The sequence below is a fragment of the Giraffa tippelskirchi genome, chromosome 4, assembly GCF_054371585.1.
Source record: "Giraffa tippelskirchi isolate mGirTip1 chromosome 4, T2T-mGirTip1v1.2.pri, whole genome shotgun sequence".
NCBI lineage: Eukaryota > Metazoa > Chordata > Mammalia > Artiodactyla > Giraffidae > Giraffa > Giraffa tippelskirchi.
Window position 1 is genome coordinate 117,786,399 of NC_137278.1, and position 60,948 is coordinate 117,847,346.

At 35.8% G+C, this 60,948-nt stretch overlaps 1 protein-coding gene across 1 annotated transcript; it reads right to left on the bottom strand.

The window, feature by feature from the left end:
- Positions 1–28,139: 28,139 nt before the first annotated feature.
- On the bottom strand, positions 28,140–60,696 carry RASSF9 (Ras association domain family member 9). Its single transcript, XM_081483250.1, has 2 exons — positions 60,398–60,696; positions 28,140–33,107 (listed from the first exon to the last, which is right to left on the bottom strand). The coding sequence occupies exons 1-2, from the start codon at positions 60,442–60,444 to the stop codon at positions 31,847–31,849; spliced, it is 1,308 nt and encodes a 435-aa protein (XP_081339376.1). The 5' UTR covers positions 60,445–60,696; the 3' UTR covers positions 28,140–31,846.
- Between the last annotated feature and the right edge of the window lie 252 nt (positions 60,697–60,948).

A 60,948-nucleotide genomic window follows, 5' to 3' on the forward strand; every position in this document is an offset into this window, starting at 1 on the left:
ATATTTCTTAATTATCTGTTCATTTTGTGGAAGAAAATTTGAGCACCATTAGCCTAAGGCTTTTGGAGAAGGCAATGGCAACCGACTCCAGTACTCTTGCCTGGAAAATCCCATGGATGGAGGAGCCTGATAGGCTGCAGTCCATGGGGTCGCTGAGAGTCGGACACGACTGAGTGACTTCACTTTCACTTTTCACTTTCATGCATTGGAGAAGGAAACGGCAACCCACTCCAGTGTTCTTGTCTGGAGAATCCCAGGGACGGGGGAGCCTGGTGGGCTTCCGTCTATGGGGTCGCACAGAGTCTGACACAACTGAAGCGACTTAGCAACAGCAGCAGCAGCAGCCTAAGGCTTTATTCAAAAATACTGGACACGAGAATTTTCACGAGCATTGTCATGAAGAAGGAAAGAAAACTGTAACTGAGTTTTATTTAACAAGGTTGTTGTACACAATTGAGCTAATTTTGGAAATAGTTGGTTTCAAAATCAGTTCTAGGAAGAGGGACAAATTGTTTTGCAGACTGGTAATTTATATGTTGGTCCATTCGAATTTCTCAAGAAGTGTGAGGAGAAAGAGCGACTAAGGTCATGTGTCAGTAGGGTGGGAAGAAACAGCTGTGTGAGATAGGGACCTGCCTTGATGGAAATTGTCAGTCTTTCAACCCCTCTTACAATTCTATTCTAGTTTATGGAGTATAGACTCATCTCCCTTCATTTATGTTTAGCTAATATTGTCTATCTGGACTTCTATTAACAGAACTCAAGTAATGTACCTCAACATTTATTTATAAGAAGATACAGCTTTTTAAATTCCTTTCTAAAATGAGTTACTTGGGGACCTCCCTGTCAGTCCAGTGGTTAAAAGTCCTGCCAGTGTAGGGGGTGAGGGTTCAATCCATGATTAGTTCCCTAATCTTAGGGAACTAAGATCCTACATGCCCTGTGGTACAGCATAAATAAACAAGTTATTTGTACTTAACCTAATCAAAACCCCAAATTCAACCAAAACAAAACAAATATTTAAAATCCTCTTTCACTCATTGTCACTAAATGTTTTTAAAAATATTCCCTTGATAGCTTTGATCTGCATTCTAATATCAGCTATAATTGGACAACAAGAAATAGCTAGGGCTTGCATAATACCTGAATATAATATTATACATAATTTAACACAGTAGTTAAAAGGGTTAATTAACATACCTTAATGTAAGCTAACATTTGAAATCTGTGTTGCTTAAATGTATTACTTGGAAAATAACATCAAAAATTCTGTTCACTGGAAACCATATAATAGGGGTCCTGAAAATGTATGAGAGCTAAATAACATTCATTACGGAAATTCATTTTCTAATAACATATCAATGCAGCCCCTTCCATTGTATTAATAGAATATGCTCACCTGATTTAAAATGCACCTTCTTATATAAAAGTTATCAGGTCACACATAGTTAATAATTCAATTTATCAGCCTAATTTGAAATAACTGATTGCTTTATTGAGCAATATAATTAAAATATGTCCACTCTGTTTTGCATTTAACTTACTAACATGGTGACAAAACATTTTAAGTTTCCCAGTCATCACCACAAAACTACATGGAAGGAAGAGCAAAGAAACCAAGAGGTACCTGTTTATGCACAGTGTGTTCATTGGACCCACTGTATCTTTGTATCAGACTGGTTTTGAAAACAGAGTGTTTGTAAAAATAATAAATACAGTCACCACAACAGAGAATCTGTTTTGACAATAATAAAAAATAAAATATATCAGTTGCATCATTTCTTCCACAACATTGCAGTAATCTGGGAAGTACAAATGTTTCACCTTGTCAATATTTCATTGTCAATATACATTTTAAACAAATATTAATATAATACATATTGTGCTTGTACCTATAATGCATAGGAAGCCATTTCCATAAATCCAATAATTAATGTTACTCAAGCACAACTTCCTAGCGTCTGATTAAATTGAAAATATATAGCCAAAATTAACTGAAGCCAAAATTAACTGAAGCTTGAGACTAAATAGTCAATTTCTTATGAGTAAATTTTTTTTTTCCAAGACAGATTTATTTATTTATTTATTTATTTTATTTTAGTTGGGGGCTAATTACTTTACAACACTGCAATAGTTTTTGCCATACATTGACATGAATCAGCCATGGGTTTACATGAGTTCCCCCTCCCGGACCCCCCACCCACCTCCCTCCCCATCCCATCCCTCTGGGTCATCCCATTGCCCCGGCCCTGAGCCCTTGTCTCATGCATCGAACATGGAATGGTGTTCTGTTTCACATATGATAATATACATGTTTCAATGCTATTCTCCCAGAACGTCCCACCCTCACCTTCTCCCTCAGAGTCCATAAAATTGTTCTATGCATCTGTGTCTCTTATTCTGTCCCGCATAAAGGGTTATCGTTACCATCTTTCAAATTCCATATATATGCATTAGTATACTGTATTGTTGTTTTTCTTTCTGGCTTACTTCACTCTGTATAATGGGCTCCAGTTTCATCCATCTCAGTAGAACCGATTCAAATGTATTTTTTTTTTAATGGCTGAGTAATATTCCATTGTGTATATGTACCACAGCTTCCTTATCCATTCGTCTGCTGATGGACATCTAGGTTGCTTCCATGTCCTGGCTATTGTAAACAGTGCTGCGATGAACATTGGGGTACACGCGTCTCTTTCAATTCTAGTTTCCTCGGTGTATATGCCCAGCAGTGGGATTGCTGGGTCATATGGCAGTTCTGTTTCCAGTTTTTTGAGGAATCTCCACACTGTTCTCCATAGTGGCTGTACTAGTTTGCATTCCCACCAACAGTGTAAGAGGGTTCCCTTTTCTCCACACCCTCTCCAGCATTTATTGCTTGTAGACTTTTGGATAGCAGCCATTCTGACTGGTGTGAAATGATACCTCATTGTGGTTTTGATTTGCATTTCTCTAATAATGAGTGATGTTGAGCATCTTTTCATGTGTTTGTTAGCCATCTGTATGTCTTCTTTGGAGAAACGTCTGTTTAGTTCTTTGGCCCATTTTTTGATTGGGTCGTTTATTTTTCTGGAATTCAGCTGCAGAAGTTGCTTGTATATTTTTGAGATTAATTGTTTGTCTGTTGCTTCGTTTGCTATTATTTTCTCCCATTCTGAAGGCTGTCTTTTCACCTTGCTTATAGTTTCCTTTGTTGTGCAAAAGCTTTTAATTTTAATTAGGTCCCATTTGTTTATTTTTGCTTTTATTTCCAATATTCTGGGAGGTGGGTCATGGAGGATCCTGCTGTGATTTATGTCGGAGAGTGTTTTGCCTATGTTTTCCTCTAGGAGTTTTATAGTTTCTGGTCTTACGTTTAGATCTTTAATCCATTTTGAGTTTATTTTTGTGTACGGTGTTAGGAAGTGTTCTAGTTTCATTCTTTTACAAGTGGTTGACCAGTTTTCCCAGCACCACTTGTTAAAGAGATTGTCTTTTCTCCATTGTATATTCTTGCCTCCTTTGTCGAAGATAAGGTGTCCATATGTGCGTGGGTTTATCTCTGGGCTTTCTATTTTGTTCCATTGATCTATATTTCTATCTTTGTGCCAGTACCATACTGTCTTGATGACTGTGGCTTTGTAGTAGAGCCTGAAGTCAGGCAGGTTGATTCCTCCAGTTCCATTCTTCTTCCTCAAGATTGCTTTGGCTATTCGAGGTTTCTTATATTTCCATACAAATTGTGAGATGATTTGTTCTAGTTCTGTGAAAAATACCATTGGTAGCTTGATAGGGATTGCATTGAATCTATAGATTGCTTTGGGTAGTATACTCATTTTCACTATATTAATTCTTCCAATCCATGAACACGGTGTATTTCTCCATCTGTTTGTGTCCTCCTTGATTTCTTTCATCAGGGTTTTATAGTTTTCTATATGTAAGTCTTTTGTTTCTTTAGGTAGATATATTCCTAAGTATTTTATTCTTTTTGTTGCAATGGTGAATGGTATTGTTTCCTTAATTTCTCTTTCTGTTTTCTCATTATTGGAGTATAGGAATGCAAGGGATTTCTGTGTGTTAATTTTATATCCTGCAACTTTACTATATTCATTGATTAACTCTAGTAATTTTCTAGTAGAGTCTTTAGGGTTTTCTATGTAGAGGATCATGTCATCTGCAAACAGTGAGAGTTTTACTTCTTCTTTTCCTATCTGTATTCCTTTTATTTCTTTTTCAGCTCTGATTGCTGTGGCCAAAACTTCCAAAACTATGTTGAATAGTAGTGGTGAAAGTGGGCATCCTTGCCTTGTTCCTGACTTTAGGGGAAATGCTTTCAATTTTTCACCATTGAGGATAATGTTTGCTGTGGGTTTGTCATATATAGCTTTTATTATGTTGAGATATGTTCCTTCTATTCCTGCTTTCTGGAGGGTTTTTATCATAAATGGATGCTGAATTTTGTCAAAGGCTTTTTCTGCATCTATTGAGATAACCATATGGTTTTTATCTTTCAATTTGTTAATGTGGTATATTACATTGATTGATTTGCGGATGTTAAAAAAACCTTGCATTCCTGGGATAAAGCCCACTTGGTCATGATGTATGATCTTTTTAATATGATGTTGGATTCTGTTTGCTAGAATTTTATTATGTTGGATTCTGTTTGCTAGAATTTTATTAAGGATTTTTGCATCTATGTTCATCAGTGATATTGGCCTGTAGTTTTCCTTTTTTGTGACATCTTTGTCTGGTTTTGGAATTAGGGTGATGGTGGCCTCGTAGAATGAGTTTGGAAGTTTACCATCTTCTGCAATTTTCTGGAAGAGTTTGAGTAGGATAGGTGTTAGCTCTTCTCTAAATTTTTGGTAGAATTCCGCTGTGAAGCCGTCTGGTCCTGGGCTTTTGTTTGCTGGAAGATTTCTGATTACAGTTTCGATTTCCGTGCTTGTGATGGGTCTGTTAAGATCTTCTATTTCTTCCTGGTTCAGTTTTGGAAAGTTATACTTTTCTAAGAATTTGTCCATTTCTTCCAAGTTGTCCATTTTATTGGCATATAGCTGTTGGTAGTAGTCTCTTATGATCCTTTGTATTTCTGTGGAGTCTGTTGTGATCTCTCCATTTTCATTTCTAATTTTGTTGATCTGATTCTTCTCCCGTTGTTTCTTGATGAGTCTGGCTAATGGCTTGTCAATTAGCTCCGACACAAGCTCCCCCAACCAGGAAGCCTTGACAAGCCACCTGTCCAACCCCAACCACAGTGAGGAACCTCCACAATAAAGAGGAACTTCATACTACCAGAATACAGAAGGGCCACACCTAACACAGCAATCTAAACAAGATGAAAAGGCAGAGAAATACTCAGCAAGTAAAGGAAAATGAGAAATGCCCACAAAACCAAACAAAAGAGGAGGAGATAGGGAATCTATCTGAAAAAGAATTTAGAATAATGATAATAAAAATGATCCAAAATCTTGAAAGCAAAATGGAGTTACAGATAAATAGCCTGGAGACAAAGATTGAGAAGATGCAAGAAATGTTTATCAAGGACTTAGAAGAAATAAAAAGGAGTCAATATAGAATGAATAATGAAATAAAGGAGATAAAAGACACTCTGGAGGGAACCAACAGTAGAATAACGGAGGCAGAAGATAGGATAAGTGAGGTAGAAGATAGAATGATGGAAATAAACGAAGCAGAGAGGAAAAAAGAAAAAAGAATCAAAAGAAATGAGGAAAACCTCAGGGACCTCTGGGACAATATGAAACACCCCAACATTCGAATCATAGGAGTCCCAGAAGAAGAAGATAAAAGGAAAGGCCATGAAAAAATACTCGAGGAGATAATAGTTGAAAATTTCCCTAAAATGAGGAAAGAAATAGTCACAGAAGTCCAAGAAACCCAGAGAGTTCCAAACAGGATAAACCCAAGGCGAAACACCCCAAGACACATATTAATCAAATTAACAAAGATCAAACACAAAGAACAAATATTAAAAGCAGCAAGGGAAAAACAACAAATAACACACAAGGGGATCTCCATAAGGATAACAGCTGATCTTTCAATAGAAACCCTTCAGGCTAGAAGGGAATAGCAGGACATACTTAAAGTAATGAAAGAGAATAATCTACAACCCAGATTACTGTACCCAGCAAGGATCTCATTCAGATATGAAGGAGAATTCAAAAGCTTTACAGACAAGCAAGAGCTGAGGGAATTCAGCACCACCAAACCAGCTCTCCAACAAATGCTAAAAGATCTTCTCTAAACAGGAAACACAGAAAGGATGTTCCAACACGAACTCAAAACAACAAAGTAAATGGCAACGGGATCATACTTATCAATAATTACCTTAAATGTAAATGGGTTGAATGCCCCAACCAAAAGACAAAGGCTTGCTGAATGGATACAAAAACAAGACCCCTATATATGCTGTCTACAAGAGACCCACCTCAAAACTAGGGACACACACAGGCTGAAAGTGAAGGGATGGAAAAACATATTTCATGCAAACGGAGACCAAAAGAAAGCAGGAGTCGCAATACTCATTTCAGATAAAATAGACTTTAAAATAAAGGATGTGAAAAGGGACAAAGAAGGACACTACATAAAGATCAAAGGATCAATCCAAGAAGAAGACGTAACAATCATAAATATATATGCACCCAACATAGGAGCACCACAATATATAAGGCAAATACTAACAAGTATGAAAGGGGAAATTAACAATAACACAATAATAGTGGGAGACTTTAATACTCCACTCACGCATATGGATAGATCAACTAAACAGAAAATTAACAAGGAAACACAAACTTTAAATGATACAGTAGACAAATTAGATTTAATTGATATTTACAGGAGTTTCCACCCCAAAACAATCAATTTTACCTTTTTCTCAAGTGCACATGGAACTTTCTCCAGGATAGATCACATCCTGGGCCATAAATCTAGCCTTGGTAAATTGAAAAAAATTGAAATCATCCCAGCCATCTTCTCTGACCTCAATGCAGTAAGATTAGACCTCAATTACAGGAAAAAAACTATTGAAAATTCCAACATATGGAGGCTAAACAACACGCTTCTGAATAACCAACAAATTACAGAAGAAATCAAAAAAGAAATCAAATTATGCATAGAAACGAATGAAAATGGAAACACAACAACCCAAAACCTATGGGACACTGTAAAAGCAATACTAAGGGGAAGGTTCATAGCAATACAGGCGTACCTCAAGAAACAAGAAAAAAATCAAATAAATCAACTAACTCTACACCTAAAGCAGCTAGAGAAGGAAGAAATGAAAAACCCCAGGGTCAGTAGAAGGAAAGAAATCTTAAAAATTAGGGCAGAAATAAATGCAAAAGAAACAAAAGAGACCATAGCAAAAATCAACAAAACTAAAAGCTGGTTTTTCTTATGAGTAAATTTAAATATAACTTCTCTCTTGAGAAGTCTCTCTTGACTAAGATCTTCCCAGGAATAAATGCAGCAGATGAGTGACATTAACTGCCTCACACCAAAATAAAGTTTAAAGTGTATCAAAGCTGCTGTACACTGTGGCCCACAGCCTTCCCCCTCCTGCAGAAATCCAGTGACATTAAACACTCTTGTCTGCCTGAGAGGTTAGAAACAGAGAGATTCTAGAGATAGCTACTTGGGTTCAGACTTTGACTCTCCCATTCACTGCCTTTAGGACTTTGGACAAATTGCTTAAATTATCTACTTTATTGTGCTTTTCAAATAAGAGAAATAAGAAATAAAAACCTATCTCACAGCATTGCTGTGATAGTTACATGGTTGGCTAAGTGCAAAGCACTTTAAAACAATGCCTGTTTCATAGTGTGACGTGGGTACCTTTGAGTTCATATTACTCTTTATCTCCATCCCTGTTCTAGATGTCCAGGGTGTTTTTCTGTGAGAAAAATGACTTTAAATAAAGATTAAGGCATAACTCTGAGCAGAGATGTGGGGTCTTCCCAGGTGGCACTAGTGGTAAAGAATCCACCTGCCAATTCAGGAGATGCAGGAGACCCAGGTTCAATCCCTGGGTAGGCAAGATCCCCTGGAGAAAGAAATGGCATCCGGCTCTAGTATTCTTGCCTGGAAAATACCATGGACAGAGGAGCCTGGTAGGCTACAGTCCATGGGGCTACAAGAGAGTCAGACACGGTGAGCACAAGCACATATATAGAAACTGAGCAGAGACATAGAATCTGGGTGACTAATGACTAACTTGAGGATCCCAGGGAAGTGGACTCAATGATAATTTCCATCAAAATTCAACCTTTAGGATCATGCACGGAGACAAGAACGAAAGGTCAGATTTTTATATTTTTGATCTTTTTTCTCTTTCTCAGGTTATTCCTAGAGAGTAGACTACTACATGGACTTCCCTGGTAGCTCAGCTGGTAAAGAATCAGCCTGCAATACAGGAGACCTCGGTTTGATTCCTAGTTCTGGAAGATCCCCTGGAGAAGGCATAGGCTACCCACTCCAGTATTCTTGGGCTTCCCTGGTGGCTCAGATGGTAAAGAATCCCTCTGCAATGCAGGAGACCTGGGTTTGATCCCTGGGTTGAGAAGATCCCATGGAGGAGAGCGTGGCAATCCACTCCAGTATTTTTGCCTGGAGAATCACCATGCACAGAGGAACTTGGCAGGCTACAGTCCACGGGGTCGCAAAGAGTCAGACAAGACTGAGTGATTAAGCACGGCACAGACGGTCCATTTTCAATGTAGTTTTGGTTCAAAGGATTAGTTCTAAATCTATTTCCAAGAAAATACTCAGAAAATATGTGAATTTTGAAAGTAATTCTAGTTGTCGTTTTCTAGATAAAATAACTCAACTTAAAAATGATTACTTAATCTTTGTCACACAAGTAATTACAACAGTTAATCCATACTGGTATCAACTAGTCAGGCTTCTAGTAAAACTCATAGATTAAATACTTCCATTTGGGATTTCACTATATCAGACCAATCAACAGTAAATTGAGTTAAAAAAATAAAATGTCTGAGCTAAAGTTAAATGAAAGATTTTAGCATTAGAACAGACCGTGCTGTCCAAGTTGAAATCATAAGGCAAGACTTGTAATCCAGATGCATAAGCAATTTTATTCTGAAGTTATCAAAACTGCGTGTTTTCTTAAGTTTTGTTTGCACTCCTCTGATGCTCTCTCTTCGGTGTTAATAAGTACCGTTTTTTCAATGTGAATGATACTATGATGTTTCATTGGAGACTTTACCTTCTCTTGCCCCCACTTCTTTGCAAAAAGCCCAATTATTATACTTCAAAATCCCTCTTTGTCTCCTCTCTATCTCCTTTCTGTCCATATCTCTAGCCCACTTCAAGATTTTAGCAGTTTTGCCGCGATTGTCTCTTGATCTCCTTTCTCAATAATCTTCCCATCAAAACTGAGTGTCAAAACCTTAGTATTATATATAAAGGCCCTACATAATGAGACCTAACCCCTTCCACTGCCTCTTTACTCCTTAAGTGAAAATGTGAAAGTGAAAGATATGCAGTCCAGTCTGATTCTTTGTGACCACCCAGACTGTAGCCCACCAGGCTCCTCTGTCCAAGGGCTTCTCCAGGCATAAATATTGGAGTGGATTACCATTCCCTTGAGGGGATCTTCCCAACCCAGGGATCAAATCTGGATCTGCCACATTGCAGACAGATTCTTAACGGTCTGAGCCAGCAGGGAAGCCCTTACTCCTTAAGATGAGTATCAAATGTTTCCTGCTCTAAATTTTCATGCTCTAGGTTGACCACTGGGAGAGTTACTGCTTTGCTATTATTGTTTCCTGCTCAGACTCCTTTCCTTTTCATTATCTCTCACAAAAGTAGGAGGACAGATGGCCCCAGTTTGCTAGTCACAATATCCTCACTCTACTGGCAATGGTTACTGGTCTAGAACTGATTTATCCTGTCCAAACAGAGTCTGTTTCCAGTATTTTTCTTATGGTACTAACAAGAAAATTCTATTGTTCTGGACACATGGAACAGGAAACATGGGATCTGGGTCAGCTAATGGCCATGTACCCCATAACATGAAAAAGTCTGTTTGTGGGATAACAAATGATGCTAAATGGAGAGGAAAGATGCATAGAAAAATAGTATTGCTAGAGGTGAATTTCTCATTTAAACCCTGAAGTTTCCAGAGATGCCAGGGTTGCAATAGAACTTCCTTTAATTGTGAGAGAATCTTTTCTTTACAACATACCTCCTTTTTTGTATAAGCAAATTAACTAGGCTTCTGTCACTCACAACCACCGAGTCCTAACTATAACAATACCCAACCTGAACCACATGCTATCTGAGTACTCTCATTTTCTGTTGATTTATGTTTGTATATTTCATTCCCCAAATAAGACTGAAAATTTAAGGGATGAGAAGAGAGGATGATGCTTGGCATATGATTCTGCAAATATTAACACAATAAACAATACATAATTATTGAACAAATATGTTAACAGATTACAAACTTAACAAAGCTTTGAAAATAAAGTGAATTTAAACTCTTGCACAATTATGGATTTTGAAATAATGAATTTTTATAAATCAGTCTTAAAATGTTTTCTCATAATAAAATTGTCAATTATATTTGACCACAGTACTGTTATTGCCCAATGTTACCATTTTACAGATGAAAGATATAGGCCCCATATTCATTAAACTTAACCAAAATCACAGTTTTGGTATGTGACAATCTCCTCAACCTTACACAGACAAGAGGCAAAAAAATGAAAATAGTTTTATAGCATTTGCTTGGAATATTCAAGCAAAAGTAATTCAGTGAGTTAAATTAGACAAAATTACTTTGTCATCTTTATTAGTGCCATTGCTTTGTTAATTTTATTTATTGTTTCTGCTTTTAACAACAAATTTGCAAGGAATTAAAGTTCTAGTCACTATAAAAAATAGATTTCTTTCTTTTTTGTGTACTTATGTTTATCCAACAGAGAGTAAATCAATAGTGAAAAAGAGAGCGAGTCTGTCAATATGACACTCCAGGATACATAATTGATTTTTAAGCTTTTGACATTTGCCCTAAGTATATATTGAGCATCATTCATCAAGAACTTTTAAAAGATTTTTTAGTTTATTATAAATAAACAGTGAAAGTTGAGATGAAGCAATCTTACGAAATTTTCTCTGAGACAGGCTTCTCACAGATTACTTAGTGAGAAATGAAATATTTCAGAAATATTTTAAAATATTTTTAGTGTTTTTGTGTTAAAGCTATTAAAAATTCTACATCAGATAAAGACCTTACGAAATTTAAAAAGACAAAATTCTTTTTTTTCAGTAAAAAATATTATTTCCTTTAAGAAACCTAGTTTAAGCTAGGCTATGAAAATTTCATCAGTAATATTAAGGATTAATTTTGTTTAACTAAGCATCTGCAAGAAAGAAAAAACAAAACTTCCTTTGTTTTACTTATACACAACATCTAATTTTTTAGTAAAAAGTTCACCACACATCAAAGTATAGCCCAACTTTGGTCCCTTTTCACTACCTTCATTTCTGTCACCCTTATTTAAGCCATTGTTTCCCACCTGAACTGTTTCAGTGGATTTTTACTATCCTGTATACCCCATGTCCAGCTTTCTGTTCTATATACAATATCCACAGGGATCTTGTTAGAGCATAGCCTTAGTTTTGTGCCTCCCATGTCTTCCCAGTTTACCCAGAGAAATGGTAACCTGTATGATGTCCTACCAGGTCTACACAATATAGCAGTTTCCTCTCAGATTTCCTCCTCACCATGCTTCTAACCATCCTCTCTTCTTTTCTGTTCTGTAAACTCATCATACATACCCACAATTCAGGTTATGCACCTTCTCTTCCCTCTGAAGTGCTCTTCAACCTGTTATTTTATAATACATTTTGCTTATTTCCTTCCTTCAAGCTTCTGCACAAATGTCACCTGTTCAGGGAGACACGGATTGACCATTGTCCATAAAATTAGACAATCTTTTATAACATGCATTTCTTTTTCATAGCAAGTTACACCAGCTAATATATTGAATATTTTTCTATCTCTATTAACATAATATAAGTTGAATGAGCACAGGGACATTGTTTTGCTCACTGACGTATCCTCAGAAACAAGTGAGGGTTCAAAAATAGAGTGTGAAAGAATAGGTAAAAAATCAGTGAATCAGTGAATGAACAGAGTAATAGCATCTAAAATCTATATTGAGATATTTAAGAATGTTTTGTTTCTAACTATTGTCATTGCTTCAATCATTTTCATTTCAAAGTTTGCAATTTTTATTCCAAATAATTTGGACAGATTATACAGTTGAATTAGATGTGTGACTTTAAGGTAACTATGACATGTATTTCTTCCAAGTTAGTGCTTGAGGGCGTAATCCTCCCTAATTTGAGACTTCAGATGAGACCACCTTGATCACAATGTTGTGAGAGCTTTCGAAGAAGACCCAGCTCAGCTGCTTCCAGGCTGCCAACCTACAGACACTGTAAAATAATAAATTTGTATTGTTTTTAGGCTGCTAAGCTTTGAGATAATTTGTTAAGTACCAGTAGATAAATGATCATATTAGGTAATTTTATGTGAATTTCTTTGTGCATAGAACTTGAAATAGTAATATAAAGGTTTCTGGTGTGTTCTCTAGACATTTTTTGTTCTTTTGGCAGTGCGATAATTTATCATTAGCAAAGTATAGCTTCTTCATCATCACTCAGGTATCATCACTGAGGTCTAAGAATAATAAAAACTCCTTGAAATTTTTCATTTTTTTGGTATAAAAGAGCTGTTAGAGATTTCCCCTGTGATCTAGTGGTTAAGACTCCATGCTTCCAAAGCAGGGAACACAGGTTTGGTCTCTGGTTGGGGAATAAGGATCCCACGTGCCTTAGGGTGTGGCAACAAACAAACAAACAAAAAAGCTAAAGGCGATGTTAAAGAAACTATTTCATCGTATATTATATGTAAAGATTAAATGTGCTCTGAATTATTTATTGTGCTCAGCTTGTTTCTCACATATTCTATTCTCTTGTTTCTAAGGAAAGTTGCTTACCTGTGGAAATTTCCATTCCATATCTCTCGTAGAGTCTTGATTATTTGCTCTTTGATTTTGGCACATCTCTGAGATTTTCTTTGCCTACATAATCTGTCACTTAATTTTATGACCAGTTTTTTCTTTGTGACTCACTACCATTTTTTTTTATTTACTATATTTTTTTGTCTCACAGTGATATATTAACATTTCTTCTTTCACTTTATGTAATTAAGAACTTGTATTCATACACGACAAACCAAAACAAACAACAACTAAAACAAACAAACAAAAATACCACAAAGACCACAAAGACTTTAGAGGTTACGATTATGCTTCAACAAACCAGCTCAGTATATTTGTGTTACAACACAGTAACAGATCATTTGTAAAAACAAGAGCAGCTTTTTAAAAAGAAAAATAGTTGAATGTAGCTGAAGTTAATAGAATTTAGAAGTCATAAAACCAGCATTATTAACCTAGAATTTCTGTCTCTAAACCTTCATGAAAGAAGTAGGTGGTAGATATCTTGACTAGGAAGAGGATCATGGGATCGAATAAAATATGCTCAGTTTTCAACAGGTGAAGATTGAAACCAGAGAGAATCTTTTTAATTTGAGACAACTTCATCCTAGAAAGAAAGCAATTGCTGTGCCCTTTTCTCCTATTGGTGAGTTACATTACATCTCTATATAATTAAACATTTACTGTAATTTGGCCTTAATCTTTCATCTCATTGTTTACTTAGTTGCTCAGTCATGTCCGACTCTTTGTGACCCTATGGATGGTAGCCCTCCAGGCTCCTATGTCCATGGGGATTCTCCAAGCAAGAATACTGGAGTGGGTTGCCATGCCTCCTCCAGGGCATTGTCCCAACCCAGGGATCGAATCCAGGTTTCCCTCATTGCAGGTAGATTCTTTACCATTTGAATCACCAGAGAAGACTATCATCTCATTAGATTCCTGCCCATCACTTGTAATATGTGTTTCTCTGTATAGCTACAACCTGTAGCTTAATTATGTGTCTTAAATATAGTACAAATCAAACTATTAATTATTTGTCCTTGGAAGTCCTTTCCATCAGATACAAGGAAATAAGAAAAGGAAAACAACAGAATGACTTTTCAATCCTAAACAGCAAAAGTACTTTCTATTTTCAATTCATTTTCTCACAGGAACTAGTCCTCAGTTCAGTAGATTCGTTCTGTTGTACATGATTAACCTCCTGATTGTAGGCATGTTCAAGTGTTAGTTTGAGGCAAATGAATTTGAAGATTTCTCAAGTGAAAAATAGCTTAATAACAGTAACTTTATATTGCTTTACCTAGCAGGATACCTGATGTTCAATTATTCTTTTAAGAAAGGTTAACCTGTGTTTGGATTATTGTTCATTTGAAAGGAGTTATTTTTTCCCACATTGTTTTTAAAATCCATTGAACACCTTTGCATATGAGATTTTATCTTTCTCACATTCATTTATAATCATATTTTTCAGCATTTGTCTAGATTTGAGACACCACAGTATTACATATAATACCAACTAGATTACCTCTCGACCCAGGTGTGGGCCTGCACTGGTGCAGGCTTACATTTGTGTTTCAGAGGAAAACGATAGAATGGGAAGACTAGAGATCTCTTTAAGAAAATTAGAGATATCAAGGGAACATTTCATGCAAAGATGGGCTCAGTAAGCGACAGAAATGGTATGGATCCAACAGAAGCAGAAGATATTAAGAAGAGGTGGCAAGAATACAAAGAAGAACTGTACAAAAAATCTTGATCCAGATAATCATGTGGTATGATTAGGTGTGATAACTCGAACTCACCTAGAGCCAGACATCCTGGAATGTAAAGTCAGGTGGGCCTTAGGAAGCATCACTATGAACAAAGCTAGTGGGGGTGATGGAATTCCAGTTGAGCTATTTCAAATCCTAAAAGATGATGTTGTTAAAGTGCTGCACTCAATATGTCAGCAAATTTGGAAAACTCAGCATTGGCCACAGGACTGGAAAAGGTCAGTTTTCATTCCAATCCCAAAGAAAGGGAATGCCAAAGAATGCTCAAACTACCACACAACTGCACTCATCTCACACGCTAGTAAAGTAATGCTCAAAATTCTCCAAGCCAGGCTTCAGCAATACGTAAACCGTGAACTTCCAGATGTTCAAGCTGGTTTTAGAAAAGGCAGAGGAACCAGAGATCGAATTGCCAACATCCTCTGGATCATCGAAAAAGCAAGAGAGTTCCAGAAAAACATCTATTTCTGCTTTATTGACTATGCCAAAGCCTTTGACTGTGTGGATCACAATAAACTGTGGAAAATTCTGAAAGAGATGGGAATACCAGACCACCTGACCTTCCTCTTGAGAAACCTGTATGCAGGTCAGGAAGCAACAGTTAGAAACTGACATGGAACAACAGATTGGTTCCAAATAGAAAAAGGAGTACGTCAATACTGTCACCCTACTTATTTAACTTATATGCAGAGTACATCATGAGAAACGCTGGGCTGAAAGAAGCACAAGCTGGAATCAAGATTGCCAGGAGAAATATCAATAACCTCAGATATGCAGATGACACCACCCTGAACAGCAGAAAGTGAAGAACTAAAGAGCCTCTTGATGAAAGTGAAAGAGGAGAATGAAAAAGTTGGCTTAAAGCTCAACATTCAGAAAACTAAGATCATGGCATCCGGTCCCAACACTTCGTGGCAAATAGATGGGGAAACATTGAAAACAGTGGCTGACTTTATTTTTCTGGGCTCCAAAATCACTGCGGATGGTGATTGCAGCCATGGAATTAAAAGACGCTTACTCCTTGGAAGGAAAGTTATGACCAACCTAGATAGCATATTAAAAAGCAGAGACATTACTTTGCCAACAAAGGTCCATCTAGTCAAGGCTATGGTTTTTCCAGTTGTCATGTATGGATGAATTCTTGCCTGGAGAATCCCAGGGACGGCAGAGCCTGGTGGGCTGCTGTCTATGGGGTTGCACAGAGTCGGACACAACTGAAGCGACTTAGCATGTATGGATGTGAGAGTTGGACTATAAAGAAAGCTGAGCACTGAAGAATTGATGCTTTTGAAGCATCAATGTGGTGTTGGAGAAGACTCTTGAGAGTCCCTTGGACTGCAAGGAGATCCAACCAGTCCATCCTAAAGGAGGTCAGTCCTGGGTGTTCATTGGAAGGACTGATGTTGAAGCTGAAACTCCAATACTTTGGCCACCTGATGCGGAGAGCTGACTCATTTGAAAAGACCCTGATGCTGGGAAAGATTGAGGGCAGGAGGAGAAGGGGACAACAGGGGATGAGATAGTTGGATGGCATCGCCGACACAATGGACATGTGTTTGGGTGGACTCCGGGAGTTGGTGATGGACAGGGAGGCCTGGAATGCTGCAGTCCATTGGGATGCAAAGAGTCGGACATGACTGAGCAACTGAACTGACTGAAGGCCACTGCTTCATGAATTTTCTCCTAGTGATAGCAACTGATTTTTTAATTCTAATGAAATCTCGAAATCAGCAAATCAGAATCTTTAATTTTTTATCAACTCTTGGTTCTACTAAGTCCTAATCAATTTACAGTTTTATTTATGTTTTGTCTCCTTCCTCAACCATAACCCAATATTTCAAACACTTTCCTACTGTTAATATTCCCGAGTATCTCTCCTGTTTTTCCCTCTAAAATCCCAATAGCAGCCACCTTTTAGTACCTCATTCCCTCCTAACTACATTTTGCTATACCATCTATTCAGTTTATCCTTCCAGAATGGTAATCTCAAAAAAGTTTTGATCATGTTATTGCCGGTTAATTAACTGCTGCTGCTAAGTCACTTCAGTCATGTCTGACTCTGTGCGACCCCATAGACGGAAGCCCACCAGGCCCCCTTGTCCCTGGGATTCTCCAGGAAGAACACTGGAGTGGGTTGCCATTTCCTTCTCCAGGGCATGAAAGTGAAAAATGAAAGTGAAGTCGCTCAGTCGTGTCCGACTCTTAGCGACCCCATGGATTGCAGCCCACCAGGCTCCTCCATCCATGGGATTTTCCAGGCAAGAGTACTGGAGTGGGGTGCCATTGCCTTCTCTGAATTTATTAACTATTTAAATTAAATACAAACAAATGCAACATTTGTTTATCACTTTTCCCAAGTCTGTTTCCTTTAGCCAGGCTAGACTATTCAGATCTCTTTCTTATTCGTTAATCTTTGTATTCCTTTGTTTTCATTTTTTTCTCTCTACCAACTATCGAGACTTCCCTAAGGGTAAAGAGTCTGCCTGCCAAAGTAGGAGACCCTGGTTTGATCTCTGGGTAGGGAAGATCCCTGGGAGAAGGACATGGCAGCCTATTAAAGTATTCTTGTTAGGGAAATCCCATTAACAGAGGAGACTTGCAGGCCACAATCTAAGGGGTCATAAAGAGTCAAACACCACTTAGCAACTAAATAACAACAACAACTTTCCAAGTCCTTCAGGGTCCAAACTAAGATCTTTGGCATCATACACTTAGTTTCAAATCTGACTGTATTATCATGGGAAATATGCTTATCCTCTTTTAGTCTCAAGGGTTTGTTGTTGTTGTTGTTAATCTTGATGGTTGAGATGATAATATCTATCTCAGGCTTGTGCAATTGAAATGAGATAATGATTGTGAAGTCCCTAGTTAAATATAGACCCTCAAAAATGTTAAGTTTCTTTCCTAACAGATTTTCCCTTCCCTACAGATTTTCTTTGAAATTCTGCCATGTTACTTTTTAATTATAATCATCACTTCCTCTATTTTCATGGCTGTATGTCTGTCTCGCTTCGAGACTGCACCCGTCTTGAATCATACTTCTTTTGTCTCTTCACCACAGGACTAAGCATGTATTGCTCTCATTGTTAGGATCATCAAATATTAGTTGAATGGATTTTGCTAAATAAGTTATAATTCTTCCACTGAAGTATAATCTAAAATCTTGAAAATTTAAATTGTGAAGAATTTCACGTGTGCTCCTAATCTGTAGACGAAAAAAAAAAATCTAACTTTTGGTATTTAAAAATAGAACACAAAAGAGAGGAAGGAAGGGAGGGAGGGAAGAAGGGAGGAAAGAAGGTCAAGAAGAGCAATTAAAATGTGGTTTTTAAAAAGTAAAATGTGTGTACAGTTTAAGATAAGAAACTGATATGAGAGAACTAGAAGACAAGTTTTATTCTCTGCCTACCACCTTGGACGATAATGCTTGGAGAAAAATACTTTGATGTGCTTTTGTTTTAGTATCTCTTAAATGCAGTAAATTCACTTAACTCTGTTCCATGTGAGTTATGATGGTAGGACGATATCATATATGGAAATCTTTTGAGATTTTTGGAAAGTTTCAATTACTGCTATTTATAAAGTGGGGTCATCATTGTGTATACTATAAATATTGTGTAGATGTAACTATTCCAGATTTACAATATTAGTATATTTTTATAATTTCTTCTTGTTAGTGATGATTTCATGTTTACATAGCATTCATTTTACCTGATATGATCTACTCTTCCTTCCCTTTCTCTCTTGCTGAATATGCTCCCTGAAACTGGGACCTACCTAAGTTCAGCGTCTTCAGTCATCCCTAAAGATTGTGTACCTTAAGTTTTAGGCTAAAGCTCAAGCTGTTTTTTATTATAATTAGAGTAGAGTAAGCTCTCAATTATCTATGATAATGGATTCCTGGGAGAGCCTATATAAACAGACTGGTTTGGAGATTTGTCACTTTGAGTAAACTCTCCCAGGGTGTCCCCTGGGAGTGGCAAAAAGGGTAGGGAGAGAAGAATAGGCAGGCTGACTCCCCACAATGACTGGAGCTCCAGAGTGGCTTAACAGATAACTTATGGAATGTTCCTGTGTCATTTATCCCTGCAGGATGAAAGGACTGACAAAACTGAAAGCCTTTAGCAAGAAACATTTGTTGAGTAAATGAGTGAGTGAGAGGATTTACTTGGTGTGTCTCCAGCAGAGAAATCTCTTTTATTTCCATCACAAGTTTGTAGTAAATAAATGCTCCAGGGAAGAAAGACTATGGCTGCTGTGCAAACTCTTGTCTCAGGAAGGTAGACTTCAACAAGAGATATTCTGTCAGGCTTTCTGTAAAATATATTGAAGACAACAAAGCAACAAATAATAATGAAATATTTTTAAATCTGCTAAATATGAAATAGTACTTCTTTAAATATTGTCTAATATTTATGACATTCAGAAACAATATTTATTCTGCCCCTTTGGAAACTGCTGCTGATTTTCCTGTAGTTAGTTTTATTCAGTCACTAAGTCATGTCCAACTCTTTGTGACCCAGTGGACTACAATGCCATGCCAGGCTTCCCCATCCTTCTCAATCTCCTAGAGTTTGCTCAAATTCATGTCCATTGAGATGGCGATACCATCCAACCATCTCATCCTCTGTTACCCTCTTCTCCTCCTTCCCTTAAGCTTTACCAGTATCAGGGTCTTCTCCAATGAGTCAGCTCTTCACATCAGGTGGGCAAAGTATTGGAGCTTCAGCTTCAGTGTCAGTTCATTGAATGAATATTCAAGGTTGATTTCCTTTAGGATTGACTGGTTTGATCTCCTGGCAAGGGACTCTCAATAGTCCTGTAGTAGATACACTGAAAAATGTTAACTGTTTATTGAGATAGGGAGAAGGTACATGTCTTTGAATTGTATAACCAGTTGTGTGAAATGACTAGTTCATTTGAATTCAACCAATATTCATGAAATACTTGTCAGGTCTAGCATTTTCTAGAAATTAAGGATGAAAAGGTAAACAAGATACTGCACTCATCCATTTGTTGCTTCTGTGAGTATGTGGTATGAGTTACAGGGGGCTTTGATCCCAGACTCCAAATCTTCCAGGGCTTCATGAGACTTCTCTATCAATACTGTTTTTTTTATTTCTTCCCCTCAAAGAAGGAAAAGATACTAAGATAAATATTCTTAGAATATTAGAATTGGGGCAGTAAGTGGTAAGTTAATACAGAGACTGCGAATAATCTACTTTCCTAAAGGCAACATGAAGAAAAAGAGAAAAGAGAACTCTATTGGGAATTCAGAGGTCTGAATCTCAGTTATAATTCTGCCACTAACTATCTTTAAAACGTCAGGTGTCTTGAATTTTGTTTGTAATATGAGAAACATGAAGTACAGGAACTCTTAAATTTGTCTCTGGCCCTAACTGCAATAAGACCATAATAAAGAAATATGGGATTTTTGAGAACTACGTGGATGACCAAAATAATGGATCATTTAATGTGAGGATTTGATATAGTGAAGAGTCTAAGGAGTTACTGAGGTTTCCAATTGGATAACCGATGTCTGGGTAAATGTTTTAGAGAAGTTAGTTAACTGTTAACTCCTTCCTGATACACCTGAAATGAGAAGGAAGCGGCAGCCAGGGTGATTCATATACTTGACAATTGAGCACTGATTGCCTAAGAAAACTATAATCAATCTTTTTTATTTTCCTTTCCCTGGCTTGCATATTCTTGTTCTACCCATCTAGAAAAATTTCCCTGGCATATGCATTAAAAATTCATTACTCACTTAGCATAGAGTAAGCATACACTCTTCAAGCCTCATTTAATTTGTATCTACAGGGAATGATGAATGCTAAGAATGGGCTGTAATTATAATTTTAAGATAGAGGAGTAAAACATAAAGAAGTGACCACCCATGATCCCAGTTAATGGAGGTATTAAGTACAATAAGGTGGAGATGGAGACTTACAGAGCCAGTTTCAGCTGAGCTTCCATGGTGACTGAGGCCTGTACACAGTGCTTGTAAAAGTCTATTTGGGGTGACACATCACTGCATCAAGGCTTTAAAGTATTCAGCTCACATCACATCCTTCAATTCCATTATATAAAAAAAAGTTGCTTACTTATTTATGTGTGTATATATGAAAAGACACAAGATTTCAGTTCAAAATAAGCATATATTTTATCTTTTTATAGCATTTTGGGATTCTTCATCTTTAATCATCATTGATACTTTAGTTATATTGTAATAGCCACTCCAGTACTTGTGCCTGGAAAATCCCATGGACGGAGGAGCCTGGTAGGCTACAGTCCATGGGGTCGCTAAGAGTTGAACACGACTGAGCGACTTCACTTTCACTTTTCACTTTCATGCATTGGAGAAGGAAATGGCAACCCACTCCAGTGATCTTGCCTGGAGAATCCCAGGGACGGCAGAGCCTGGTGGGCTGCCGTCTATGGGGTCACACAGAGCTGGACACGACTGAAGCCACTTAGCAGCAGCAGCAGCCACATAATTTTTTCCTGTAGTATTTTTATTACTTGAATCTCGAAAAGAATTGTTACTAATTCCTAAAATAATCTTTTCTTTTTGTTAATGTGACATCAAGATAGAGGTCAGAGTTGGTCTCTTTCCAGCTGTTTCATAACTATCATCTATTTCCTCATGTGCCAAAGTCACATACTGCCTCCTCCCTAGCTCAGCTAAACTGAAATAACATTAGAGAAAGATGGCCAGCAGCCTTTTGTTCTTTAGAAATTGGGATTTTGATTATGCTTTTCTTGATGTTATCTGTTATGAAATAATAGTGGTAAGATAAAATGTGCTATACATAGAATAATGTGTATTTGCTCAGTAATGGTTTTTGAGGAATAAAAGAAACACTACATGTTGTAACATTTTTGGCCAACCATAGTATCACTCACTTTTCTGTTATAACGAAAGTGTAGGTCAGCCTTCCTCTTAAGAACTCCTAAATTGTTCTAAATCACAAAGTACTGACAATTATGACTACCTCATATGTACATAAAATGCTGGTTTCATAACAAATATTTATGAACTTGATCTCATTATCTTGAGAAACAGAGAAGGTAAACACTGTAATAGCTTGATTCCTTAACATAATTGAATAGTATTGGAAATTAATTTTTTCCTAACAGTCAGATGTTTTTGAAAAATTGTCATTTGGTGTCTGAGAGATATTCTGCACCATGCATAATTTACTCACTCAAACATTTCTTAACTTTGAAAATTTTGTGGTCTATTTTGAGATTCTAGGCAATTTTTTGCTGCCTTTAATTGTCTGTTCTGTGAATACACAATCCCTTCTTAATTGTCTCAAAGACCAAGTGTAGTGCAACTTTATCTTATTAATTTCATTAAAATTTTGGTTGTTGCTTCACATTAAGTATAAACGTAGTCATTCTCCAAGAAAGGATATACATATACTGCTTATAAACTTGCATTTATATTTCAATTCATATCTCTATTTCCATTCTCTTTTTTTCATACAAAATTTTAATGTTCATGCTGGATTGTAGTCAAGTTTGTTAAGTGAAATTTAATGATATAGTGCAAGCTGTGTTAATACATAGCTGAAGTGGCAATGGAATGAATAGATGGACACTTTGTAAATAATCCCCCAAAACTGACAGCAAAAACTGTAACATAACCTACTCTTCAACCTGAAAAGTGAAAGTGAAAGGGAAGTCGCTCAGTCGTTTCCGACTCCTTGAGACCTCACGGACTGTAGCCCACCAGGCTCCTCCATCCATGGAATTTTCTAGGCAAGAGTACCGGAGTGGGTTGCCCTTTCCTTCTCCAGGGGATCTTCCTGATCCGGGGATCGAACCTGGGTCTTCCGCACTGCAGGCAGATGCTTTCTCTTCTGAGCCACCAGGGAATCTCTTCAACCTGATGGGTATTTAAATTTTTTGACATAAATGAAATGATACATGATTATTTCATTATCCTTAATGTATTAAAAAGTAATAAGATTGAGAACATATTGTTGTAGTAATACTTGCTGCAACTTAAAAAGGCCTACAGGTGCCATGCTAGGCATTTTTCATGCTACATCATTTATCCTTAAAGCATCACAAAAATTCAGATACTATTATCGCAACTTTTGAGTTCAGAAAATTCAAAGCACAAAACGCTTGAACAATTTGACTAAAATCATGTAGGAAAACAGCTTGAAATCTAAATTGAACAGAATTGACCTGGCTTCTTGAGTGAAAACTCAGCTGTTTTATGATAGAAGAAATCATATTTAATTTGAGCTAATAGAACACAACAGGTTGGATAGTTTATTATTCTCAATATGCAAGCCTACTTACCTCTTTGAGGAAAAGAATATAAGACACACACACACACACACACACACACACAAAATATCTGCAGTACTTATATGTCAACAGTAGCCCCCACAATAGTCTAAGTTCTTCTATCATTTTCACCTCATATTATGTGCTGTTTGAAAGTGATACAATAAGGGTTCTGTCCTTGGGCACCTGCCATCTCTGGAGCTGCCTCTTAACAAATTTAGTGTTTGTTTTCAGATTGCCTTGGCTTCAGACCCTAGAACTGTTTACATCTTTCCCGAGCCAATGATCTCTCTTAGTCAACTTGAGAATTCTTGCTCTTTACATCCTTTATTTTAGCATAGTAAAGCCTTCAGTTACTCACCAGCTCTGCTAGAATTAATAAACCACAATTGAATGTTGTTGCTTTAGAAACATTGGAGTAGCTGTTTAACAGCACAAAAGTTGGGACTACCATCTTGACCTCCTTTAGTCCAACTCTCCAGGGTGAAGTTCAGGAATTTTTAAAAAAGCACTCTTTGTGAGTCTGTTGTGGAGATAGGTTTGGGAATTACTGCAGAAAGCTTCACAGCTCAGAACGCCTAAAAAGTTAACTCTCCAACCCAGGACATATTCCTCCCTAGTCTGACATATTTTTGAAGTATAAATCCCAGTTAGCATCACCATGCTTCTTCCCAGGGAAACTGCTGTTACTCTCAGTATTGACATTTGTCATGATATAATCCTTTGGAAGATGACCTCAGGAGTGGGTAGTGTGGGTAGATGCTGAAAAGGGGGTAGTTAGCTTTCCTGTCCATCTGGGCTCTTTTTCCTTAGGGTAATTTAGCTTTTTGTCAATACTTGAAAATCAGAAAAAATATTGGCAAGAAAATCAGAAAAATTATTGGCAATCACTGTGTCAAACACTTGCACTTACTAGAGGAGTGATTCATGAAACTCACATATGTAAAAGGTAATGCTAAGAAGCATTTCAAAGTCTTAGTTTCAGTTCTGAAATGATATAAAACTCTCTCCATTCTCTTGTGTGAGGTATAACAAATGCTACTTAGAATGAAAAATAAAAAATAGGACTCAGAAGAGAAAAAACCTTACCTTAAATGTGCCTCTGTATAAGTGCCAGTGTATATGTACTGAATGATAGACAGTTATGATATAATCTTTCCAAGATACTTAAATTATAATAAGAAAATTATTGGATAGAAATTTCATCTTTTTTTTTGCATTACTTACAAAATAATAGTTAACATTTATAGAACAGCTTTTATGGTCTAGGAACTGTGCTAGAACTCTTAGTTACAAATCTGATTTTACTAAAAAAATTTTGGTAAATACTAGGTGCTAATATCTGTTAGACTCTGGAGCAATATAAATATAAATAATACAGGCTATTTTTCTCTCCAACTCTATTTCCAGCATAGTTTTTCTGTTCTGGAAACATAAATGATGTTCTTTTTCCCGGGCCATGTATTGTTTAACTAACATAACCATGACTCCTTTGTCTACCAAGGGCTAAGCTAACAGCCGTACAGCCCTGTCCTAACTAATTTGGAAAGAGATAAGAGTGAAAATGTTGGGAAAGGTGGAATTTTTAGTTTTAACTCCTTCTTTTGTCAGTGGGTTACTTTGATTTAACCTTGCATAGCTGCTGCCAGAGATAAAAGAAAGAGAACAGAGCCAAAATATATCTAATGTTTGTTGTCATTTACCAATCCATTGAATGCATTATCTTACATAATTTAACCAAGCTAGAAAGAACCATTGCTCTTGTTGTTTAGTCACTGTCATGTTCCACTCTTTGCAAAATGGACTCTGGCTCACCAGGCTCCTCTGTCCATAGGATTTCCCAGGCAAGAATACTGAAATGGGTTGCAATTTCCTTCTCCAGGGGATCTTCCTGACCCAGGGATCAAACCTGTGTCACTTGCTTTGGCAGGAGGATTCTTTACATTCAGCCACCAGGGAAGCCAAACGTGGATTAGCTAATTTATTTTTTTAACTTTTCATTTTCCTTTAAAAAAATATTTTATAGGTAGGAATTTGGTATTCTGGGATTCAGATGGTTTGCTTATAGCATTCAGGCTTTCTGTTCCCAGTTGGTTAATCTTATCATTATTCATTACTCTAGCTTTTTGATGTACATGAAAGTCTCTAAAATGTCTCAGAAAAAAATTTAAGAAAGTCAGAGGGATATTCTATTATGTACAGAAGACACTTTTAATGTCTTTAGGTTATGATGTATATATATGAAGTATATTGTGAACCAAATTTTCACCTTAATACAAAAACTCTTATCAAAAAATATGCATCTTCATTTTTATATGAATTTGCTATTTGGTATGCATTTTTTTAAAAACAGAATTGGTCAATATACATTTTGACAATATATTAAAAAGCAGAGACATCACTTTGCCAACAAAGGTCCATATAGTCAAAGCTATGGTTTTTCAAGTAGTCATATATGGATGTGAGAGTTGGACCATAAAAAAGGCTGAGTGCCAAAGAATTGATATTTTCAAACTGTGGTACTGGAGAAGACTCTTGAGAGTCCCATGGATTTCAAGGAGATCAAACCACACATTCTAAAGGAAATCGACCCTGTATATTCATTGGAAAAACTGATATTGAAGTGGAAACTCCAATACTTTGGCCATGTGATGGGAAGAGCCAACTCACTGGAAAAGACCCTGATGCTGGAAAAAATTGAAGGCAAAAGGAGAAGAGGGTGGCAGAGGATGAGATGGTTAGATAGTATCACCAACTCAATGGACATGAATTTGAGCAAACTCTGGGAGATAGTGTAGGACAGGGGAGCCTGGCACGCTGCGGTCCATGAGATCACAGAGTTGGACATGTCTTAGCGACCGCAACAACAACAACAATGCATGGGTTTTTTTTAAAAAAAAAACAGAATTTGTCAATATATATTCGTAATTCCTTTCTTTCAAACTAGATTTCTCTGTTGTATGGTCTTATAAAAACATCAGTATTAATGTTTATAAATTTCTCACACAAATAACACCTCAGAATTTACCTAATTCCTCTATTATTGGCCTTTTAATTTACTATTATTCATAAAAACTTGATAAATACCAGAATGCATATGTGTTTTCATAAATTTTGGAATATTTTCTTGCCATTTATTATGAAAAATAGGAGTACTGACTGAAAGCTGTGAATAATAGCAGTTGTTGATAGATACCAGTATTTTCAAGTTACTTTCTAATGTTAGTTATAGTAATTACCAGTACAAGGCAAAGCACAAATTCTAATAAAATACACATCTAAATCAATGGAATGCTATAGAAAGTCCAGAAATAGACCCGAAAAACATACCAGAGATTGGTTCACCAAAAAAAGATGGGACAGATTTATTTAGTAAGTGATGAGGGATAACTGGTAACTATCAAAATAATTCTCTTTCTAGTGACTATCAAAAAAATTGTCTTTCTACTTTTGAAGATTGTAGTAAACTCAATTTCAGATAGTTCAAATGTTTAAAAATAAGACATGAAACAAATATAGTATACAGAGGACATGATAGAAACGGTTTTAAAATCACTTATCATGAAATGGAAAGGCAGTTTTAAAGAATAATCCCCGCCAAAAGAACCCTCATGTGTTATTAATGAGAAAAATCCATAAATTCAAAATTAAAAAAAATTAATTTTTACATTCAAATAAACAGCACACACTGTGGAAGGAATGAGTATGTTTCCAATTCAGCTCTTAAAGAGTTAATTTCCTTAAAGAACAATTAGCAATGTTCAGTAAATTTTTAAAAATCCATTTTCATTCTTTAACACAGTATTTCTGTATCTAGCAATCTAGCCTAACAGAAATGCATTGATGAGATAACTAAATAATTGTTAGTAAATGATTGGAATATACCTAAATGTCCATCAGAAGAGGACTAGTGAAATAAAATTATAATTGATATAGTGGAATTCCTTGCTACCATCGAACCTCTACATGAATAATGTAGGAATATATGTGTGTGTATATATATATATATATATATATACACACTTATATATATATATATGCATAGGTTATTTCTAAAACAATAAATAACAGTGATATTTCTGAGGATATCTGGATAATTAAGTCACGGGATAGAAGGGAGACTAACTTTTCCTGGTACACATTTTTTGAGTATTTGAATTATAGTAATAATAATAATTTGAATATCATGTGTCTATTTTACTTGAAAACAATCTCAATGGTATTACATATACATTATATATATACATATGTGGTGTAGGGAGAGACTTAGTAGTCTTCTATAAAAATGTGTCTGATATTTGTATTTAGGAAAAATTCAATAAATTCTTTTTTTTTTAAATATGAAAGCATTTAGTTTTTCACTTCCTGATATGAAACTATTCATTATGGACCTTACAAATTGTGATTCTCAATTCCAAGGCTTATTGAAAATACAAATTAATTTTAGGTTAAGAAAATGACTACTGTGTATTTTCTCTCACTATTGAGATACACTGGCTAAGAGAACCATGTTAACTTATTTCTATGTGTCACTACTAAATATTACATACAATCTTTCAAGAGCAATTTCATGGTCATTTATAGAATGAACAAATGAGTTTCCTTATTTTCCAAATTATTGAGTTATTTCCAAAATTAAAGGTAATTAAAATTATTGTTTTTTGAGAAATAAGGGTAGTGACAAATTGAATACTAGCAGGGAAGATATACACTTGAGTATTTTTATTTTTAACTGGATTTCATTATAGAAAGTAAGATAGCCATCTAGTATCCATCTAGTATAAAACCAGCTATCTAGTATAAAAGTGAGGACATTCTTTCATGATAAGTTGAAACAAATATGTATGAAACTCAACAAAAAGTTTTGTTAGATCATTTTGCTTTATATTAATATTGTCATGAAACAATGCCTAATATTAACTTGTGTGAGTTAGCATGACAATTATATAATTTCAACTGATAAAAAATTTATTTTTAATATAGACAGGTAACACACTCAAAAAGACAAACAATATCACACGAAAGTATACAACTATTCCTTTTATTATTGTGGACCAGTTACACTTGAAGAAATTGTTTGTATTTTATACTTGTCACATCAAGTTATTAAACCAATCAGGTAGTATGAAAAGAAATAGCCTAATATTTAAAAGAAATCTATATCACATTAAAAGGTATTCCTTTTGTCTCAAGAAAAATACATTTCAATTAAAATAATAATCCTACCTTGAAAAATTATTAAATGCAGCCACAGAAATATATTTTGTCATGTACAGTAGATGTTTAAATAAATATAAAAATAAAATTTTAATGGATTAAAATTGCTTCTACACACCAATGAAAGGCCATTTATTTATATTTTTAATGAAAAAGAGAAAATAAAATAGTTAAGATATTTCAAAGTTATTTTGTGTGTCTACCACTTAAAACCTAGCCGTATAAAATATTTTTTATTAAATGCAGCAGAAAACACCATAATTTAACCATGGATGGGCTTTTATAAAGAAAATATTCCCATTGTTTGTAATCGGTAACTCCGTGAATTAAAAATAAAACAGAAAGTCGATACTACAGTAACATTTTTTCATAATGACACTAAGACGTAGTCTCTCTTCCAAAGGATTTATAAGTAGAATTGTTAATGTTTTAAGTTTGCTAAATGCATATTTATGTATAAAATTCACTGGTATCATTTACCATGTATAGAAATAATTTTTTTTAAGTTACAATATTCTAAAATTTAGCAATTCAATTCCAGAATTGAGTAGGGGCAAAGAGATTGATTAGAGGCAGTAAGGTTAACAAGACAGACCAAGTAACAAGACAATAAAGATATGTTGAGGGAGGGAAGTTAGATAAGTACATAAATAAATATAAGCTAAGCCAGAATATAAATGCTCCTTTATGAAAAATACACCTAAAATAATTGTGGGTTCAGAGATAAAGTATTACAATGGTTGAATAGAAAAACATGCTTCATAGAAAGAGATAACACATTGAAAAGCTTGAAATGGATGGTATTTCAATATATAGCAGATGGAAGAAAAAAAGAGACATTCAAGTGGGAGGATGAACAAGACACAGTCTGTGAAAATCTGTCTTGTTACAGGGAAAAATAGTGAGCTTTTGTTCGCTACTTCTAGCTTCATATAACAATTTAATAGTTAATCTGTTAGGTTACTCAAGAATTTATAAACATTTTATTTTAAAGCTTCTGTAAATAATTAAAATGCTAAAGTTTCTATCAATTTCTAAATTTAGAATACACATTCTCATTTAATTTTGCATAGCTCAGTATCCAGAGATGAGGGCACTGCATTTTAGTATTTTTATTTGAATTAATATATTATATTAAATTAGAGATTCACCATGGTAACTGATGATTTAATACTGTAATGAATCAAAGGCACAAATACATTTGTATAACAACAGAACAAGTTGAAATTCTAATGTGATTTTAAAACTCAATGGTCTTGCTTTCTGACAAGAGTTTTTAACATTATTTACTGTAAAAATATAGAAGAATTGGCCCTTAGAATGCATCACTATGCTTAATTGTATAAAAGCAGACATTAATGCAAAGTTTCTAAAATGGCATTATCTAACTAGTTCTATTTCTTATCAGATTTGGATTCAGATAATTAATCAAATTATATAGCAGATAAGTGTTCTTTTCATTATTTTCTCACTAAAGAGTAATCCAAAGAGATCCAAAGAGATTACTTTTGAAAAACAACATGACAACTGTTTTATCTTTGATGATGATCTTCTGAGTTTAATCCCCAGAAGAGAATAATAAATATGTCAATAGCTTTCCATAGTGCTGAATGATTAATGAGATATCAGGCAAATACATTTCCCTTTCTTAAATGACTATTCAATTCCCTTTTATTTCTTTTAAATTAAACCCATGTTTGTGTTATTACTTATTACCATACTTTCCCTACAGTGGAAATTTCTACTTTTCTTACCATGCAACTTCAGATAAGGCATTTACCATGCAACTTCAAGTAAGGCCTTCAGCAGTATCTTAGTATGAAAAATGGTAACATTAGCTACTCCTCAAAACTGAAATATTAAGAAAATTTTAAATATCTTCCCAAAGGTTGTCAAAATGTCTGGAGGATGGAGAAATTTTAAAAAAGATTAGGAAACTGAGTTAAAACATATAGTACAGTAAACATAAAGATAAAAAGGGAAGAAATGAGAAATACTGAGAATCTTAACCAATATGCACATACTAAAACTAAGTAAAATAATCTTTCTATCTACTCTCATGTGAGAAAGGTGTTAGCTAAAGAAAAAATGAACTGCAGCTGTATTCATGTAACAGTACAACAAAACAGTTTTTAATATGATTATGTCACGTGTTCAATAGCAAGAAATAAGGCAGGGAAAGAAGGAGATAAGAGAGAGAAAGAGAAAGAAAGGAACTTCTTAACTAAGAATGAAGCCAAACCAAGCCTCTTCTGGAACTATGATAACTGTCAGTCAAGACAGAATTTAAATCATCTATTCAACTTGTTGGATATTTACTTTCATGCTTGAGAGGGGGATAGAGTAGGGCTACTTTTTTTTTTCAGTTTGCACCTTAGATGAAGGACCATATAGACAATCGGAATTATAGTGTAGCAGAATAAAAGGTTTTTGTTCACATGAGTTCCTATCTCTATTTTCAGAGGAAAAATACTAATATTTATGGGTGTTTTTTGTGTGTGCCAAGTTGCTTCAGTCATGTCTGACCCTTTGTGACCCTATGAACTGTAGCCCTCCAAGTTCCTCTGTTCATGGGATTCTCCAGGCAAAAATACTGGAGTGGGTTGCCATGCCCTCCTCCAGGGGATACTTAAGGTACATGGAGCTCTGTTTTACACACACAAAAGACCCCAAGCTGCATTCCTTCAACTTTTTTAGATAAGGTATAATCAAATAGGACTATGACCCTGTGATTTTTCTCTGTAAGCAACACCATATCTCACTCAAAGAATGAAACTGCACAGATGACTGGTTTGATCTAAAGGTTTGCACATCAGATAGAGAAAGCACATACATATCTCTTATTAATTTTCAGCTTCTTTAGAAAAGTTGCTGTTGTCTGCAAAACTTGGCTTTTCTTATTTATACCCCTGTCTGATCCACTGATGGTATCTGTACATGTCCCAGTAACGATTCTTCCATCTCCTGTAATCTAAACCTAAACAGGTAGAGGGGTTCAGGAAGTAACAGAGATGATATACATTCTAAATAGCAAAGAAATGAACAAGGATTTGAATTAATATAGTTACAATATAAGAGTTATCATGTACTTTACAGATTATAAAATACCAATGATACAGTGTGGAAAACTCTATAACAATACATCTTAATTTTACTTGTTCGCGTGTATAGTTTCACTATATTGATCTGTCTAATATTAAGAATTAGTTTGAAGTTTGAATAAATCACTTCTCGTAGAAACATTATAATTCACATCAAATTGTTTCTCTGTTATATACCTACAAGCTATTTTTGCTGCATTCCTAATAAACAGCTCATTGTTTGAACTTGTAGTAATTAGATAACACTGGAACGCTGAAATCAAAAACAAACCAACAAACAAAATTCTCTAGTTCTTATTAGCTACTGAATTCCTTAACATTATTTACATTTTTCTCCAGAGTGGAATATTTAAATTTTCCTATTAAATTAAACAAACACGAACACTATTAAAGTAGGTCAGGGTGAAGCAGCACCACATTATGTTGACAACAGCACCACATCTCCTGCAGTTGTTTCTGAGTCCTGACTGTGGTTAGAGCTGATACCAGTGTCTGAGTCTGTGTCATTTGTATACATGTTAAATATTCTTTGAGTAAAAGGAGAAACCACCCCATTGCTGGTGGGTACCTCAGATTCCTTTCCTCTGTTTTCCTTTAGCTGGCATTCATCTGTGTTGCTGATATGAAGGGAATTAAACTCCTTGGCGAGGAGCTCGTATTCCTTAGCTTTCATCTGAAGCAATGAGTCACTGTATTTAATTTCTTTCTGGATGCCACTCAAGTGAGAGTGGATTTTCAAACCAGCTTTCATGCTTTTCTCCAAATCACACTTAACACTCTCTAAATTAGAGCTTTCAAGTTCACTGGCAGCTGCCCCTTCTGCATCTTCATTTATCTCCACGCAAACACTTTTTACTTCTTTTTCTATTTCGGCAGACAGCTTATCAATGAGCTTTCTGTAGTAGGTCAGTCGTTCCTCCAGCTGTACAAGTCCATCACTTTCTCTCAGGTCCTCCAGAATCTGCCTTTCATCATATTCCAAGCCTAGCTTTTGCTCAACTTCACTGAAACTGGGCATCATATATGCATCTTGGACATAATTTTCTCCATTATTTTCTACCCGATCAAGATGAAATTTAGCTTCACACTTTTCAATTTCCAGATCCAGTTCTTTCATTCTCTTGACTTGTTGATTAATAGTGTGATCCTGGGAAATAATCAGATGAACTAATGTCTCCATACTATCTCGCTCTTGGGAAACTGTGTCCTGCTTAATTTTAGCCAGTTTCCGGAAAGTTTTCCTGACTATTCTTTTTTGTTTATCTGGCGGTAATGTCTTCATGTAATTTGCCGGGCTGAGCTCCCACAGTTTTTCTGTGTTTTGCACTAATTTGGCTTCAGCTGTCCGCCACAAGGGAACTGGAAGAAAAGCATCTGCTTTAACCAAAACAAACTGCATATTAGGCTGCTCGTCTCCCCATGCTTTCCAAAGCTTCAGGATTCTAGTTAGGGGAGGAAGAACCCGTTCAGAGCCTCTCCACTTTTCTATGATGCAGTAATCACTGGGCTTTCCCAGAAGAAATCGCTTCTCCCCAAATGTAGTCTCGTGTTCCTCAAGCAAAGCCTGGATGACGTCAGCAGAGGTGGTGCGTTTGGTTAGCCCACACACAATCTTCTCTTCTTGGCAAACCCAAACCACAATTTCCTTCTCTTCTGAATCCATTTCTTTAGTTGGAGATCTAAAAGAAAAACAAAGTACATTATATTACTGTCATCACCTGTGTAAACTCAGAAAGATGGTTTAATTTTAATACCCTCTCTAAATTTTACCCTTAGTGAGAGATGCATTTTGAGGTGAGACTACATAAGAATCAGACTTTTTATGGTGATAAAGAAAATTTAGGACCATGAAAAATACCTTAGTTTTCTTTTTAACTCCTATTGGGCTCTGGAACAAGCAAATTGTTGTCAAAGATAATGGAGGCTATTTTATCTTTAGAAAGCCAGACACAATATAACTGCAGTTAGAATTGCCAGAGTTAAGACAATAATCAACGTGGTGATGAATAAGAGGTAGAATAAGACTATTCTGGGGCTTCCCAGGGTGGTGCTAGTGGTGAAGAACCTGCCTACCAATGCAGGAGACGTTAGAGTTGCTAGTTCAACCCCTGGCTCAGGAAGATCACTTGGAGGAGCACATGGCAACCTATGCCAGTATTCTCACCTGGAGAATCCCATGGGCAGAGGAGCTACAGTTCATAGGGTCACAAAGAGTAGGACACAACTGAAGTGACTTAGCATGCACACACAAGACTATTTTGCTGGAGACATAGAACTAGGAAATAACCATGGAAATGTAAATAGAATGTTATTAGAATAAAAGAGTTGAAAATAGTCCATTATTGAAATTAGTGATTATTTCATCCTGCAAATATCTACTGTATGCTAACCACGTGCCAGATATGTCTGAAGATACTAAAGATATAGCAATAAGCAATGGAGACAAGGACATGGACATAATGTGTAATTAATATAAGATAGTGGTAAATGCTAGGAAGAGAATTAAAGAGGATGAAGTGATAGAGAATGACTTGGAAGAAGGAGAGGTCTACTTTATTTAAAGAGCTCAGGAGAGACTTCCCTAAGAAGGTGACATGTGAATAGGAACAAAGCCACACAGTAGTGACAGTGAAGATTCAACCTAAGCAAAAAAGCTGACTAGAGTGCACTTCTAACTGATGCACTGTAAAAACAAGTTTATGAGTTTAATGGCTTAGACATGTGGATTAAATTGGAAGAAAAATCATAAACTACTTCTTAAAGAGGAACTTTATCACATAAATTAGTCTTTGATAGCAGTGGAGCCACAGTGCCTCATTAGAGCACCCAACAGGTCAAGGAAGGACATTTCCCAATAGCCAGCCATGGAGAATAGTATGTGGAAATGTATTACCTTCTATGCCTTTTTCTTATTAATCTTGTTCCTGCTTTCATACAGTAATAAAGGATTTTGACTGGCCTGGATGCTTCCCTTAGCTGACAAAACTTTCATAAATATAAAAGCCTTAGTGCTATCTCCTTAGAGTAATCCTTACGTCCTGTTCCATTTTCTAGATGGGAAACATCAGTTCTAGGTCTGTAGCTAAGGATGACACGTGAGTTATAAATGCTTCAGCTCTACACTGCAGCTGTGAAGAAGACTGGAAAACAGGGATCAGAGAGTCTTTATGTATGCTAGAATAATAATGACATACATAAGAATTCCCCAATTCTTCCATGATCCCTGCTCTAATTGGGATTCTCTTGTTTTGGAGGGAGCAAGTGCTTATATGTTATGGCTTCCACTAGAGACCTGATAGTTTTCAGCTCATGTGGATGATATAACCGTAACAGTCATTATGCACAATCAAGAAAGATATTATTATTTCCATATTACATATGAGAAATTGAGTGCCTTTATTAATAGTCTCACAGGCTAACTGGTTCCAAACACTTAAAAAAAGTTTGCTCTAAACATCCTTTTATTTTCTTGAGTCAATTATTCTCTAAATATTTTGAGGAATTTTTATTACCATCATTCAAACCAGGTAATTTTCAAAACTTCTGCCACTTGACTGAGCATGTTAAAAGTAATGATCATTCTTCATTAAATGTAGGCAGTAAGTCTTCCATACCTAGTATAAGCTTCATCATGTTTAATTCTACTTTGTAGCAGGCTTAGGATTTTGCAAACTATGTTCATTTTATAGTATGGCTCCAATTGAGTTTCTATTCACTCATTCATTTGACAAATATTTGCTGAGCATCTCTTCAGTGGTTGATACCATCATGGAAATGTGGATCATAGAAAGATTTGTATGATTTATAAAACATTTGCTGTTTAGTTGCTAAGTCATGTTGGCCTCTTTTACCACCCATGGACAGTAGCCTGCCAGGCTCCTATGTCCATGGGATTTCCCAGGCAAGAATACTGGAGTGGGTGGCCATTTCCTTCTCCAGGGTATATTCCTGATCCAGGGACAGACCTGTCTCTTGCGTCTCCTGCATTGGCAGGTGGATTCTTTTACCACTGTGTCCCCTGGGAAGCCCAATATATAGTATACTGAGTTTATAATTATGTAGTATGAAAGTGTGTTAGTTGCTCAGTCGTGTCAGAATTTTTGTGACCCCAAGGACTGTAGCCTGACAGGCTCTTCTGTCCATGGGATTTCCCAGGCAAGAATACTGGAGTGGATTGCCATTTCCTCCTCCAGAGAATCCTGACCCAGGAATGGAACCCAGGTTTCCTGCATTGCAGGTGGATTCTTTACCATCTAAGCCACCTAGGAAGTCCTTATTATAATATACATAATATATACTACATAATTATTTAGTATATATTATGACATTTCCCATACATACACTTTAAAAAATTATATATGTATTTTACACTTTATTAAATTTGATATTATTGAATATATCCTAAGATTCTCTTTAAGTATTGTTTTGTTTGGGATCAAGATTGCTGGGAGTAATATCAATAACCTTGGATAGGCCGATGACACCACCCTCATGGCAGAAAGTGAAGAGGAACTAAGGAGCCTCTTGATGGAAGTGAAAGAGGAGAGTGAAAAAGCTGGCTTAAAACTCAACATTCAAAAAACTAAGATCATGGCATCCAACCCCATCACTTCTTGGCAAACAGAGGGGAAACAATGGAAACAGTGACAGATTTTATTTTGGGGGGCTCCAAAATCACTGCAGATGGCGACTGCAGCCATGAAATTAAAAGACGCTTGCTCCTTGGAAGAAAAGCTATGACAAACCTAGATAGCATATTAAAAAGCAGAGACATTACTTTGCCAACAAAGGTCCATACAGTCAAAGCTATGGTTTTCCAGTAGTCACATTCTTGGCTGGAGAATCCCATGGACAGAGGAGCCTGGTAGGCTACAGTACATGGGGTCACAAGAGTCGGACACGACCTAGTGGCTAAACCACCACCACTATGTTTGGATGTGAGAGTTGGACCATAAAGAAGCCTGAGTGCCAAAGAATTGATGCTTTTGAACTATGATGTTGGAGAAGACTGTTGAGAGTCCCTTGGACTGCAAGGAGATCAAATCAGTCAATCCTAAAGGAAATCAGTCCTGAATATTCATTGGAAGGGCTGATACTGAAGCTGAAGCTCCCATACTGTGGCCACCTGATGCAAAGAGCCGACTCATTAGCAAAGACCCTGTTGCTGGGAAAGACTGAAGGCTGGAGGAGAAGGAGATGACAGAGAATGAGATGGTTGGATGGCATCACCGACTCAATGGACATGAGTTTGAGCAAGCTCTGGGAGATGGTGAAGGACAGGGATTCCGGCGTGCTGCAGTCCATGGGGTCGCAAAGAGTCTGACATGACTGAGAGACTGAATAACAACAACAGCTCTGTTTATGTTTTCAAATAGTTTATAATCACAAAATATGGTTAAATTATTTATGTATATAAAAGAAAATAAAAAACACTCATAGTACCACAGTATCCATTTTTATCTGACGCTTTACATTCTTTTTTGCCTTCTGAAACATTAACAAGATTTATTTGTAAAGATTTGCAAAAAAGTAATAGTAGGAACAATACTTGATATTTTAAAATGTGATTTCATCTAAATTTTCACTAACAATCATTTTGAATTCCAACAAATTATTTTTTTCTAATCTTCTGTACTCATCACTGTAATACTGCAATATTTCTCACAAGAAATATTTCTGACTCACATTTCTCACAAGATTGCTTCAAATATCAGATAAGAGAAAGAAGAAGTGCTTTGAAAATTGTGGAAAATGTACTGGGTAAATATAGGTTATTAACACAAATGGTAAAATTACTGTTATTATTACTTAATGCTGAAAAGGGTGTGGTATCATTCAGGAACATTATTGAGCTTGCTACAGTGTTTAACAGTATTATCTTCAAAATATTTTTCAATCTATCCCACAATATTTTTTCACCTGTTTTCAGCTAGTCAATATTTTTGTATGTACACTTCCAATATAACACAACTGTTTATGTAATAAAAGATGTTTAAAAGGATCATTAATATAATATTTGGATCACAAATGAGCTGAGAATCCTTTTAATCTTTCTCTGATTTTAACACTGTGGTAACACTGAAAATAAATCTATACATATATTTATATTTCATCTGACTACTCTTCTATAACTATTTCATTATTCAGTTTTTGCCTTTTAGAGTATCTTCATCAGACAATTAAGAAAATTTATATGCCAAATGAAACTCTTCAGAGACATGTGTTAGCCTCACAGGTACCTTTCCAGATTTATTCTGAAACAGGGTGAAAATTATATATGAGAATTTTTGCATTCACCCTGTATTTAATCATGAACTTAAACATGTCTCCACCGATAATTAATTTTAATACCACAAAACACACAGAATTAAGATGAGTTGGCTTGGAATTACATATGCAAATTCATACAGCTAAATATTTCTTCAACAAGTTTCCATTGAGTAACTATGGTGCATAAAGCAGTAGGGAATAAATCAACTATTTAAATCTGGAAATCTTAAGTATTAAATAGGACATTTTAATGTCAAATTGAAGATCCACAACATACGTATTTACAGAAAAATGATTAAATGTGAAGGCAGAGAAAAATAAAGATAAATAGATAATATTTGGATATCTTTATTAAGTTGTACAAAAAAAAAAATGAACTTGGGGCCCAGGAGAATAATTCAAAAAAATGACATTTCTTCCTAGTATGGTAGACATTAAAGTTTAATTGAAATTTGATGTATAAAACTTACCAGGACAAATATTTCATATTGAGCCCTACTTTCAAAAAAAATAAGAATCATCAAAATGAGAAATTGTTAAGAATAATTACATTATAAGATATGCTAAAACACAGTATATGTAAACTAGCAATCCATGGTATTTATAAAAATTATTTAGATCTCTGAATGCATTTTTCCATAGAATCTACATTATAATTTTTTATTTCCTAGGCCAGCCTAGAAGTATGATACTAACATAATCTAGCTGCTATATATAGGAGTGATTCTAAGGGAAATGCTCTTCTTGCTCAACTCTGCAGAATCATATTCCATGCTTGGAAATCAGAAGTTATACTTTTATCAGTTTTGAGCAATTGGTGGCACCTCTGTCTGCAAACAGTGATGGAAGTCTCCAACAGATTGAAGGATAAAGACCTGTGAAGCTTTACGGGCATGTTGGACATATCTCTTAGTGTTGCCTCATTGCCCAAAGACTGTTCTGTTTCTTTTTATTACCATTGCTTATTATGTAAACTGAACACTCTCCTTCTAAACCAGTGGTTCTCTACCAGGGGTGATTTTGCCTGAAATGTGTGGGGACATTTCAGGTTTTCACATTAGGGTATGGGGATGCTAGGAGCATGGGAATGATCTAGCCTAAAATGTCAACAGTGGAGCTGTTGAAGAACCGTGTATGTTTGCGTGTGTGGGCTCATTGCTTAGTCATGTACGACTCTTTGTGACCCCATGGACAGTAGCCCACCAGGCTCCTCTGTCCATGGGATTGCCCAGGCAAGAATATGGAGTGGGTTGCCATTTGCTTCTCCAAGGGATCTTCCCCACCCAGGGATTGAATCTGCATCTCCTGTGGCTCCTGAATTGCAGGTGGATTCTTTACTGCTGAGTCACAGAGGAAGCCCACTGAGGAATCCTGATCCATATATACAAAATATACTTTCATCACAGCTTTGTCTATACTGTCTTTTCTTACACCTTGTGGAGAATCTAACAGTAAAATATATTAAAACAAAAATAACAAATAAGTGAGACATTTCCACAATAAGTGATGCAAGTTGGCATTCTACTTAATGGATTGCCAATGGAACTTTTTCTCCTTTCACCCTCATGGCTAGTCTTTATGATTATTATTATTAATCCTGCCCAACTGGACTTCCCTCTGTTAGTCCCAGAACTGGTCCTAAAGAATACTGATATCTTCATTAAGATGCTATAGAAATACAAGTATTCAGAATAGGATTAATTTTCGTTCAAGGGAAAAAAACAAACAAACAAAAAACAAACTTGCATTCATAGATTTCATTAAGAAATAGTAAATCTTCCTTCTTCATTGAGAAACAGTGTTTGACTCAGCCACTAAAAAGAATACATTTGAATCAGTCCTATTGAGATGGATGAAATTGGAGCCCATTATACAGAGTGAAGTAAGCCAGAAAGAAAAACATCAATACAGTATACTAATGCATATATATGGAATTTGAAAGATGGTAATGATAACCCTATTTGTCAGACAGAATAAGAGACACAGATGCATAGAACAGTCTTATGGACTCTGAGGGAGAAGGTGAGGGTGGGACGTTCTGAGAGAATAGCATTGAAACATGTATATTATCATGTGAAACAGAACACCATTCCAGGTTCGATGCATGAGACAAATGCTCAGGGCTGGGGCAATGGGATGACCCAGAGGGATGGGATGGGGAGGGAGGTGGGAAGGGGGTTCAGGATGGGGAACACATGTAAACCCATGGCTGATTCATGTCAATGTATGGCAAAAACCACTACAATATTGTAAAGTAATTAGCCCCCAACTAAAATAAATAAATTTATTTAAAAAAATAAATAAATAAATCCAGCTTGAACATCTGGGGAAAAAAAAAGAAATAGTGTTTGAATATCTGACCATTAAATGGTGAATTGACAGTGGGAAGAAAAGATGTGGGGATGAAATGACAGGATAGAGGTGGCCAAGGAGACTAGGGCAGTGCCAGGGGCATAGTGAGGGTTGGAAGTCAGCAGAAAGGTTTCATTGTATTTCTCCCTTACTCTTTCTTTGCAGGTTTATTCTGCCCTGCGACAGAGTGGACAACCAAAGACCAGAATTAGGAATGAAGGTTTTGAGATCCCTTCAGTTTAGGAGAAGTAGTCAAGATAATATCTGCAGTCTTTACAGGACCAAAGGGAAATTCCCAGAGATAACCATGGGAAATGAGAAAAAGAAAATCTATCACTTAGTTAAGGCTGTGGACAGTACAGACATGTTAGACATGCCTAGACAAGTCAGAAAGTGTCTTTAAAAATACCTTAGCAATAAAACTACACTGAATATAACATTTTCTTGCTTTGGTTATTCAAAGGCACCCTGGAATATAATACTGTCTTGAAGTCACATTATTCAAATGAATTGGAATACAATACTGTATTTTTTAAAATCTGGTTATTTGTGCTTTTCTGATTGCTGAATACAAAACAAGGGTTGCTATTATCCTAAATTTTATCAGACTTTTGGCCTAACTAAGATATTGTCTTAGTATTTTTTTACATGAAGTTCAAATTAAATGAATGCTTTCCAGTCAAACTTCTCATTCTATAGAGAAGTATGAATTATCTCCTTAATATTTCTTAACACATAGTAACATTAATTCTCTTTGAAATTTTGATTAAACCTCAAAATATATTTAAACTCCTCAAAAGATAGACATTTATTTTTCCCTGATATCATCATGCAGTTCAAAGCCATAGCAAGGACCACAACCAGAATTAATACAACATATGTTATTCATTATGTATCCTGTAATAAAAATAAGAATACAGAGAAAAAGCTACATGTTGCACTGAGATTCTGATCCAGCACAGAGAACAGATTTCAATGCCTCATAATAGTCAGATTTTTCCATGGAAAACATAGATGCCTGTGGACTTATAAAAATCCTTCTTATGAAGTCTGTTCTCAAAATATCTTGACCAAATAAACTATCACAGGGAATTAGATCCAGTCTATAAGACTCCTCAGTGTATAACCCACTACATGTGGCATTCATATTTAAAACATGTCAGTAAATAACACTTGGAGACAGACTAACTCAACAATGCAAGATTCAGAACTAATGATTAGGAATGGAAGCTATAATACAGTAATAAAAGAAATTCAATTTCAGGACATTTATCTCAGGCTCAAATCTAAAATTACCTTGTAGAAGTTTACATTGTCTTGAATAAAAGCATATAACTAATTAAAGAATAAAGATAGGTGAAGATAAAGGGCAAGTTTACTAAATCATATTCCATACCAAAGATTATAAACTGGTATTTTAATTTACAAACCCAGCTCTATACCAATTATGAAGTTTAAAATACTAAGGATGCCATAAGTAGTTAGTTTAGGTAGTCAAGGTTTAAATTACATGACACATCTCTTTTCAAACTAAAAGGTCAAGCTTCCAAATTTAATAGCATCTTTTCCCAATAATCAAAATTATCACAGTACAAATACTGGTTTGGCCATAAGATCTTACAGAAAAACTCAAATGAACATTTTATCCAATACAATACAATGAGTTCAGCTAATTAATTATTTAACATCACTACTATTATGTAAGAGAAAAATTTATATTTTGTGTACTATAATTTGGTGGCTTTGTAATAAGAGAAAAAGAAGGACCCAAACAGAAATTTCAAGACAGACTCTGGTAAAGATAAAAGTTTAAATATATGACTGAAAAAAAAGTTTTATGTAAATCAATTATATCTATCCTTAGTTAGTTATTCCCCAAATAAATTGTCCATTTTTAATTATAGCATACATATTTTTATAACTTGATTCAACATTCATTGCTTAACACATTATTGACCAGAGGCATCATTTCTGCAAAAAATCCCCTAGTCAATAATGTGTTAACAGAACTATGATTTTAGTAAATGTGAATAAATGATGAGGGTAAAATTCTATAGAAGATAAGATGATCTTTAAGTTCAGAAATGCATTATATAGCTAGGAAGGAGAAAAGATATGTTTAGAGAGAAAGAGATTTTAAAAATTGAAGACCATCTTAAATATTATTGGAAATCATGAAATATTAACACATTCTGTATAAAAATGCTACAAAATTTTAAAAAAGCAATAATAATCAAAGTTAGGTAATATGTAATAAACCATAATAAGACATAGAAGTTGACCCCTATGTCTTCAAGACATTCTCAATTCCCATAACCTTTTAAAGTCAAATTAGGTAAAAGAGCCTCATGAGATTTCATTTGGGACAGGATCTTGGATCCTGGATCTAAGATCCTTGGATCTTATCTGTGAGGAGGACTCTTTCAGTTTATTACTTAATATGATGATGTTTAGGCTTGGTAGTTAAGGAACAGATACTTAGAAAATAAGTAAGATGACTGGGGAAAAGAACAGTGGGGTGTGTGTAAAAGGAGACATTAGATAACAGTAGCTCACATTTATTGCATGCTAATATGTGCCAGGCATTGTTTTAAGTGCTTTATATATATCAACTCATATAATTTTCATCACAACCCTATCAGCTAGGCCCTATAATCAAATTCATTACGAAGATTAAAAAACTGAAGCACAAGAAATTAAGAATTTGTTCAATACCACCCTCAGCTAGTAAGTGGGGGAAAATACGGATCATGTAGAAATAAGGAAAATAAGAATAATTTGGATTAAATGAGTTAGAATTGAATCCGTATTGATGAACTCCCTATTGTGTAATACAATAATCAATATATTTCATTAAGTTTTCTCTCTGGAAACAAGATACTAAATCTGAATCAGATATAGTCATCTACTGAAGAGGGGAAAAAAAAAACTTTTGTGATATTATGATAAAAGTATCTTATATATTTACTTACTACCTGCTTCTATACATTGTCAATACATACAAGATCATCTATCAATGTGATATTGTGGATATTTAATGACTGACTTTCTTGGAAATCTGGAGGCTCGTCAGTACACAGACTCCTAATTCTTTCACCTATTTAAGAAGCAACTATAAAATTATTTTATAGTTCCTCTAGTAGACATCTGGGTAAAATGCTGAACTGCCCATTCAATTCAGATTTTTTTAAAGTACTTTATTCAGCCCAGCACCTAGAGATAATTGATATTTATATTTTTTTCTATACATATACTACATTTTTAGTAAGTTCTAAAGCATGACATAGTCCCTAATCATTTAAAAGCTATATTGAGAACTTCTTTGGTGGTCCAGTGGTTAAGAATCCACCTGCCAATGCAGGGTACACAGGTTCAACCCCTGGTCTGGGAAGATTCCACATGCCACAGGGCAACTAAGACTGTTAGCCACAACTGCTGAGCCGGCACACTAGAGCCCACACTCCACAACAAGAGGAGCCACCACGATGAGAAGCCCACACACAACTAGAGAGTAGTCTCTGCTTGTCACAAATAGAGAAAGCCTGTGCACAGCAATGAAGACCCAGCACGATCAAAAATAAATAAATATTTTTAAAGCTACATTGACTTTTAAAATCGATTTTGTTTGTGCTATTTTCTGTACTTAAACATTGATCACCTTAATGCACCAAGAAGGCATGCGAAGTAAAGCAAATATACTGTTGATGAGATTCAATACATGATACTCCAAAATATGGTACCTTGCGTATTTTAAGCAGAAGGAGTTCTAGAAAATGGGAGAAACGGGGAGTTCACTTGGACATTCCATCCAAGCCTCTCCCCTGAAAGTGATCCTAGCACCCTCAGGTGAGAGATGCCCTTCCTATATCTGAAGGAATAGAGCATTCTTATCTCTGAATACAAAGTGAAGAGAAGAATCCAAACAGACTCCATTAAATTTTTCCTAGTTTACTATACTTTGTGTTCTTTGACCTATCTACCACACTTCTCCATGACTGTGCATTCTTCAGTAAACCTAGCATAAAACAATTGAGATTTAACCACTTCTTTAGATCTTCATTTCCTTAAGAAGGCTCCTGTGTCATGTAAAACTTACAATAAATCAATTTGAAGGCTTTTCTCTTGTCAGTCTGTTTCGGTCAGTTTAATTTTCAGAACCAGGCATGGAACTTAACAGGGTCAAGGAAAACTTTTTATTCCCCTACACTATACATAAAATTAAAAAAAAAAAAAACTATTAAGTGACAATTTTGACTCTGTAATGTTTAGACACTTATACACACACAAAACAAAGTTTGAACACAATTAAAATTAATAAAGCAGACAAATGGTGAGGAATCTCTCTGCATCCACAAGCTAAAATAACTCTGGTTATTTTACCCAGAGAATACCGCATGCCCTCTCAAGTAACATTTTTGAGATCATAGTACTGCAGTTTCAGGAAGAGATAATCACATATCATGTCAGTCACAAATAAAACAAGTCTTTGCTTAGGCCGCTATGCAAATTTGGATTACTGTTTTGATAGATGAAGCATGAAAATAGTGCTATCAAATAGTTTTCATTAAACACAAACTATTTATTTTATCCACATTTTATTCAAATAGTTTTAAAACTGGAGTCCTTCAGAAAATTAATCATTCTGTGAAAAATAGGGGCAGCAAAATATTAAAACTATCTTGAAAATTAAAATTTTATGCATACATATACATAGAAAAAAATCACTAGTTTTATGCATTACTAATACCAGTTTAATTTTCTAGGGTGCAATAATATAAGTCATATAGGATAAGAAAAACCCTAAACATTGGATTGCTGCAGGGTCCTATAATACTATACATAATTCCCATAAACAGAGAAAAGGGAAGGGGATGTGTAAAGAATGTGTATTGGAGATTACTGGGGGTTAAGTAAACTAAGCTCATAGTTCAGAGGCCGGAAGTTGATTATACTCAAAATGTAAATATTAACATGCAGTGTTTACAAGATGAAATGCTGAGAAAATATCTAATCTTATTGGAAACTCTAGGGCTTACTTCCAAGTGTTACTCGTGCTTTGCAAATACCTAAAGTTTCCTTATTGATTTGTACTTTGTAAAGAAATATTTCATAACAACAGAGCATATTCATTAAAGGAAAGTTACCCAGCCTGAATATTTAGTTTAACAATAGCTGTAGTTATGTCAACTACTAACATTCGTTTTCCTTTTGGCAGCTAAGCCCATAATTGGTTTTGCCTTCTTAGTGGAAGCGATTTTCTAATGACGGTGATTTTCAGCTTGTATTTGCCTGCAGCCACCTACTCGTCCCTCTCTAAATGTGTTCTGAGATATGCTGGCAGATTCGAATGGCACTAGAAATATGTAAGAATTTGAATTATCCAGTAGGATAGCTGAAAACATAAGAGGAGCTCCTTTATTCCTGATTTCTACATTCTGAACATGGTCTATAATAAACAGTAATAAACTGTGACTTCCAACTGGAAGTTTTATCTAAAATAATCATCTCTTCACATTAGTCACAAATCAATTACCTAAAGAGCAGCAACAAGTAAATTACTTGTAGAAATAAGAATATACCAGGGCCTCATGCCATTTTTTTAAAGAGCTACTTGAAAACGTTATCGACAAAAGAAAAACATTGGTCATCTATATCAAAAGTATCTTAAATCCATTTACCTTCTCAAAGTTTCTAACTCTTTAATAGCCTCTGAATGTCACTGCCTCCACCTCCTCTAGGACTTTGCTTCACAATTTATCCCTTCTTTTATAATGTTTTAAAATAATTTCATTTTTATTTATTTATTTGCCTGACTGGGGTCTCAGCTGCAGCACATGGGACCTTCATTGCATCATGTGGGATCTTTTGTTGTGACACACAGAACTCTCTAATTGTGGAGCTCAGGCTAAGTAGCTGCAGCGCAGGGGCTCAGCTGCTCCGGGGCATATGGGATCTTAGTTCACCAACCAGGGATCAAACCCCTGTTTGATTGCAAGGTGGATTCTTAAGCCACTGGACCCCAGGGAAGTCCCAGTCTATCCCTTCTTAAACACTTTATCTCACCTATCTTTACTTCTGGCCCTTCCTACAATCAGGTCACACAATTTGACCACATATACACCTCAACTATCTTTCCTTCACAAACTCAAATAATAACCCACAGTCACTTTCTCCAGTTCACCTCTTTCCAATAACAACCACTTTGAAGTGACCTCCACCACCACACACTCACAGCAGACACATTTCTTCCTAGCTTTATCAAAGACATAATCTCTAAATCCAATTGCTATTTTTCGAACTGATCTGACTTGACTTCTTTATGAGATATATGTTGTGACCTTTTCCTCTCATTTTTGCAGCAGTCTGTCCCTTGACTTCATAACTTTACTTTTCCTTCCTTTCCCTTTCTAACTTCTTTTCAGTTCCGACGTGGGCCTTGCTTCTGCATACTCAATAAATGTAGATGTCATGCAGGAGTGGCCACTAATTCTTTGCAGCTTTTTCCATTGAAAGATGGAATCTATTTCTTTTTCCTTGAATAGACCTTGGGACTCAGTATGGCCGATAGAATGCGATGAAAACCATGTGTGCAAGTTCTAGAGTCCAGGCTTCAAGAAATCTTGCAACTTCTCCTTCTTCCTCCTGGAATGTTGTTCTGAGACTGCTGTTTGATGAAAAAACTTAGATGAAAGACCACATGGAGAGAGAGAGATCCAGCCATCTCGGTTGACCAGTTGACCCACTCACTGGACCCTAAAGCCTTGACTAACTCACTGCTTATCAGAGAGCTCAAGTAAAAACCAGAATAACGATCCCAGTTTACCCAGAAAATCAAAGCAAATAATGCACTGCTAGAACTTTCCTGGTAGTCCAATGGCTAAAACTCCATTCTCCCGTTGCAAGACCCAGGTTCGATCCTTGGTTGGGAAACTAGACCTCACATGCTGCAACTAAGACCCCAAGTGGCAAAAAAAAAATGTTTTCAGCCACTAATTTTTATGATGCTTTTATTATCAGTAAATGATAACTGATACGATAGGCATCTCACAGGGTTTTATGACTCATTTCTTGTCTCGTTATATACATCTTATGGGTGACTGTAATGTCAGCCACAACCTTATCAACCAACTATGACGATAGTTCCAAAATCTATTATTTTTTCCTTTGAGCTCTAGACCAATATTCCCAACTTTGTATTTACATGTTTACTTGATCTTTATATTATAGCCACCTCAGACTTGGCCCATCAAAATGAATTCACCATTTCCTCCTCCCACATCGCAAAATCTTCCATCTCTTGATTTCCCATCCTATCAAATGGGAATCATTATCACCCTACCATTTCACTCAAGCTTGCAAACTGGGAGTTTTCCTAGATTTTTTTCTCTATCTCATCCCCCTTTAACACAGTCACCATATCTGTTTCATTCTTTCTCCCAAAGGTCTCAAATATGTGCCTTCACATCTATCACCACTACTATGACTCAGATAACTTTTGGTTTTACAGTAAATTACTATAGTGAGTTAGGGGATATTATATTATTATAAACTCCTACCCATTTCACATTCGTGCTCTATAATATTATCAGACTTCCCTTTTTAAACTGCAGTCTAGTTGTGCACCTTTCTTGATTTAAAATATTTAAATGGTTTCCAGGTCTTTCATTTATAATTTATTTACCTTTATTTCTCTCCTATAACCTCTCTCTTGTAACCCTGTCCCCTCTCTCTCTGTCTCTCTCTCTCTCTTTTCCATTCTCTAGTTCCATCCTGCCTGTTCCTAGAATTCCTTCCAAGATTTGATTCCTCCAACTCATAGTCAAGCCCTCTTTAATAAGCTCAAGCTAGCTATTCCTAGTGTCCTGCTGACCTCTGACAGATCTAGTGTGAGGGCAACTGGCTGCCTCTGTCACATCTATCACCCTATGAATTGCTAGACTGGACTGAACTATATCTGCTGTGCTTTTATTTTTCACTCTGAGCTTTTCCATAAACTACTTCCTTGGATAGAAATGCTTTGCTCCTCTTCTTCATCTGACCAACTCTTCCTCTGCTTCAAATGCTGCTTCCTCTAGGGAAATACCCTTATTGTTTCTGAATAACCCCACTCCCACTCCCACCACCCCAGATGGAAATGGGTGCCCATTCTTGATGCTTCTACAGAACCCACTACACACTGAGCAACAACATTTTCTACTTTTCTTTTTTTTTTTCTGTAGTGTCAGGTCCTGGACTGACTTTTTCATCTTTGAAGTCTAAGAGCCTACGATGTGTGCGCTGTCACATCAGTCGTGTCTGACTCTTTGTGATTCTATGGATCATAACCCACCAGGCTCTTCTATCCATGGGATTCTTCCAGCAAGAATACTGGAGAGGGTTTCTATGTCCTCTTCCAGGGGATAATTCTGACCCAGGGATCGGACCTGTGTCTCTTGAGTCTCCTGCATTGGCAGCTGGGTTCTTTACCACTAGTGCCACCTGTGAAGCCTGGAGAGCCAATGATAGTAGATGTCAAGTGTTCTTTTAACTTTTTCTGGAGCATGAGTGGTGGACAGGCTTTGAAGGAGAAGTAAATAAAAGGAATTTTTCAGTCAACTAGGACCTGCTGGTTATAACTATCCCCTCCATGTAAATAAAAACTTGTTTATGTACAGTCACACCCACTTAATTCTGAATTGTCTATTTCACACCACATGGACAGAGTTAAGAGGTTGAGACATTATGGTGGGAATAACCTAAACATTTATTATATGACCTTTTACACAAAAAGTTTACCAACTCCTTATCTAGATAATTTACTTGCATCAAAAATCTAGATTTTGTTTATTTAAATACTAAAATATTATTTGAACTCTGATATCTATACAATGGTTCTATGTATCATTCTTTAGGGGGTAAGAAAGTAAAAATAGTGTGAGGGAGGTTCAAGAAGGAGGGGATATATGTATATTTATAGCTGATTCATGTTTTTGTACAGCAATTATCCTCCAATTAAAAATAAAAGAAAGTAAAAATAATCTGGTCTTTATAAAGTAGAATGCATAATCTCACGGAAGTCATGACCATGTTTGGAAGTAATTTCAACCAAAGGCAATGAGTGAAGGCTCACTCAGACGATGGCAGTGAAATGCTGTATGAAGAATGAGTGGGTTTAACATAGGATTAGTCAGCGTGAAGGTCTTGGCTGGGAAACTAGTGTGTTTTGCCTTTAAAGTCCCATTCCAGGTGCAGTATGTTCCATATTAATCAGTCCCATATGGATGTCAGGAGGGATGGGAGTAGGCTGGATGAAAGGCTGCTTTCAATGTGCAGTGTGTCCAAACACCAGGTGTTTGGAGGTGGAATATTTGGTAACATTCGTATGACACGTTGAATTTTTTTACTCTTCACCCTCATGTTCTTCCCTCCCTCAAATTACTCTTGCCGTTTTTTCTTTTCTTTATGATGATACAACTATATTCCTATTTACTCAGAGCCCAAATTGTAGTTATAATTGATTTTTTTTTCCATCCTGATACTTTCTACCATGACCTTCCACTCAGTTTTGAATTCTTATAAGTTCTGTCTCTATAGTGATTCCTATAACTGTAATCTCTACCTGAAATTTCTTGTTCATTTATTGTTTGCTTACTGTCTGCCTGTCCACCACGGCACTATAACCTCAATAAGAATAGAGAGTTTGACTGTCTTTCTCACTTTTTTATCTGCAACACATAGAAATATGTGTGGCACACATCTTAAAGTAAATAAATATTTTTGTTGAAAACATAGATTTTATTATGATGTTTTAAAATACCTGCCTGTATTTTAATTATTTAAAGTATGTCTGTGTGTCTATCAAGCAACAAGTTCCTTAAAGTAAGGTCCATATTTGATTTACATTTAATCTTATTAATGCCACCAAAGTATGGGGTTCATTTGATATTTTCAAATTTTTAAAAATCATCAAATAACCATTATCTTGAGTCCAAACAAGGGAAATATATACAAGTAGATGCCAAATCTGATAGAGTGGGATAGTTGAGAATGTTTTATTTTCAGATGCTAAGGTAGATAAGAAAGCAATACTATTATATGCTGAGATTACATAAGGCATTGCATAGCAAAAGCTGCCATTTTACTTAATTCTCTAAACTGCAATTAACCAAGTTCTCCTAACTAAAAGTAGAACCACTAAAAATGATCATTGAAAAAAACAAACTTAGTCTAATTTCCATGCCTATTATTAATAATTCTAAGAAAAAGTTCTTTGACTTTCACTACCAAAGTAGAACAAGCAGTCAGGAAATTAAATCTAATACTTTGTGGTTGCCTGCTATAAAGTGCTTGACTTCCTGTGCATTAAAAATGGTAGAACTCAAAGGTCCACTATAGTTTCATAAGTGCTTTTGCTAATTGTGTACAATTCTTTTCTTCTTATGAGATTGTAGTTATTATATGTCTACTCCATGGAGACATCCATGGTTTTTCAATAGCATCTCACATAGCTTCCAGACAAAGGTAATTATGTGCAGAGCTAAAAATACACATCTACAAGTTCTACTCTCAGGGTCTGTGAGCTTGTGCATGCTAAGTCACTTCAGTCATGTCTGACTTTTTGCTACCCTATAGACTGTAGCCCACAAGGCTCGTCTGTCTATGGAATTCTCCAGGCAAGAATACTGGAGTGGGGTGCCATGCCCTCTTCCAGTGGATCTTCCCAGGGATCAAACCCATGTCTCTTATGTTGCCTGCGTTGGCAGATGGGTCCTTTAGCACTAGTGCCAGCTGGGAAGCCCAAGAAGGTCTGTGGTCTCCCCTAAGCTGATTCACTGCTAATAGTTCTTACGTACCTCCAGTTAACCATAACTGCAGGGAATTCTAGAAGGACTGGAAAAAATCAGAGTAAATGAGGAGCATAAGAGCAACCAAAGACATCTTAGGTAGCTACAAAATATCTCAGTCATTGGTTGAGAGCAAGTATATACTGTGCAGTACATCAGTAAAACCCAGACACAAAATTCCTACCAATTATACACCATAATTAGTGAGAATGAAAATTTGTTGAAATTGGACCACTATCTACATTAGTAGAGCTAAAATTTAAAAGATCCACAAAATAGTAGAACAACTCAGTTCTATAAACTGATAGACTGACCAGTTTAACATGATTATTAGCATAAACATCAGTCAATTAAAGTTGACTCTAAGTCTATTACTGTTATATAAACACATCTTTAACATTTTTCTCAATTGTAAAATATTGTTTTCACCAACCCAAGCAAGATCCTGGATTCTTGCCAAACCGACCTATTTCTGCCTGCTTCCTGAATTCATCTCTTTTGATCATCCTGAGTCATTCCTAGCTTTGTATGATTCAGTCCCCTCCTACATCTCTTTATATACCTTGTTGTGTTGCCTTTCTTGTCCAAGCCTGTCACCTAACTGTGGGAGTTTAATAAACACTATCTAATTATGACGATGCTCCTTTTATTTTTATTTTTCTCCATTTAATTCTCTATTATGTACTTCTACTTAGAGTCAATCAAAAACATTTAGTGAGCAGCTACTCTACAGAGGAACAGCCTTCCTCAACTCTAAAAGATTATACTTTCATTTTTTAAATTATAGTATAAAGATTATGACTTTATTTACCCTGTCAATGATAGTTTCCCATGGAAGAGTGATTTTTAAAAAACAATTTCATGCATGAGCTACTATAGTGCTGTTTTCTCAATTAGGAGTTTAATCTCAGGAATGAGGTTGTGTCTTTGCATGTTTGGTACAATACAAAATACAGAGTTTACCAGTCCTAAAGAAATAAAATAAAATGATAGCTATTTCTAACATTTTTGCATTTGTACTACTAAACTTAAAATTGTGCTTAGCAAATACTCAATAATTCTTAGATATTATAATTTATAAACTAATCGTGTCTCTTTATAATTGAAAATAAACCATTTGACTTTTACCACAATGTTACCTTTCATGGTGGAGGTTATGTGGCAATGCATGAGATATTTAAGTAAAATAAAATTAAAAGAAAAAATCTTTCTTTCAATTCCATTTTTTAAAGTTTTCTTGAAAAGGCATAAAAAGCAGGACAAGAGAATTGAATTATATTCTGCAGAGGGAATTTTAAAATCGCAGAAGCTTGAAACATGAAAGACATCTTAAGTATCCAATTCAGTCTCTCATATTATTAAACATAGATAATACTAAAATATTCAAATTATGTATCATTTCGTTTTAGTAAAAGTTCACAGAGGCACATAAAGAACTGTCTCTTAAATTATGCTGAGCATTGCTGGATGCTAAGTCACTTCACTCGTGTCTGACTCTTTGCAACCCTATGAACTGTAGCCCACTAGGCTCCCTTGTCCATGGGATTCTCCAGGCAAGAATACTGGAGTGAGTTGAAATGCCTTCCTCCAGGGGATCTTCCCTACCCAGGGATGGAACTCATATCTCATGTCTCCTGCATTGGCAGGAGGTTCTTTATCACTAGCGCCACCTGGGAAGCCTTAAGCTATACATTGCAAAATCATTAATCATCTCATAATTTTGCTCAGATGAGGTGTGAGGATTAAAGGTAAAAACTGTCAGAATTGAAATATTTCATCAAGATCCAAAGATAGTATTGCACAACATTTATATACTCATTTCTAATTACATTCGGTAATTTTTGATGTTACCTCTTCATATCTGGGAGGAAAAGAGATCAGTGGTGATCAGGAAAAGAGACCAGAATTCCAGTGAGTCAAGGTTGAAATTCTGAAGCCCAAAATATCACGTTTAGGTATTAAAAACTTGAGATATACTTCATAACATATTTTATCCAGGAGAGTTGAACAAGGAGTGAATGTTTACTCAGTTTTTACCATCTTAGCACTGTGCTAAGTTTTTATTTATATTCAGATTTAATCCAAATTCTTGATGGTTTAGGATTAACCTGTTTTAGAGACAAGAAAACTAAATGCTAAATAAACCGTGCAGAGTAATGGTTAAAAGGATGGATTCGGATTCTGTCCCTGCCACTTATTAATTGTTGCACTACTCTGGGTCTTAACTGACTAATATACGAAACAGGAAAAAGTCGTACCTTCTTCACAGGGCAATTTTAAGTATTATGTAAATTACTTAGAACAGTGCACATAGTAAGTGTTTTAAGATGTGTTAGAAATGGATTGACTCTGAGGCATAAGGGCTTGCTCATTTGCACAGTCACATTCCAAGGCCCCATAATGACTTTAGTGTATTATCAATCATAACTGTGTATTTCCTGTACTTAAAGAGCAACCCCTTCAACTGTCAAACTTAAAAATTTGCCTTTGAAGGATAACTGCTTTACAGAATTTTTCTGTTTTCTGTTAAAAAAGAAAATCGCCTTTGCTTGCGCTTGTTACTGTTATTGTTGTATTATAAAGATAAAATAGGGACCGCCCAGGCAGTCCAGTAATTAAGACTTTGCTTCCAATGCAGGGGGTTTGGGTTCCATCCCTACTCAGGAGAGAAGATCCCACGTGCCTTGCGGCCAAAAAACAGAAGCAATATTGTAACAAATCCAATAAAGACTTTAAAAAAAAGATGCACACAACTAGTGATGGCAAATCCGAGATAAGACCTAAACTCTAGGTGACTAAAGAACTGGAGTTCTCAATTAAGATTATTTTCTGCCTATTTCTAGCATTTTCCCTTTGTCTCATAACTGTAATTGTCTTATACAAAGAGCATAAATCCTCATTTCATGTGAGAAAACAAACAGTTCCCCAACTGTATTTCCCTCTTGTCTCCACAGAAGGAGGAAATATTCTACATTCAACAGTGGGGTCTACAGTAGCCAGCTACCATCACCCACCAAACCTAACTCACATACATACATGGCTACATTCAAGGAGCATGAACGGACGTGAGAGCATCCCTAGAGAAGAATGAATCACCCTGTGCCTTGGTTTGTTTTTGACTAGGAGTCCAGTAAAAGTCTCTTAGAGCATCTATTTCTCATATATGGCCCTTAGCCATTTGAAAGCAAGGACTTGAGCCTAGAAGCAGGGATGATGAGAGGTCAGCCATGAATTTATGGATTCATTCTTTGACTACCCATGAATCTGTTCACTACAAATGTAGGACTCTGATGCAAATGCTTTATGGGGACCAGCTATATTTGGAGAGTATATGAATTCATTTAGTCAATCAACAAGTTTTATTGAGCACCTACTCAACTTTATCTAGAAAGAAACAAGATAAGAGAGGTCCCTGATCTCCATGAGTGTATACTCTATGAGAATTTTTGATGATATCTTAAGTCACTTATAAAAACAGAGGGCATTCTAGCCTGCAGATATAAACCATTGAGAATAATTTGCCTTGTCAGTCAGCATATTTAATACCCAACACTCATTTTTGTTCTTGAAATAGTTTACTGACCACTGCCAATGCTAAACATTTCCCCAAAACTCTATTTCATTCACACAAGTAATTATTAAATACTTTGCTGTTGAGTGACCATTTGCAGTAGTAATTACTTTAAATTACAATCAACAGATATGCAAACTTTCTCTAGAAGGTGTAGCCTTGCAATAGTCTCCACAATAATTGAATCACAATCCATTTTTTAAAAAGAGATGTAAAGAAATCAATGGTGTATGTGTTATGCATGTTTTGCCAAATGGATATCTTTTAAAACTCCTAAGCAAGTATATACTAAAGAACATTATTACACAGAAGTGTGCTGAATATTTTCCGGGCACAGGTACACAGTGCAGATGGCATGTTGCCTTGTTTAAGAAAGCCAGTATGTTGCTAAGAGATTTCTTATCAAGGACTGGCATCCACATTTACCTGGAAGAGGTAAACTCACACTCCTACTTCAACTTTCTTCCATTTTTAGAAATAAAATCAAAAGAAGAGTGCCATAGTTTTATGAATTACTTAGAGCCATTATCAGATCTGCCCAAATATATACCAATCAAATAACATCAAAATTTTCTAAGTTATACAGTCTGGCTAATAAAAAGGCCATATAAGTAAAACTGTTAACCAGCTACAAACTTTTAAATACGTAAAAAAATTCCTTAAGATTTTCATCTTGACATGTTTCACAAATCGATACGGTGTATAATAAAGCATCTTATGTACTGGGTTTTAAGTTGGCTTATAGTTTTTTGAGTAACAATTCAAGATTTAACCTAGGGCTCAATTTCACCACAGCCACTGCTCTCAGGGTATTTTTACCAAGGTTAGAGCATTCCAATCATTGTTCCTAAAGCACTGTCTGCTGCCAAGTAATAACCACTTAAGTTACCAGGTATCATCAGGGGAAATCTCTTTCAGGAACACCTGGGAACTGAAAAGATGTGTGTACTCAAATATCTGGCATTTCTCAAGTCAGTTTCAGGGGCATTTCAAATATTTACTGGAGGTTAGACAAAACAGTACATGACAATTTCCTGTTTTACAGAATTCATAAATTACCATACTTCTAACTACAAAGAGAAAACATCCGGCTTGCCAGCAATTTCTATCATGAGCACAAAACTTAATTCTTCCTTCTGATGAAGTATTTGTGGCATGCGGAGCTTCAGAGAGCAATATGAGGCACCTGGTTTTAAAAACTTGGTTAGATAGGTTTTCATTCATTAAAAGCAAATTTTAATGCAAATTATATATCAATTATAAAACAATATAGCTGTGTTATTTACTACTAATATTTTTTTTACAAAGCGTTTGGAGACTTTTGATTTCAAGTTGATATTAGGACAAAGTTTGTTATCACCTCTGCTGTAGGTATAGGAAAATGCCAAAGGAAAGACAAGTTGGTTGAATAGTGCATCCATGCATGCTAAATCACTTCAGTCATGTCAGACTCTGCGACCCCATGGACTGTAGCCCACCAGCCTCCTCTGTCCGTGGGATTCTCCAGGCAAGAATACTGGAATGAGTTGGCAAGGCCTCCTCCAGGGGAATCTTCCCTACCCAGGGATCAAACAGATGTTTCCTGCATTGGCATGAGGGTTCTTTATCACTGGCCCCACTTGAGAAGCCCAGCTGAATGATACCTAACAATAATTATAAGGTCTTATTCACACAATTAGACCCTTTCTTAATCATTGTTAATTTTCAGTGAATCATCTGAAAAAAAGTATTCTAATTTTATATTTCCAACAAACATATGAAGTACTGCTTTACAATGGCAATTTTTTGCTTCTAGCAAGGTTTGGTAAAAAGTCCAACCAATTCACTGCCCCCAAATTTTATTAAACACTAAGGAATTTTAGGGGTTTCCCAGGTGGTGCTAGTAGTAAAGAACCCGCCTGCCAACACAGGAGACATAAGAGATACAGGTTTGATCCCTAGATTGGGAAGATCCCCTGGAGGAGGGCAAGGCAACCCACTCTAGTATCCTTGCCTGGAGAATTCCATGGACAGAGGAGCCTGACAGGAGTCAATAGGGTTGCAACGAGTTGGACATGACTGAAGTGACTTAGTACAATACAAAGATAAGCACACTCACAGATGGAACTTATGTGAATACCTAAATATGTTAATAATCTAAATTCAATTATTGAATGTCCATATGAATACCAATGAATTCACACTTCATTATTTGCTTCTCTGGATTTTCTATGAGAAACAAAAGCCACCTAGCAACTTTTAAAAGCATTTTCATAAACTTTACTTGTTCATTGAAAAGAAAATATCTAGACTCTCCAACATTTTTATTCTTCATGTGAGCAAAAAGTTGCATAAGAAGGTAGTCTTCAATCTTTGGGATTCAATCACAGAACATTCTAATTATTATGGAAAGAAAGTAAACAATCCACTTCCTGAGACCAAAGAGTCTTCTGAAAATTGTACTCTTCCTGTTAAATGTTATAACATCAGAAAGCTGTAAAAAAATTATTCTGATTGTAAGCATAAAGATTTTAGATTGGCTCCATTTCTTTTAAATATTTACATGAAAGTTAGAAATGAAAAACATAAAATGTTTATGCGTCCAAATCAAGTTGTTTTATGACCAAGCATTATCCTCAGTATTCCTGAAGACTATTTTCCAGTTTTTTGAATTGACTGATTCTTAACATTTAGAAAATATGTTCTGGTAGGGTAGGATTAGCTTAGTGTTCAAATCCATATACTTTTTTTGTCCATCTCCTTGGTTTTTGGATTGCATCAAATGTCAACCAATCCTTTATAGAATATTCACATTTATATAATACCAGCTGATATCAGATGATGATGAGAAAACAGAATGTTGCCGTGTTTTTTTATTTGAGTACAACTTACAATTTTAGTTTATAAAACTATATAAACAACTGTACTATATAGGTCCATCACATGTTCTGAGAATTAGAACACAATGGGGACTAGACAGTGGTGATGGTTGGTGATGGACAGGCAAGCCTGGCATGCTGCAGTCCATGGGGTTGCAGAGTCGGACATGACTGAGCAACTGAACTGACTGGGGACTAGACAGATCTGGCTCTACCCTCTTCAACATTTACAGGGCATGTTTTCTAAAACTTTTTATGCTTCATACTTTGAAGCTTCATTTGTTTTTCATCTGTCTTTAAGACTCTCAAATATCCATGTATTATGAGGCTACTTACAGAACTACCTTAAGAGGTTCAATCTTGGGTGATTAAATATCATTCTATCAATAAGAGTGAACAAAACTGAAAAGAGAAAGAACAGGATGCAGAAAACTTCAATAAACAAGCTTTCTCCAAATTTTATGATCTCAAAATCCTAATATTCCCTCCAAAAATCCTCATTTTTTTCCTGCTGACAAAGATACAATAATCTTTTAACTGCATACATTTTATATCACAGTGTATACAAATACATTGCTCAAATTCTTCCTTTACTTTTTACAAGGAATTTTATACTATGTACTTGAAGAATGCATTGGCTGTTATCAGATAACTGTTTTATCATCAAAGAATGAAATCGATCAAAGGATGAATCACCTGTCATCTAAGGAAAGTTATTTGGTTTCTCTGTTTTGGAGTATAATTATTTAAATCACTATGGAACTCAGGAACTGAAATTGATAAACTTAATCCTGTAACTAAATTTCACCTGTAGTTTCACCTTTGAGAATATAGAAAAACAAAACAGACAAAACAAAAAAATCTCATCTATAGCAAAACTAAACCTTGAAGAAAACAAATATACATTAATTCTCTTCCAACACACCACGTGGTTTATTTACCTGCTTAGTTTGAAATACCCACAGATTTATGTCCCAAGTCACCTCTGTGGTTTAAGTGTTTCTTAAGGATTGGAAAAATACAAATCTTTAATAACATAGTTATTACGGTCATTACAGCCTATTACCACTTTCACCAAAACACATGTTCATAATAAAGCATCACCTTTGGGGAATACCATTCTATTTTCTCAGAGCAATTTAAAATACTATTAAGCTTCCCCATCTTTCATTGTTTCCTTCCACTTTTTCATAATTTTGCATAGAAAAGGTCATATGAAAATGTTCATATACTCACCTCCCTGAACGAAAGCCAGGTATGGGTAGATGTTGCAGAGTCAATTTGAGGCAATGGAAGTAGACACGGAAGGGAAATTCACAGGGGTGTACCTAGTTTTGTTGTACTGTTGTTTGGTGTACCAATGACAGAATTCCTGAATTATTTAAAATAGACACACACACAAATACACAACAACTCTGACCTACAGGGGTGCTATTCAGAAAGATCACTATGCCAAAAACATAACTTATTTCATAATACCATGAACTTTCCCAAAGTAATCTTTTACATATCTTTACAGCATTAAACAAGCACACTTCAGAAATAATGCTACTGAAATACCCTTCAAAAAGCAGTAAGGATTTTCTTTTGGCAAAGAGAGTTGTTTGAAATAGTTTTTAATGCATCAGCAGTGCTAAAATACAAGCCTATTTTTGATAACTATCACTACCATATTTTTAAAGACTACCCTGGTAGCTCAGATGGTAAAAAATCCGCCTGCATGCTGTGCAGGAGACCTGGGTTTGATGCCAGGGTTGGGAAGATCACCTGGAGGAGGGAATGGCTCCTCCAGAATGGAATACTCACTCCAGTATTCTTGTCTGGAGAATTCCATGGACAGAGGAGCCTGGCGGGCTACAGTCCATGGGATTACAAGGAGTCGGACACGACTGAGTGACTGATACTTTCACTTTTTTTTAAGATATATTTAACATACACATAGTTTCATTAACTATCAGATATATCTGTGATATATATTCAAATTATTAGAAAATAAAACATTTAGAAAGTTTGATAGTATTGATTATTGTTGCTTTCATTTCTTGAGTTAATTTAGTCAACTAAATCATATAGACACTTGGAAAGAGATAATGACAGCAGTTTTCAAGTAGACATTCAGGCCCAAAATAAAGTCTAGAGATTGACTTTAAAGTTGTACCACTATAATGTCATGCAGACCCTCTAAAATAATCGTATCATTTCCTGCCATGTAATTATATGCTTTCAAATTTACACTAAGTAAATTATGACAAGTACAAACAAGCGTGTTTGAGAGAAAAGTTGTGGAAAAGCCCTTGTGCCAAAATATATTAAAAAAATAAAGCCCGTCTCTACAGTTACCCTCACATTTTTTTAGGCATAAAAATGTGGTATTTGAGTTAATAAAATATTTAATAGGACTGACACACACATAAATACATATCAAGAAAAATTTGCATGTATGTGAAATACATTTATTTACACTATGGGCATTGCTGGCTTGAAAAACGGCAAATCAAATCAAATAGTAATAATAAGGATTAAGGAGGACAGCTGTTTGAATCCTTTTTTAGTGCCTAAAATCATCTAACGTTCTCAAAGATTTTCGAAAGAATGAGTTCACAAAAAGTTTTCCTACAGAGTATTTTCACTTTGGGAACTTTCCAGGTTTCAAGAATGCCTCACTCAAAGGGGAGCCAAAGCATTGTTTCCAGATTGTATCAGCAGTTCTGGTTTTTTCTAATTAGTAGCTAATAAATTCCAGTTCTATCTTCCTCTAATACACTAAAATCCTATCTGACACAAAAGAAAACTTGCCATTCCACTACTATCAAATAAGCAAGGCAACAAGCACAAAGAGGGGGATGCTAGTGGTGTAACCAGAAGTAGCCAAAGGAAGAAAAAAAGGAGTTAAAAACATCATTCTTTATTTTCAGAGATCCTTCAACTGCGGTCACTGCAGTCACTGTGGAGTACAAACACAAGTGGAGTACAAATACAAGACCTAACTCTCCAGTACTTTATTCCCCCAAGAGCATTTTTAATCAGAATCTAACTACCACAGAACACACACTTTCACACGGAAGCTTCCAAACACACACACGCTGAACTTTTACCTGTTTTTATGCCGAGTCTTGAGCAAGTTTCTTCCAAAGGGAGCCATGGTCCGCCAGGCCAGCGAACAGCAAGGATGATATCTTAAAGTTCTCGGGGTTGGGAGGGGTGGTGGTTGGGGGGTGGGTGGAGGTGAGGGGGGAGGTTTGGATTTGTAGAGTGGAGGCAGGAGAACAGGGAGCTTCCTCTTCACCTCCTCAGATGCTCCTGGTTTCTTAGCTCATTAGCAGCCGCCTAAAGAGAGCGGCTGAAAAAGTTGTGCAACTGCTGCTTAACTTTGAACTGCGGGATTGTTGTGACTGCAGCACCTTTGGAGACCTGCCCAGCTTCAGCCTCCAAGGCGTTTGGAGGCAGGAAAAGGAAAAAAAAAAAAGAGAGAGAGAGAGAGAGCAAGAGAGAGGAAGGGAGGGGGACTGTATTGTGTTCTGTAGTTATCTGCAGACTTGCTAACCTTTTAAGAACTGCCAGCCCCACGGGCATGATAATACCCACGAAGGGGAATTTCACTAGATTTGGAAACCCCCCTCCCCCGCTTTCCACACCCAACCACACA

Excerpts from the sequence above, each read along its gene's own strand:
- RASSF9 (XM_081483250.1), bottom strand. The coding sequence starts at position 60,444 with ATGGCTCCCTTTGGAAGAAACTTGCTCAAGACTCGGCATAAAAACAG. Across the intron at positions 33,108-60,397 it reads AAGACTCGGCATAAAAACAG|ATCTCCAACTAAAGAAATGG; the intron begins GTAAAAGTTCAG and ends TTTTTCTTTTAG.